Here is a 50,502-nt window from a genome sequence, read left to right as displayed (position 1 = left end):
GAACAGAAGCCCCTTCTTCATCCGGGTTGTTCTCATTTGATAAAATTGTGGACGATATTCTCAAGTACCTCAATATTTCTGATCCTCTCAAAAGCATTGTTCTGGCAATGCTTCCTTCTGTGAAGACTCTCTTGAAGCAATTGACATTGAAGTGGCCCCTCATTGCAGCAATCATTTCCTTCGATGGATAATTTTCCAAACGAGGTCGGGGATTTGATCACTGTTCTACAGTGGAATTGTCGAAGTCTCATTCCTAAATTAGATTCTTTTAAGTTTTTAATTCACAATAATGATTGTGATGCATTTGCTGTTTGTGAAACTTGGCTCTCTTCAGATATCGATCTTCCTTTTTATGATTTTAACATTATTCGACTGGATCGTGAGGATTCGCGTGGAGGAGGGGTACTTTTGGGGATCAAAAAGTGCCATTCCTTCTATAGAGTGAATCTTCCACAATTTCCAGGTATTGAAGTTGTTGCATGTCAGGCTATTATTAAAGGTAAGAGCCTTTGTATTGCTTCTGTTTGTATTCCTCCTAGAGCCGTTGTTAATCGCAAACAACTTTCAGATATCTGTTCGGTACTTCCTGCTCCACGGTTGATTATGGGAGATTTTAATTCCCACGGTACAGGCTGGGGGGAACTGTATGATGACAACCGTTCTACTTTGATATATGACCTCTGCGACAGCTTTAATATGACAATTCTTAACAATGGAGAAGTAACACGTTTGGCTGGCCCATCCTCGAATGGAAGTAGATTAGACCTCACACTTTGCTCTAACTCATTGTCGTTGGATTGCACGTGGAATGTGATCCAAGATCCCCACGGTAGTGATCACTTGCCGATCAAAGTTTCAGTTGCCAGTGGGTTCAATCCGTCGGAACCCGTTAACGTCGCGTACGATCTTACCCGTAATATCGATTGGACAAAGTTCAAGAATGTGATAGAAGATGCCCTTACGTCGGTAGAAGGGCTTCCACCGTTGGAGGAATATAACTTCCTCTCCAATCTGATCTTGGACAGCGCGCTTCAAGCTCAAACTCGGCCGGTTCCAGGAACGTCTTTCCGTAGGAATCCTCCTTCCCCTTGGTGGGACCAGCAATGCACTGAGGTTTATCGTAAAAAGTCCGACGCGTTTAAGCTTTTCCGGAAACGTGGAACACCCGTACATTTCGAAGCGTACTCGGCTCTTGAACGCGAACTCAAGAGCCTCATCAAAGCCAAGAAACGCGGATACTGGCGGCAATTCGTGGACGGATTATCGCGCGAAACGTCGATGAATACGCTTTGGAATGCGGCGCGAAGGATGCGTAACCGGTCTTCACACAACGAGAGTGAGGAGTACTCGGATAGTTGGGTTCTCAAGTTCGCGCGAAAAGTATGCCGGCACAGATGATTCCTCGCGAAACGACGAATTCGGTAGACGAGATCAGCCAGCCTTTTTCAATGCTGGAGCTCTCACTCGCGCTCCTTTCGTGTGGCAATTCAGCTCCGGGGGCTGATAGAATCAAGTTCAACTTGTTGAAGAACCTCCCAGACGTCGCTAAGAGGCGCATGTTGAACTTGTTTGGTCAGTTCTTGGAGCTTAATATTGTTCCGGATGATTGGAGGCGGGTGAGAGTTATAGCCATTAAAAAGCCTGGAAAACCCGCGTCAGATCACAACTCGTATCGTCCCATTGCGATGTTATCGTGTATTCGAAAATTGTTGGAGAAAATGATCCTTTTTCGCCTGGACAAATGGGTTGAGTTGAACCACCTACTCTCAGATACTCAATTTGGTTTCCGTAGGGGCAAGGGAACGAACGACTGTCTCGCGTTGCTTTCCACTGAAATTCAGTTGGCTTTTGCTAATAAAGAGCAAATGGCTTCTGTCTTCTTGGATATTAAGGGGGCTTTTGATTCAGTATCGGTTGAAGTCCTTTCAGACAAACTCCACGCTTGTGGCCTTTCTCCATTAATTAATAACTTTTTGTACAATTTGCTGTCAGAGAAACATATGTGCTTTTCTCATGGAAACTCTACAGCTTCACGATTTAGCTACATGGGCCTCCCCCAGGGCTCATGTTTAAGCCCCCTGCTGTATAATTTCTACGTCAGAGAAATTGATAATTGTCTAAGGGACAACTGCACGTTGAGACAACTTGCAGATGACGGAGTAGTGTCTATGACAGGACCCAGAGAGGCCGACCTGCAAGGACCCTTACAGGATACCTTAGACAATTTGTCTACTTGGGCTATCCAGCTAGGTATCGAATTCTCCACGGAGAAAACTGAGTTGGTCGTTTTTTCTAGGAAGCATAGCCCAGCACAACCGAAGCTTCAACTTTTGGGTAAGCCGATCACTCATTCCATGTCTTTCAAATATCTTGGGGTCTGGTTTGATTCCAAATGCACCTGGAGATCCCACATTGAGTATCTGAGACGGAAATGCCAACAAAGGATCAATTTTCTCCGAACAATTACCGGAACGTGGTGGGGAGCCCATCCGCAAGATCTTCTGACGTTGTACCGGACAACGATTTTATCGGTTTTAGAGTACGGTAGTTTTTGCTTCCAGTCGGCGATGACGCACATCATCAAACTGGAACGGATCCAGTATCGCTGTCTTCGTATCGCGTTAGGATGCATGCACTCGACTCATACGATGAGTCTCGAAGTGTTAGCGGGCATGTTGCCACTCTCTGATCGGTTTTCGGAATTATCCCTCAGGCTCCTCACCCGTTGTGAAATTATGAACCCACTGGTGATTGCAAACTTTGAGAAGCTTCTTGAGCTAAACCCTCAAACTCGTTTTATGACATTGTACTACGTGTACATAACACAGGATGTCAGCCCTTCGCAGCATAATCCCTATCGTGTTTGCTTCTCCGACTTCGACAGTTCTGTTCATTTTGATTTATCAATGACGCAAGAGATTCGCGGAATCCCAGAGCATCATCGTTCCATGATTGCTCCGTCAATTTTCGCTGCAAAGTTTGTCCAAGTTGATTCCGCAAGATCGTTCTTCACAGATGGATCACTAATAGAGGCGTCCGCAGGTTTTGGTATTTATAACGAATTTCATAGCGCCTCTCGAATGCTTCATGCTCCTTGTTCCGTATATGTTGCTGAACTGGCGGCAATACATTATACGCTAGAAACGATCGCCTCACTTGCACCAGATCATTATTTTATTTTTACGGATAGTCTCAGTTCTGTCGAGGCTATTCGCTCCATGAGGCCGGTAAAGCACTCCTCGTATTTTCTCATGAAAATACGAGAGCTTCTAAGTGCTTTATCTTTAAGATCTTTTGTCATCACCTTTGCATGGGTCCCATCTCATTGCTCGATTCCGGGCAATGAGAAGGCGGACTCGCTTGCAAAGGTGGGCGCTATGGAAGGCGATATTTACGATCGACAAATCGCCTACGACGAATTTTTCTTCATTTATCGTCAACAGTCACTCGCCAGCTGGCAAAATAAATGGAGTGAAGGGAGTTTGGGACGATGGTTATATTCAATCATCCCTAAGGTGTCGAAGTGTCCTTGGTTTAAGGGGTTGGATGTGGGTCGAGACTTCATTCGTATGATGTCTCGCCTCATGTCCAATCACTACTCATTAAACGCTCACTTGTTCCGTGTTGAGCTGGGGGACAGTAATCTCTGTGAATGTGGACAAGGTTACCAGGACGCAGATCACATTATTTGGTCATGTGCTGAGCACCGTGGAGTCAGATCCGAGTTGTACGATTCCCTTCGGGCTCGAGGTAGACAACCTAATGTTCCAGTTCGGGATATTTTGGCTAGACGCGATCTGGAGTTTATGCAACTCATATATGTTTTCTTGAAGAATATTAACCATAGATTGTAAGTTTGATTAACCTTGTGTTTAGTTTGTGTTTTGTATGTGTGTGTGTGTATTTTTTTTGTAGATTTGTTTCTGTAATAATTGTATAATTACAGAGTTGATATAACGTCGATAGGATTAAGTATATGTTTTAGAAATAGTGACATTTTTGAATCATAAATCATATTCCAAATCTCCTTTTCTCTCTCCCGATCCAAACAATTGTCATCCACTAACCTCGAGAAGACCGCGAGTAATCGGTTCCAATCCTTTAATTTTAGATTTAAGACATTTATAATGTATAAAGAAAATGATAACTTGGCTCTGTAAAGTTTATTCGATTGAGCCTGTACAAATAAAGTAATTAACAAAAAAAAAAAAAAAAAACAACATTACATTCAATTCAAATCAAACATTCATTTTATAACGGAAAACGGTAAGTTGAGGTTTATTGTAAACTCATGCTTTTCAGAACTTTGAATTGCTTGTATTTTCCTACTCCTCTTTATTCTATTCCTCTACCTATACTTGTGTGCGTGCGGTTCTTCTATCTACCTATCATATTGTGCTGTGCTCTTGTGTTTTTCTTCTCGGTTAATCTCACGACGATGCAGCAAGCGGGGAACGGCAAAGCTTGGCACCCGGGTGTCTCACATTAAAGGGTTGGGTGGGCATCCATATATTACAATACGTGTGCACGTTGTCCTGCCGACACCCAACCTCACAAATATTGGACTTATCCAAATCTTAGCAATTCATGCTCTTCGACCTGATGGTCGGCAAAAAAGGTCCTCCGTGGCGCCCTCGCCGGACGCCACACTCAACAAAGAAACAATTGGAACGGACTCACCAGTTGATGATGCTGCTGTTGACTGCTGCGCTGCTGTTACGGGCGGCGACGGTGCTACTTAGCGTTCGACCGTTGGTGATTAAACGGCCAACGATTTCCACGTGGTTGGACGGATGGTAATTCTACCACAGGCGGCGCTTGACAACCACCAAGCCCCGACAAGCGATGTGGATGCGGATCGCTTTCCACCGGCCAAGGTGACGGTTGCCGGAATCTTTCGCCCCGGGGATGCAGATGATGGCGTTGGAAGAGGATGTAGCCGTCGGCTGTTGAAAATTTCATTAAGCACATTGCACAGATTTTCTTTACCGAGCAGCACATTACCTGGTCTAGCTTGTTTTTTTGCACACACAAAGTCTAGCCTATGACGCACACTACTTTTAGATTGATAACTATAACTAAACAATCAACGAGGAGAAATTAGAATTCAAGTATAAAGTGAAACCACGTTGCTTTAACTCACTATACAAAACTATCAAATAACGCGAACAAAAAAAGGACACATTTCTTCTGTTATCTGCGGTTCGGACGAAAGTGAGGCGAAACCGTGACCCTCAGATTAGGGAAGGTGACCTCGGCCGAACTTAACGGAAGTTCGATTTTCCCGCGAACTTCTTCGAACTAGATCGGCAATGCGAGAGATTATTCCGATCGCTGGTCCTTCGTTCAATGTCGGGTGTAGCCACAACTCTCTCTTTTCCCAACTTTCCCGAAGATTTCACTGGACTCGGCCTTGGGAGAAATTGCACAAGGTCGTGTGGCTTTACTCACGAGATATTCTATTTTTATAGTAAATCGACCAGTGTCGTTTCGCTACTGGCGTAGTTTTTGGCGTATGGATTGGATCCATTTCATCCTACTTTAATTATAGCTAATTTGATATTTACAACAATGAGTGACTGACTGATTTAATATTTACAACATGGAGTGACCGTTACAAAGAACCAAAATTATGTTCTTTTAAAAAATATTCATCTTTAAAAAATTTAAAAGAACATTTAATGAAAAAATCTCAGTGGCGCCGGTGGTGTAGTGGTAAGCGTGATTACCTCTCACCCCAGCAGGCCTGGGTTCAATCCCAGTCGGCGTCGCCGGGATGTTCTGAGGCATAACATCTCTGATCACGCCTTCCTTCGGAAGGGAAGTAAAGCCGTTGTTCCCCGGTTCATGAGTTGATGGGTCGATAGGTAGGATCCAGGTGTGGGAGCTGCCTCCCTGGCGTCGGTAGCATTGGTGCTCAGCACGGAAAACAAGATCGACGGAAAACAAATAAAAGAAGAAAAAAAAATGAAAAATTCTTTTTTTTCTAGTACATGCAAACAAACTATCACCAGATGTCAAAATAGTGAGGTAAACCCGATGGTGCAGCTACCTATTTGGAATTGTCTTTGTTTTGAAAACTGTCGATGTCACGTACGAGTGAAATGAACAAATGAGTTCATAAAGTTCTCGGTTATAGACAAAAAAAAAACTGGTTTTGAATTAAAAAAAATTACCTACGTTTTTCGGCTTAAAAAGATAAAATTACTACCATCTTCGTAAGTTCTCAGCTGATTTTCATAAAACAACTATCAATCGATCAGGAGTTGGTTCTAGTTTTTGAATGTGTAAAATTTGAGTATGCACTTTGATTCAACAGAAGAAATAATAGTATGTTTATCCTTTTGAGGTCTAAAACTTCAGGCGCGTAAGTAATTATGATTACTGTTAATTTTTATTTTTTTATCAGAACTAAAACATCTCATGTTTTAAACTGCCTGACAACTTCTACCCATATTTTTCTTGAAATTATTGTACACAAGCCTTTAAAATTTAACTTTAAATAATAAGTATGCATAATTTTGGATGTAGGGCTTCTATTCACGGGGCCTCTTTACCTCTTTTACCTATAGATAGGGTTACCATCTGGTATCCTAAAGGAAGACATGTCCTCCTTTTTGAACATTTTTTTACATGTCCTCCTTTTGCCTCAAAACATCATCCTTTTTAATCCTTGAATATTTTCAAGCACAATTTTAATAAATAAATTTTATCATTTTATGTTGACCCAACCTCATCATATTTGAAAGGTTTTGAAGTTATTAAACTGACGTTATCATGCAAAGAAGTACACTAGTTCATTTCCAAGTATGTACAGAACCGATCATATTAAAAAGGGTCTAGTATAAGAGATCAGCGGACTGGCTGGTTTTGAGCCAAACGAACTGTCAAAGTCAGAGCCAATTGAGCAGCGCCTATCTTGATTGCATTGGCAGTGTTGCCAGAAATATCCCAGGCAGAGGTTGCCAAGGCAGTTTGTTTTGAATCCGCTCCTCTCTAAAGTCATATTAAAGGGCTCATTGTAAAATGTTTGTTAGTCCAAAAAAGTTGAAAGAGCTGTATTTTTTTAGTAAGTACATTTAAAATGCTGAAATTTGGACTGCTGTTTGATCAAATATTCAAAATTTACCGGTTTTTTTAGAGCGATGATGAGTTGACTCTGCATGAAGTATAATTAATTTCAGTAAAACGCTTCTTGTTTGAGCACCGTTTTTAAAATTGAAATTTCTTGAAGCACAATCAACCAAACCAATCGTACTTTTTTTATTTGTAGTCAAAAAATATATATTAAATTTTAATTGGTTCAACAGTCTCGTCTTCTCTGATCCCAAAAAAAACTCATAGTGTAGTGTATTTTAAGCAATTTTGAAAAATTGAAGTTGTTATCATGGATTCAGAAATGATATTATTCGAATGACCCAAGAGAGTTAAACTGACTACATTAAAAAAAAAAATGTTTCTACTAGAAAAAAATAATACAGATGTAGTTCATTGTACTTCATGAGCAAACAATTTGAAAAATGGTACTCAAATAAGATGCGTTTTTCTAAAATTATTGGAAGTTTAAGCTGATTCAACTTATTTAGCTCATAATAATACCGTTAAATTTTTATTATTTAGCCAACCAGAGTTTAGAGAGACTAAAAATCCAGCATTAGTACCCTAATATGACAGATACAGTATACTTTATTTTGAAGGCTAGAAAATTGCATCCGTTAGAAAGGATTACTGCTTTTTAATTGGACGTAACCCAATAATCAAATTACCAATTACCAAAAGGGAACGGCATTAATTTTAAAATATTTAAAATCAACATTACGTACACGAAAATTTGTGCATTGGATTCTACTTGCCTACTGGAACACAGTGGACACTATTTCATTGACAGAAGTTCGGGTTGTAACGAAAAAACTGCTTTTGAATTTCCAAAAATTAATGACGTCCCCTTTTCCCTTAAAAGAATGATGATTATAATTGAATTGATGACGACTACACTCCGCTACACTGCACCTTTTGAAAATAATAAATTTTGAGAAAGTTCATATGTTTTCAAAATGTTTACATTGTCCTCCTTTTTCTCTAAAATTGAAATGAAATATATATCCTCCTTTTCAATTTTTGAAATGGTAACCCTACCTATAGATAAATTCAACCCTGAGTAGTAGTAAAAGGTGCTCGGGACAAGGAAACAATCATGTTGAGCTTTAATTGATCTGAATTGATTTGTATATTTTTAAGTAATATAAATGCTGTAATATTTGAGTAGGATTAGTGTGAAATCTGCAGCATACTGTCAAAGATATGTCGGTCTCCAATTTGAATCAAAGCCGCATGCTGTATCCGAATCGGAATCACCTGGGTTTTCCGATTCTGTATCGGGATTCTCCGACAATATACCAATTGGGGCCCGTGTCTGACTAGGAGTAGTCGGCACACTTTGGCTGAAATGATCGTTGCCCGGATCGTACTCAACGTCCCGCTTCGGTCGACGCTTTTTCACGGAACCATATTTGGGTGGTGGCATCACGCCGTCCTCATGCTGTAATGGGATCTCATTGAAATCGTTTTGACGAAACAATTTTTGCAGGTCGCAAAGGTATGCATAGTGGTCGGAGAAGTATCAAATCGTGGCATACATTAATAGCTCCTCAGAGTTGCATTATGGGAGCTTTGTATCTTGACCCTTAATACCTAGGTCTTCATTTGGTGTCATCATTTTAGTAGAAAATTCTGTCGCTAGGGCACCGCTGTTGCAAACTTTTAATAAAGCATAATGGAAGGATCGTGTTTCCGGCAAGTTTTTAGGGATTGTAATTTTGATCAACTCTTCTGAAGGTATTAACATTGCAAATACTTTAGTTTAAGAAATGGTTTGTGCCAAATGAGTTTCTAACCAAATGAGCTTAAATTTGAAGGCGTTAATAAGGACCCGATTTGAAACCGATTAACCACTGTGGAGCGAAAATTAAATTTTGCATCAGTCTAATGCTCCATGTGTGTTTTGGGTAAAAATCGACCATAGACATTTTTGTTCAAAAAAAAAAATGCTTAAAATATTTAAAACCAAGGGACTTGCAATGTTAGTACCTTCAGAAGAGTTGGTCGAAATGACAATCTCTTAAATCTTGCCGGAAACATCATGCCTTTTAAAAACTTAGCAACAGCAGAACTTTGTATTAAAATGATTTCACCGAATGAAGGCCTGGTACTAAGGATCAACTTCACTTAACACTCAAGACTTCCATAATGCAACCCCGAGGAGCTATTAATTTATACCATGATTGGGTACACCTTTGACCACTGTGATACGACAGAACTTACTGGTATATTGTCGGCAGAGCCCCAACTCTTGTGCAACTTCTCAAAGTAGGCCGAATTCGGTGGTGCGCTAGTTCTCATAGTCGGAGGGAGACGTGTCGCGTTGGTCCCAACTCCCAAAAAGTTGCTGAAGGCTTCTGTCGTTTTCTTCACTCGAACGTTCAGTGAGCCAATCCTCAGGAATCCCGAGTCTTTTTCTAAAAGAAGAAAATATAGGAGCGTTTAGGTAACAAAGCACATAATAATAATACTGAGACACGTTTCACGTTACCTGTATGCTTTTTCCTGGCCTTGATTTCTATTGATATGAAAAAGATTAATAAAAAAGAATTAATTCTGCACTTTGTTGTGCTGGGTTGTTGAGATGTAAGCTGTTCATTATTTTATTATATAATGCTACTTTTATATTTAATTTTTAATTAATCTACCAAGAATGAAAGTGGATTACATACCCTGCTGGTGAAAACATTGAGTACAGGTTTTGGCTTGAAAATGAAGGTATATCGTGCATCTAACAAATTTACATGTCTTACAGGGGTTAATTGTATTATAATTAAATATTGTATCTTTAATTAAGAAAAAATATACCGATACATGCAGTGGTAGACATACCTGCTATTCATACATCTTTTTGACCTGTCGTGTGTAAAACTATAAACAATAAGAAATGCTCATCAAATGTTTTGGAGCTATTCAATTATTTGTCATGTAAAAGTAATGATACTAAAGGAAAACACAAGTTTATTCGGTGTGCTTACAGATAAATTGGATGTTTTCCATAATACCGTAAGACGGGACATTGGGCCAACATTGAAAAATGTTTATTTATGCAAATATCTTGGATATACAGAAAATGATGTCTAGAATATGTTTCTTGAGCTTCTGAAGTAAAGTGTAGATAACATTAACCAGTTGTTTTATTTAAATAGTGATGAAAAGTTACGTGTCATAAATAGTTGCAAAAACCCGTTTTTAAAACTGTTCATAGGCAAATAAAAGCTTGAACACAGTTTTATGAGGATAGACAAGGGATCATGCATACGAAGTACATTGTGATCATAACCAATATTACTCCTAATTATTACGTTTCATTTACATATTTTAATCATATTTATATTTTGGCTCAATGTCACCCCTATAAGGTTTTACATTGGTCTATTTTTTATTTCATTTTAGTATTAGACATTGCTAATAAATAAATCTGGCAGCAATGTTTACCGAATTGTGAAACTTACGAGAGGTCGTAGAGTTCACTGCATATCTCTTAAGTAACAGTCCAACTAACCATCATTCCCATCCCTAGTAGTTGAAGGACGTGACCAGGACAGTTTTGGATTGTTGGAAATAGTTCTACTTCCATCTAAGAGGCCGAGACCAATCCCAAATCTTGGTCAATACGGTAACAGACGGAGGTGGCAATATTCTCAAAACAATGGTCTAGGACTTGTAGCAGCTTACGAATGTATGCAACTTGCTTAATGCAAATGCGAATGCGAACGTGTATGATGGATTTTTGCCGCTTCCAACGATCATGTTCTTCAATTCTCATATCAAGAACAACATGTGAAAAGGGCAACCAAGCTTTTTGTAAACAAACCTTCTTATGCCCTTTTCTCGCCACCCATATGACAGCAACGCAAACCATCAACATTAACGGGCAGCAGAAGCATTCCCCTTCCCGATGATATTGTTGTTTTGCGTAGGTGACCCTTAGTTGACGAGAAAAGAGCCACAAATGTTTGTTTATAAAAAAAAACTTTCGTGCCCTTTTCACATGTGGCTCTTGATATGAGCATGTCGCACGGTGGATTTTGACTCATATCACATCTTGGAAACTTCACCGGGGCACAAGTTTTGGGTGTTCAATATGGGCCAATGATCTTGTTCTTGAATGTTTGTGTGTCGTATGATTAATTTGGCTTATGCCAGTTTCTGGCCACTTCCATAGAGGTATCATTTTCAGTGAAGAGGAAGAAAGTGCTGAGTGTTTGCGATGATGCGCGTTGGTGTAGGTCGGCCAAATGTTGTAAAGGATCGTGATCGGATATAAAGTATCCGTTCGATTTTGGCAACACGTCCTCAGTATATTTAAACTGCTTGTGCTCTGCAGTTATATTATTAAATTCTGTTTAATAATTTTCTTAGATTTTCAGTAAAACTGTGGAGCTTTAAACGTCACCTGCAGGCCTGTTCTGCGAGTAGTATGGCTCTCTGTCGCTAGTTGGGTGACGGTGGTCGCCTCGTGTGAGGTGACTCTTCATTTGATTGCACGGAGAGTCACCCCACTAGTGCGTGACTTTTGTTGACTCATTGGTGGTGGAGATTCGCACGACTCGCGGAATAGGTCAAATGATAAGATTTGCATTTATTAAAGATTTTGAAAAGCTAAGAAGTCAAAATTGTGTTGACAAAATCTAACGGGTAATGCCGATATAAATATATATATATATATATATATATATATATATATATATATATATATACACACATTAAATGCAAAGGGGAGGGATGGGACCACCAGGGCACCGGATTGAAGCGATTTGGATGGGGAGAGTGGAATTGCCAACTCCCTGTCATTAACATTTCGTGAATTGAAGGCGGGCTCTTCTCCCCACTCATTGGGACGTTCCCTCGTATGATGGCTTGTTCTACATCGGGTTGTAGGATTTTATCATTGGAAGGCGATTCTCCTGATCCCGCGGATTGCGCGTAAGTGTATCTGCTTACGGGTCCGCCCCTCCGTTTTTGGCCCTTCTTACAATGGTAAATTGAATACAACCAGGTATCGTACTTGATCAAGTCATACTTGGAGGATGATCCACTGTCTAATGGCTGTGCCTTGCAACAATGAGTGGTATCCTTTACATACATACAGACATACATACATACTTCCATAGAGGTATCATTTTTTTCCACAACGAACCACCTTTGCGTTCGGACGCGCTTTCGCAGCGTTATATTTTTTAATTAAACTTTTTTTTAAAATTATTATTAACTGACCCGCGCGTGAAACCCCGCGTAAGCACTTTTAAGTATCTCTTTCGACGCGAGTGTAATGAAGTGTGGAATTATAAACTGTGTGCAGAGTGACAATCGCTTCCTATGGTGCTGCCATGGAACCTGCAACCGGACATTCCACGCAGCTTGCGTAGGCGCACAGAGGAATCATGAAGACATTTTGCAGACCTTCATGTTACCCCTCTGTCAGGACTGTCAGGATCAGTTCATAACTGAATTTAACCTGAAGGCACTGACTAAATCCCTAAACGGCATCTCGGAAAACATTGGAAATTCACTAGAAGCGAACCACAAACTGCAACAAAATTTCAAAAGTCTCAGTGCGACCCACGACGATGCACTTGAGCATGTAGAAAAAATGCTAAATGACATTAAGTACAGCATATCGAACGTCGCTAGCAGCAACAAACTTTTTGCTACGGAAATGAAAAATGCCATTTCATCACATTTGGACACACCTTCGGACACTTGCACAGCTGTGGAAGCGGCAGCCAAATCAGCGGCAACAGCAGCAGTAGCTGCAGTAACAAAAATAACATCGCACTCAATAAACCAACTACCGCAATTAATTACTACACTCAAGAATGACTTGGCGAAATCACATGCCAGCCTAGCATGCGATGTAATGTCGCACATGGAAGAATTGACAAAAACTAAGTCGACCACACACACCACCATACCTAACACTTACAATATCTTAGAAATTGAATTGCAGAATGTCACTAAAGAACCCACGTCCAGCTGGCGTATCATAGAAAGCCAAAAAATATGGAAAAGGGACTAGACAGAATTTGACGCCGACGTCGACTTTAGGAAAAAAAAGCAAGAAAAAGCAATAAGAAGACGCAAGCAACAGAAAAGATAACACCAGAAAGTATTCAATCATAACCATAACAACAACAACAACAACAACAACAACAACAACAACAACAACAACAACAACAACAACAACAACAACAACAACAACAACAACAACAACAACAACAACAACAACAACAACAACAACAACAACAACAACAACAACAACAACAACAACAACAACAACAACAACAACAACAACAACAACAACAACAACAACAACAACAACAACAACAACAACAACAACAACAACAACAACAACAACAACAACAACAACAACAACAACAACAACAACAACAACAACAACAACAACAACAACAACAACAACAACAACAACAACAACAACAACAACAACAACAACAACAACAACAACAACAACAACAACAACAACAACAACAACAACAACAACAACAACAACAACAACAACAACAACAACAACAACAACAACAACAACAACAACAACAACAACAACAACAACAACAACAACAACAACAACAACAACAACAACAACAACAACAACAACAACAACAACAACAACAACAACAACAACAACAACAACAACAACAACAACAACAACAACAACAACAACAACAACAACAACAACAACAACAACAACAACAACAACAACAACAACAACAACAACAACAACAACAACAACAACAACAACAACAACAACAACAACAACAACAACAACAACAACAACAACAACAACAACAACAACAACAACAACAACAACAACAACAACAACAACAACAACAACAACAACAACAACAACAACAACAACAACAACAACAACAACAACAACAACAACAACAACAACAACAACAACAACAACAAAAACAACAACAACAACAACAACAACAACATCATTACCCCTGGACAAAGAATTATTAGCCGCAGCACGTATACAATTTTCTGGACCACCCAGTAAAAGCTGTACACCGAAATTTATAAATTTTCGAAAAGGGGAAACTATTAACCCTTACCGCACCGAAAAGCCTGACCCACCCAATGCGTTCACCTGTCGTAAGGCTTACGAAACAATCTGCAGCCGGCGACAGACGCTTTTAGAAGGCACGCCTGCGGGACCCTAAAATCATGGATACTGTGTGAACCTATCTGTCTTTCCTGCGTAACCAACCGCCTTCAGTATGTGTCCGCGGAATAACGAAAACAAGTTCAACTTTAATACTAGCAGCCGAAGGACTACCAACGGACACACAACTTTTGCGCGAAATTTTCGTGGACGTCCACGAAGAACTTGGAATCCCACGCATTGACGCCCTGGCAGACGTGTAATCACACCGTGCGTTCTTATCTAGTGAACGCACACAACGACTGCGGACACTTTCAGAAGAAAATAGAAATGTAAGTATAAATAATCTTCCAAAAACTTTTTCGCCTTCTCAACAGAATGCGACTGAAATTCTGGTGTATTACCAAAATTTCAATCGAATGAAAAGCTCAGCCCAAATGAAAGAAATTCAACAAAAATTTTTATCTTCATCTTTAAATGTAATTCTTGGAACTGAAACTAGCTGGGACGAAATCTACATCTTTGTAAGAAAAAGTCTGGAGGTGGTGTTCTCATTGCCATCAATGCAGACTTTACTTCCGAAGAAATACAAACTAATAAGAACACCAAATTTGAACATGTATGGGCCAAAGCACTTATTGCTGGTGAAACACACATTTTTACTTCTGTGTATTTCCCACCTGAATATGCGAACAAACACTCTTTTGAATTATTTTTCCAAATTGTCGAAACTGTCATGCCAAATATGGAACCAGAAGTAAAACCGTAAAACTGCATATTTATGGCGACTTCAACCAACGCAACGCAGACTTTATCACAGACATTTTTGCTTCCAATCGTAGGTGAAGACGAAACATTACAATTTCTTTTTGACAAAATCTCATATTTAGGTCTACATCAAATTAACCACGTGAAAAATCAGCAAAATGCATATTTAGACCTTTTATTTACAAACTGTACTGAAGACTTCTGTGTGTATGCATCATTATCGCCTTTATGGAAAAATGGAGTGTTTCACTCAGCAATTGAATATTCAAACTTCATACAAAATACTTCTTTTCCTAGCGACTGGGAGTACGAGGAAGTGCCGGAATATCATAAAGCAAATTACGAAGAAGCCAAACGTAGACTATGTACAATAAATTGGCAAAATATAATAAGTATTGAAGGAAATGTCGACAATGAAGTTGGCAGATTTCATTCAATTATTCGTAACATAATTTCAGAAACCGTACCAATAAAAAGAAGAAGGCGAACACAAAACAACAAACTGCCAGTATGGTTCAATCCACAACTAAAACATTTGAAGAACAAAAAGCACACAAATTATACAAAAAGGAAAGCACTAGCACAAATTTACAACACTATCATAACCAACTCAACACAGCCATTAACACTGCACATGAAGAAAATAATCGTAAAGTCGAAAATGAAGTCAAATCATATCCTAAGAACTTTTTCAATTATGTAAAAACGTAATTGAAAAGTAATAATTTTCCGTCACGAATGCATTTTGATGGAAATGTAGGTGAAAATCCTTCTGAAATCTGCAAAATCTTTGCAAATTTCTTTCAGGAAGTATACACCACATTTTCTGAAAAAGACCGCGACCGCGACTTCTTTGCATTTATTCCCGAAGTCTCTAACAACATATCTGTCAATCAAATATGTCAACATGAAGTCCTCAATACACTAAAAAATTTGGACGCATCTAAAGGACCAGGACCTGACGGAATTGCACCTGTATTCTTGAAGAATCTTTCAGAACAAATTACCCTTCCTTTAGAACGCCTTTTCAATATGTCTCTGAAAAATGGGAAATTCCCTGAAATTTGGAAATCGTCTCATTTGGGGCCTATTTTCAAATCAGGCAAGAAATCTGACATCCGTAATTATCGTGGAATTGCCATTATCTCTTGCATCCCAAAACTTTTTGAATCAATCGTAAACGACAAAAATTTTCAGCAAGTAAAAAATCAAATTACAAACAAACAGCACGGCTTTTTTAAAGGTCGTTCAGCTACCTCTAATCTTCTTGAATTTGTAACCTTCATTCTTAACGCAATGGACAATGGCAAGCACGTGGAAGCTCTTTATACTGACTTCAGTAAAGCATTTGACCGAATCGACATACCATTATTACTCTTTAAAGTGCAAAAAATAGGAATGGAATCTAGACTTCTGAATTGACTCCAATAATACTTAACGCAACGCAAACATTTTTTTTTTGTTTTCAGAATAAACTTTCAGAACCTATTTCGGTCACCTCTAGGGTGCCCCAGGGCTCTCATTTAGGCCCAATTCTTTTTATTTTGTACGTAAACGACATTTCCTACATACTTAAAAAAATAAAAGTTCTTATATATGCAGACGACATGAAGCTCTTCATGGAAATAAGTAATTCTAGCGACACAGAAGAATTTCAGAATGAAATCAACTTATTCAACACTTGGTGTAGTAAAAGTCTACTCCAACTCAGTGTAAAAAAATGCAACGCAATTGTATTTAGCAGTCAAATTGTAAGGGACCTAGGTGTGATCCTAGACTCCAAACTCACTTTTGTAGAACATTATAATACAATCATAACGAAAGCAAATAGTATGTTGGGCTTCATTAAGAGGTTCAGCTATAATTTTCAAGACCCATACACTATCAAATTATTATATATTTCATACGTAAGACCTATTCTGGAATGCTGTAACCTGGTATGGAATCCGTACATTGCCATACACGAGGAACGCATAGAATCCGTCCAAAAACAATTCCTTTTATATGCCCTTCGGAAATTGAATTGGACCGCATTTCCTCTTCCATCATATGAAGCACGCTGTATGCTCATCAACTTACAAACACTCAAAGAACGCCGCGAATTTGCAGTGCTTTTCGTCATGAATGACATTATTCCACATCGTATAGAATCATCAGAAATACTTTCACAATTAAACTTCTACACACCCTGCATCTAAGAACACGAAAATTATTCTTAGAAAAATCACACAGAACAAATTACGCAAAAAATGGCCCCTCAAATCGAGTGATGCAACAGTAATCTACACTGTGGAGTCATTAGCATCACTATGTCAAAAGAAGAAATTAAAACCAAACTAAAACATTTTAGAAATAATGCATAGTATGTAAGTAAAACATTGTAACCATTGTATGTAGTCTACTTTGCTTGACGAAATAAATAAATTTCTATCCTGGGTAAATTGTAGTATGAAGTTTCCTTAAGTACTTGTGTGTTTGCCTTACAGAATGGTTATATTACTATTAAATTGACGATAAAACAATAAATATCCTACTCAAGTACTAAATACTCATGATATATATAAAGCATGGAGAGGTTGTAATAGTATTGTGAAATGACAGCACATCTTAACGCGTTTAGCTCACACGTATCATTCACATGCCGAGTTCTTACAATGCCATCTAAATGTGCCGAATGATAAGCCTTCATCCGACGATGCCGCGCAGGCTGCGCGATATGTGATGCAATTTGATCGATAACTGGAACATCTCGAGATGGCACTGTAACAAAAGGGCATGGTAATGGCAATTATGCTAATGTGCTCACGTTCTCGTAATTATGCACAATGTTTGTTTTCATAATTCTTCAACTGTAAAAGGTATAACGAGCATTAATTGTACGTGGGCTCGTCTGAGGCTGCTTTTTTTTGTCCAATTGTGTCTGGTTTCTTACCCCTGAATTAAGTTATTTAACTCCGGTTTGGCTTGTTTTTTTTTGTTAACGTAGAATTGCATACTTGTCAATTTTGTAGATGCGCTGTACAGATAACGGATCTTTTCCCGAACTGGATCAGGTTCCCATTTCGTTTATCGATGAATGTAGTTCTATGTACGTATGTAACTACATAGTGCGGTGTTAATGGTACATTTTTTTCCATTTCGATCAAGTTGTTGCCTGCTGATGGAATATATATTTTCAAGGACACACGTAAGCAAATTGAATAGCAGGTTATGACAGATGGCAAAGAGTAGAACAAAAATGTCACCGCAGGCACTGAGGTGTAGTATAAATAGCAATTATGGTGAAAGTTCCTTAATTGAACTCGCGGTTGCCATATGCGGCTATAGGTCCTCCTTCCTTTAGTCACGTTGCGTAAAAGTATCTAATTAGGTAGGTGTGTTCTTGAAACGTCTCGAAGTATCAAGAATATTGCTGAACAGAAGCTGATTAAAAATTCATGCTTTTTTTGCGCTGGTAATAAAATGCTAAATAACAATACAGGAAAAAACAGCGTTTATTAAAGTCGCGGAAAGCAAAATAGCTCTCTATGCATACATAAAGGTGCGTAAATAAATACACGCGTGAGCTCGCGAGAAAAACGTTAACCGACTAGGCAAACCAGAATAAGTGCAGACATACAATGTGTACATTAAAAAGAGGGGTGTGTGGATATACGAAACTTGCCTCCAGGATCCGATACTCCAGGTTGAACTACCACTGCTCAGCACCTGAAGTCTCATTGCTTGTATTTCTACAGTTTTTTTTTTGTTATTTTCATTAAACCATTACCATAGTTTGGGAAGATTTTTTTTTCATCCGACGTACCAGGCAATGCGTGCAGGGAGGTTTTTAATAAAAGGAAAAGAAAAGATTATTATTATTATGTTTTCCTGCTTATCTAATCAGATTATTTCACATAACCAGGTTATTTATTTAAATTTTACAACCATGCAAGAATCTAAAACACAATGAAGGTCATCAAACGTAGCTTGTTTTCAAAAGGAATCTGTTAATCAAATGCGACTATGTTAGTAGATTTAGCATTTTATTCTTACTTAGTTCTCAACAATGTAAACTCGAGATACTCGTGGTAAGACAGTTTTCTTCTCGTTGTTTTATTGAATTAAATTAAAATGAAATGATTATAACCCATTAGACTGCCAACTAGCACAGTTGTGGTTTTTTTGTTATTAAATTGTTCATGGTTTGTGCGTACATATCCGAACGATACCACCCCGATTTTTCGGATGCCCACCCATTTTTGGTTCCCAGTGTTGATAGCAACACGGTAAACGGAACCGATAACAAGTGGTACTTGCTTTGATAACAGTATTGTTAACTTGGCCTTGATCGCCACCGACCACAGGGAAAGAAAGCTGAGGAAAACTAATTACGATGTAATTAGTTTTCTTCACGCTATCTTCGATTATAATCAGAATAATATTAAGATTGAACGCAAACGAGTAGCGAAGGTAAAATTTTCAATTTGTATCCGTAATATACTGCCCATAAAAGCATAACTGTCTCATATGAATAGGAAATCAAGCAAAGATGGGACAATTATGCAGGACCAAAAACCGCACACCTACAAACTCAGTTCACCTGCTGGACCAGGTTTACGAATTTCTCAGGTGTAAGAAAGTTAGGAGTTGATGAAAGAACCGTAAGATTTTGTGTGTATAAATTTCTGAGATTTTAAGCGCACATAAAAAGCCGACAGCTGAAAGTCTCTATAAATAAAAAAATAGATAAATTGCGTAAATTTACAAAAAAAATTTGAGCAGTTACAAGTTTGCAGGTTATAAATTGCATTATGCATTATGTGCGGACAATTTCACGAGGTCAACATTACACCACAGCACAATGCACTGTGGTTCCAAATAGTGAAGTTAGACTCTTTTTTCCTTGAGCCTCACTTTTTTTCATTTTAGCCATAAAGTGTCTTCAGAACAATTTGAACATAACAAAAATCAGTCATGATAAAAATGGAAAAAAAACTAACGTTTTTCTTCGAAGATATAGAGGAATCATACTTACTTAATTTATTTGCTTTACATCTACAGGCTCTAGGCCCCAATATGATGGAAGGGTTAAATTACATACAGCCACATATTAAAAAAATTGCATACACTACCCGAGCAAAGTTAGAGATCAAATTGAAATCAGAATTTGCTGTTATGATGTAACTTACTTTGAATACTCCATTTGATCTCATTTTGGTTGACTTAACGGTTAACACATCAAAAATGAGAGCAAAATTTTACACTGTTGAATCAAACGGAAAGCTAATCCTGCTTTCAATGAAATCAATTTGATTACTGATTTTGCATTCATAATGTTTGACTGAATACGGGCCTGGTGTAAATGGTTAGCATCCAAGCTTCTCATGCTGAAAGACTTGAGCTCAAATGTCACCTCGGGTTGGTTGCGAATGACCTAAAATGTGTTAAACAAAACAATTAAACAATAATCGTTAGTTCAACGACAGATAAGCTTAACTTAAATCTTAAACAAGACGTTAACAGCAGAACTTCAAGTTAAGTTGCTTTCATTTAAAATGTCTTGACTGCATAATGAAAGCACAATATGATATCAGACTAATGTCGTGACAATTGAAATCAAAATGAGTATTCATTATGATAGGAACTGCAATCTTTAATATCGATTTGCTTTCATTTTGTTAACCGACTTTGCTCGGGTAATGGCTTGATGAAAACAGAAGCAGAGAATCTTCGTCGCAGCGACTCACGACCCAGGTGGTAGTCAAACATCGATGCAATGATTAACAGTCTCTGTAGGCGGAAAAAAAGTACTACTCATGCTGTAGATAGTACGGACCAGTGGTAATCGGAGCATCAGATTGTTCCGCAAAGAACTCAACTGCACATTGAGGTTCGTTTATTCCAGTATAGCAGGGTAATCAACTCTATTTTGCAGAACATCAGTAACAAATAAAGTCCGTTGATCGTCTCATCATGTCTTGAGAGGTTCTACGTGGATCAACGAACGGCGGTCCTCGTAGGTGGGCAGTCTAAAAGGGTCTCGCCAGGGTAATCGCCGAATTGCGTAGCGAGTGATACAGACTCGATTCGCTCAGCTCCATTTCGATAGAAGGGATTTCAAACGGCAGCACCATACTCCAAAGTAGAGAGTACTAGACAACAATACAGTGGTTGCAGACAGTATGCATCGGTTAAATCCTTAGCTATCCTAAAGGTGAAACCCGAAGATCGGGAAGCTTTGTCGACAATAAACGAAATGTTCTGTTTGAACGTCAGTTGAGAATCCGTCATCTTGGACGCATTTCGCGCCAAATCGAATCGAAGCTGGCAACACCCTCTCAGATTTCAATGAAATTTTCTGGATGTGTAGACCTTGACTAAATAAGCACTTTTGCATGCTCAGTTTTTCCAAAATTTATCTAGACTAACATTTGAGAAGGGCCAAATTTTTTCTGCCGATTTTTTTCAAAACATATTACGGAAAAATGACAACTCCTACAAAATTGTGTTGTATGGCTGACTTTTAGGAAATTGTCCAAGTTTTCGAAAAAAATACTGAAAAAAAAAATCCATTTGAGACCTACACTGAAAAAATCGATTTTTAGATTTTAAAGTCGATTAAAAAAAATGGCCATGTTTGATTTAGATGAAACTTTGCCAAAAGACAGGTAATTATGTTTATTACCATCCGTTCATACATCGCGAGATGAGCACTTTTAAGGAAAAAAAAAAGGTTTTCTTACAAAAACTTTTTCATGTCTGAACTGATTTTTTTTAACGTACCATTTTCATACAAAACTAAACCAGTGAAGCTTAAAATCATCTCAGAACCCAATGAAGCTCAAATTGTGATTCTTCTTCTTCTTCTACTTTTCTTTATTTAACGTCGGTCTCTGTTCCGCAATCCAGTGCCAATCACCGACGGACATCGATTACCATCCATTGACGGCAATCGAATGTGCAGGAAGGCAGCTTCCGCACCTGCGTAGATATCGCACCGTTGAATGGGCCGGAACCAACGGCTTTACTTCCCTTCCGAATTCGTGATTCAATTTTGTCTAATCAGCAACTAATTGGATTAATCGAGAATTACATATGAAAAGGGCTTATATCATTAGAAAATAATTTAAATGATAATATTGTCTACTATTGAAGGCCCAAACGCAATGTCGGCAGAAGCGGAACGGAAATGAAAAGTTTGAAAGTTGTCACAAATGACATCAAGATGCCTAACCGAAGTTGATTTGATTCTAACTAGTTTTCAATCCGACAAATAAGCTTACTCAGATCGGGCTTTTCCGCTGCCGCTACCGTCCTGCTTCCGCTGTCATTGCGCTTGGGCCTTGAGGCAAAATCCGATACTTCTATAGACGAGTGCACGGATGGATTTTAGTTCACTCATTCGACAAAAAGCGACACAACAGCGGGGCCCTGTTTACTAAAAATGAACACATGAATAATACTCGCATAACATTTGAACCGGGCCTATCAACTTTTGTACACAAAACTTGTTACGTCCTCTTCGCGCGAACCGAATACGCCCACGCAAACTAGCAACACCATCGGATAGGGGAAATTCTTCCCTTTCCGATAGTGCTCTTGATTTGCATGGCCGTACTTCAGTTCTGGTGAAAAGGACCTAGCAAGTTGTTTACAAAAGTTGATAGACTCTTTTCAAATGTTACGCAAGCATTATTTATGTGTTCATTTTTAGTAAACAGGGCCCCGTATTGTGTCAATTTTTGTTCAGTAGATGAACAAAAGTTCACCCGTGCATTCGTCTATAGCAACTTAGCATTCTTAGCTAAAATTATCCATAAAGAATTAGGTATGAATAAAATTTAAATTGAGATCTTCTTTCGTATCAACAACGATTTGGGAAGTCAACCTATCGCTTCATAATTCTATATGCCCTACCTTACCATTGAAATTATATACCTACCACTTCATTCTGCCTATGAGCACTGTAAAACTGAGGATGATTTTATACAAGCAGCAGTCAATCTAATAACTAAACTTGTGAAGACAAGTTTTAGTAAAATTATTATCATGGGCTAAAGTAATAAATTAAGGCTCAAAGGATTGAAATGTTGTGCAAATATAAATAATCCGAGATGCAACCGAAATAAGTTACGGGCCATATCGTCAACGATGGTAGAAAAATACATTCTATGAGATATAACCATGAAACGATGAGCATTTGTGTGTCATGCCGTAACGTGATATCTCATAATAGAAGTCCAGTTATGAAAAAACGGCGATCGGTTGGAAATGAAGTAAATATCCAACCGTCAACTAGTGGGCAGCAGCATAGTAATGATCCAGGTCCATCAACGAGTGGCCATGAATCCGTTGATGAGCTAGGTAAAAACAGTCATCCTGATGATTCTATCAACTTTTAACTGCAATCTCCTAATTGCACTTATTATTATTTTGTTTTAATTTTCTTCTTTCCTTCAGATACGGTATCAGTTTCAGATTGGAGTCAGTTCCATCAGCAGATGATCTGCAACGCCCATACAATGTTGAGAAGTTTAATGGCTTTGTGAAAACGTTGAATTTATCTCCAATTTCATCGAGGAACATGAGGAGCATGGATTATCGTTCAAAAAATCTCTAGAAATTACACAAGCAGTGTGAACAAATAAATTTGCCTAGATACAGCAGACATTTCACTGTATTTACACAATTGCGACCAAAACATTGCATTTTGCTTGATTCTACTGATATACATAATGTATGTATTTTTACAATTCATGAAAATGTAAAATTAATGATCAACAGTTTAAGAATTATGTCACAAGATGCAATAATACAAAAAAAGGCTTTGTAATATTCCAACTACTGATTGCTTTTTCCGTGCTTGCGAGTAGTGTGCTTCCAATGAAGAAAGAAAATAATCATTAAGGAAGGGAAAATTCTAGCAATTTGTGATTTTTCTGAAAATTATTCATTCATTATCTAAAACGCTGCTCAAGGATATCACTGGAATAATTCTCAAGCAACAATACATCAATTTGAAGTTTATTATAAGAAACACAATGAACTTGAAAATGTTAGCTTCATTATCACATCAGAAGTAAAGACTCACGATACAGTTGCAGTTCAGTTGTTCATCTAAAAAATGATAGATTTTATTAAACAATCGATAGATTTGTCTAAAATTACTTTTATGTCAGATGGGCAGCATCACAATACAAAAATAAAAAACTTTGCTAGTCTGTGTAGATTTCAGTCAAAGCATGGATTAGAAGCAGAATGGCATTTTTTTGCAACGTCTCATGGAAAAGGTCCCTGTGATGCCATTGGTGGCACTCTCAAGCGAATGGCAAAGAGAGCTAGTCTTGCTCGAGATTATGGAAACACCATAACAACTCCACGAGAATTATATAACTGGGCAGTTGAACAAACAGATAAAAATATCACAAAACTACTTTTCGAGTACATATCCACTGAACAGTAAATCTAAATGTCAGAAGAACTTGAAGAACTATATAATAACACAAAGACAATATCTGGCACACCGACACCTATAACTGGTGACGAAGTAGCGGCAAAAAGGTATTCTAATTCAGAAGATGAACCAACAATATTTAACTTGATGCTGTATGAATAAAAAGGGTATTCTATTATAAAATATGAAAAAATATTGTCTTTTTTCTCTCACATATTATCAGATTTTGCCTCAGTAGTAGACAACAGAATAAAGGAATGATATTTTTTTGACAAGGTCTACATGTCCAGAACGTTTTATTGAACTCTGAGAGGGTGCTGCCAATTCCGAATACGATTTGGAGAGAAATGCATCAAGAGCCCTTTTCATATGAAATTCTCGATCAATCAAAGTGAACTTAAGTGCTGATTAAACAAAATTGAATCGCAAATTGAGCTTCATTGGATTCTGAGATGATTTTGAGCTTCACTGGTTTAGTTTTGTGTGACAATGGCATATTAAAAAAAAAAAACAATTCAGACATGAAAAAGTTTTTGTTAGAAAACATTTTTTCCTTAAAAGTGCTCATCTCGCAATGTATGGACGGTTGGTAGTAAACATAATTACCTATCTTGAGACAAGTTTCATCCAAATCAAACATGAGGGATTCCATCCAGAAGGAGCTGAAAAAACCTGAAATCGTGCTCGACCATCTTCGATTTGGATGATACTTTGCCCATATTTTCAGTATGATAGACCAAGTATTTTCCCCAGGAGAGGAGACCCTTTTGACTCAAGGGTAATTTTTGAAAAGGGCCTATGTGTTTTTGCACACATACTTTAAAAAAAATGTAGTTCGAAAACAGTTGGTTGTAGAAAAAAAAATTACTAAGAAGGAGTTGTAGGAAACTAATAAAGCTTTATAAAAAAAAAAACGCGGAATTTTTTTTTTCGTTTTTTTTACAAAAAAAAATTAAGAATAAACCTCAAAATTCAATTAACAAAAAAAAAAACGTATTTTTGATTTTTTTTATATTTTTTTTATAAAAACTTGAATAGAAAGCAGAAGTTTGGAAAACAACTCTAGGATGGACAAACTTTCAATAAAAAAAGTTTTTCTAAGAGCAACTTTTGAGGCATTTTGGAAAATTTCATTATTTACGGCAAAATGTTCAATTTGATGTTATTATATGATTATAAAAATCATTTCAAACTATAGTGCTCATATCGATAAACTTCCTAAATATAACCGTTTTCGATATATTTCAAATTTACTTTCATCAAAGTCAATTTTTTGTAGAAAATAAACCATTTTCATAAGTTATTCGTGATTTTCCATCAGCATTGATAAGTTTAGCAAGATACACATATATTTACTCTCAATTTGTCTTTTGACGATTGAACGATCAGACAACCCGTTTAGAATTTACAGGGGAAATGAAAACACTATTATTTTAAATATAGAAACCAACACAAATTAAGTTGCACTTATTTTCATTATCAAGTAGTTTCATCCTTTTAATGATTATTTAACAAAAATGTCATTTTGTTTTGTGTCACAAAAGGACTTCAGAATGGAAAAGCATTTTTGAAAAGGCCAAAACGATCCCAGGTACAAGAAAATATCACTGTATTGTTCCGATTTCCGAAAATAAAATATCAGCGAAACTATTTTCGAATGACGAAGAACGCACCATTCATAACATATAAAAACATGCCAATCAAAAGTTCATGAAATAAAAATATATTCAACAAAAAGGTTTATGTACAAATTATTATTATTAAAGACGATCGAAAGTAATAAATGTAAGATGCAAATAAAAACGCATGGGTATTTCATTTATTTATCTTATTTATCTTATAAGTTTAAAACCAATTTTCCAATAGTCTATTGGTGGAAGGGTACGTTGAAGGTAAGTATGTACATGCATATCTTGCAAAACTTATCATATTTGATGGACAATCACGTATAACTTATGAAAAGGGCATATTTTCTACATAAAATTGATTATGATGAAAGTAAATTTGAAATATCTCGAAAACGGTTACAAATAGGAAGTTTATCGATGTGAGCACTATCGTTTGAAATGATTTTTATAATCATATACTGACATCAAACTGAACATTTTGCCATAAATAATGAAAGTTTCAAAAATGCCTTAAAAGTTGCTCTTGGAAAAACTTTTTTATTAAAAGTTTGTCCATCCTAGAGTTGTTTTTAAAACTTCTGCCTTCTTTTCAAGTTTTTATAAAAAAAAATATAAAAAAATCAAAACTACGTTTTTTTTTGTTATTTGAATTTTGTGGTTTATTTTTAATTTAGTTTTGTAAAAAAAACGGAAAAAAAATCCGTGTTTATTTTTTTTATAAAGCCTTATTAGTTTCCTACAACTCCTTCTTAGTATTTTTTTTCTACAACCAACTGTTTTCGAACTACATTTTTTTTAAAGTATGTGTGCAAAAACACATAGGCCCTTTTCAAAAACTACCCTTGAGTCAAAAGGGTCTCCTCTCCTGCGGAAAATACTTGGGTCTATCATACTGAAAATATGTGCCAAGTATCATCCAGATCGAAGATAGTCAAGTTTGGTGACTGATCAATTTGGCGTGGAATTGGTCACATGGCAATTTTTTTAAAGCGAATTCAAATTTTAAAAATCAATTTTTTTAAATGTAGGTCTTCAATCGATTTTTTTTTCAGTTTTTTTTCGATAATTTGGACAATTTCCTAAAAGTCATCCATACAACACATTTTAGTTGAGTGTTCACTCGGCTGTCGACAAAAGCAGACCACTCTCGATGTGTGCTACGCGATCGTCTGTTTTCTCGGCAGCAACCATTGTGTGGTCCTCCTCATTGTTCTTCATCAGCAGTTCTTTCGGTCGATTCGTCGTCGACTTTGGAAAGCAACCGTTTCGTGATGAGTGTGTGAGTGCTGACCACGTTTTGCGTCCATTGCTGCAATGGACGCGCTCTGACCCTCGTTGGCGTACAACAATTTGCCATACAATGAAACCACTGGAAGCGGCTCCAGTTCTGATGGAGGAGGCATTTTGGATAGCGGAAGATAAAGTGTTTATTGTTTTGTACCTTTTGACTATAGTTTTAAGATGTATTGTATAGTGACCAAGAATCCTCGGCTCTGTAAAGTTAATTCGGTTGAGCCTTATCAAATAAAATAATAAACAAAAAAAAAAAAAACACATTTTAGTAGGAGTTGTCATTTTTCCATAATATTTTTTTGAAAAAAATCGGCAAAAAACGAGATGCCCTTCTCAAAGGTTAGTCTAGATAAATTTTGGAGAAAAAAAAACTAAGTATATGCAAAGTGGCTTATTTAGTCAAGGTCCACACATCCAGAAATTTTCATTGAAATCTGAGAGGATGCTGCCAGCTCCTAATACGATTTGGCGCGAAATGCGACAACTAGATCTTTCACATGACTTACTCGTTCAATAACATTACCCAGGAATATATAATTAAACGTAAAGGACTCTTTTTCTCGAGAGAAAGTGATTCCTGAACATATCTTCGGGTTTACAGTTATCCGGTTCATGTCATACCAGTCACTAAATCTGTCAATTTGTTTTTGTAGATACAAGACATCAGTACGCATTTGAATGTTTAAAAAAATCTCAAGATTATCAGTGATCGACAGACGAGGCTCCTCTAACACAAGCTTCGCATCGTTGAAATAAATTAAAACAATAGTGGCTCGAGGTGACTTCCCTGGGGAATCCCGAAGTTGCTGGGAAAGGGCTCGAACAATCCTCTATTGAAACACAAAGTTGACACTTGATGCTATATGACTGGAAGCAGGTAGGGTCCGTTGATCCCCAGCCGGTCTACAGGGCGCGTAACGAATTTTTGCAGTAAATGACATATTTGAGAAAAATTACACCATTTAGCTATTCTAGCAATGAATGTTATGTGATTTATTTTCTTTCGCAAAATATGGAAGTTGTAACTAATTTTATTCAAAAAAATCACCTTCCCTTTCGACGACTGTAGCTAGACGCTTCCGGAAACTGCCATATGCACGTTTGACAATGTTTTAATCCATAGATGTCATCACTACCTTGATTTTAGCTTTTAGGGACTTAAGCGTGGTGTTAGGGGTTCTATTGGTATTCCGTTCGACGATGCCCCGTACAAAATAATCCAACGGATTGATATCGGGACTGCTTGGGGGCCAAATTTATTTCTCCCAAAATTCCGAAATATTTTCCGCAAGCCATTTCTGTGTTTTATTATCAGTATGAGCAGGTTCTCCGTTTTATCACTTTCTCAGGCCTTTTTTATATTATACACTGTTCTTTCAGACACATTTATCCACCGAATTATTTCTATTACGCTTACTCCGCTCTTTTGTTTCGACATCTTTACGTTTACTCAACACTGTTTGTTTACATCTTACACCTAACAGTATGAGCAATTCAGTGCTGCCAAATATATCTAAATCATGATCCGCAAGCATGAGAAATTACTATTTGAAATTTACTGCAAAAATTCGTCACGCACCCTGTAGTTTAGTTATGACGATGGCGTGATTGATCTTGTCGAATGCTATTGACAAATCAGTGTAGATAGCGTTAGTCTGGTAACGTTCCGCTAGGCTATCCGTAACGTTCGATGTGAAACAAATCAGGTTGGTTGTCGTTGATCGATTGGTCGTGTTGGTCTTTAAGGAGATACTGCGTACAGTGAGAAACCAATGGTTCCATAACAACTAGTTCAAATAGTATAGAGATGGCGCACAGTGAAGTGATTGTACGGTAGTTGCCTATATATTTCTTGTCGCCTTTTCTATGAACTTAGAAGTTAGACTTGGTTGTCAAAGACCAAAATGAAGTAGAGGTTTCAAATCAACGATGGCCACTTTCTTTTTTCTCAAAAAAGCTTCAAATACACTCAAATCAAGCATATTCTGATATATTTTTTTTTAAATATATAGTGATCAAAAATCAAACTGTTGTACCTTTTTTACAATGAACCGATATCAGAAAAGTTTGAGGCGTTCAATACCGATAGATTTTGAGTAGTTGAAAAATCAGCAGCCAAGGTTTTTAGAAATTATGATGTTTAAAGCTTTTTGGAGAGAAAAAAAACTACCGACCAGTGGAAGATGGGTTAAACAATAGATTTCCATCGTATATATACGTAACATAAATGCAATCTAGAAGTTAAATGAAAGAAACTTTTAAAAGGAATCCAATATTGTGGAATTTTTTAAGTGACGCATAATAAATGAATTTATAATACTAATTATAATAATAATAATGGCGAGGAAGGGCGCGATAACCTAGCTATTTAGCACTGTAATGGAGGAAATGCCATTTACAAACCCGTAGCTTCCGGGAAAGAAGCAACACCAACATGGAGTTGAGAACAAGAAGATTAAGACCAATGCAATCGCCCGAGGAGGGACCCCTACTGGAGCTGGTCCTAGGACGGGGGACAGAGCGAGCGGCCAGCGGCTGGAGGAAGATGAGGTGCAAGAGCGGCCCTTCAGTCAACGGGCTCAGCCCGTAACTCACACGCGAGACCGAACAGGCTGCAATAAACAACACCAAGGCAATGCTGCACCTGCTAATGATGCTGTGGTTGACCGGCGTCAATCGCTCACTTTAGCAGGCCGCCAAAGGCAGCTGGACAAGTAGTAGACCAGCAACGACAGCAACTACGGGATGAGCTAGCTTTTCGAATGGACGCAGCGGCTACACAGTTCCAACTGCAGTATTCCTACCGACTAACGAGTGCAGTAAGCATTCTCAACGAGAATATTTTGCCACAGCACTTGGAAGCCGCTGAGAACCTTGAGGACCTGCAGCTCATAGTGTACTGTGCAGCTATGGCCGTGGTACAAACGTTGGGATTGCGGACGTACCCGCAAGGAAACGGCGAAAGTCGTACACGTCCCAACGCACAAAAACCCGCATGGATGCGACGCCTGGAGGGCCGAATCGTCGCACTTCGGACTAAGATTGGTCGGTTGACACAGTACAAGAGGGGAAACCGATCATCGAGGCTAGCTCGTCACGTTGCTGAAATTGTCAAGCCCGCAGAGCTCCATGACCTCACTGTAGCCGATATTACTGAGGTGCTCAACACCCATGTACAGCGGTTGAGTGCTCTTGCTAAACGGATGCGACGTTATGGAGAAAGTTCGAAGCGGAAGAAGGAAAATCGAATGTTCAGCACTAACGAAAGGAAGTTCTACAACCACATCCGTAACAACAAAACCGACTATAGTGAAGGACTCCCGGAGATTGGCGATGTAACACAGTTTTGGGCCGATCTGTGGGAGAATCCTGCTCAACATAACAGTGATGGGATGTGGTTGGCAGAGGAAGAGTATAGGAGTAATGGAATTGTAAGTATGCCCACGGTCATTGTAACCGCTCAGGATATTCGGGAGGCTACCCGGTATACCTGGAATTGGGCTGCACCAGGACCAAATTTTGTGCATAACTTCTGGTATAAAAAGTTCACCTCAATCCATGGGCGGATGGCGGAATGCTTCAATATGGTACTAGAAAACCCCCAACAGCTACCAGAATTCATTACCAGAGGGGTAACCTATCTTCTTCCCAAGGACCAAAACACGGCTAATCCAGCCAAGTACAGGCCAATAACATGTTTCTCGAGCCTGTACAAAGTGCTCTCATCAGTAATAAATCGGAAGATACAGAACCATTGCAATGTAAACAACGTTATGGGGCAGAAGGGCTGCCGGCAAAACACTCAAGGCTGCAAAGATCAGGTCATCATCGATGCAGTTATTGTCGGTCAGGCGAGCCAGAAAAAGAGAAACCTGAGCATGGCGTACATCGACTACAAGAAGGCGTACGACTCAGTACCGCATGCGTACCTTCTCAAGGTACTGCAGTTGTACAAGGTGGACGATGGAGTCATCAGGCTTATGCAGCACGCATTGGGAATGTGGAGCACATCTCTCCACGTTACTGACGGAGCAGTGGTGTTACGGTCCAGAACTCTCAGCATAAGAAGGGGGATTTTCCAAGGCGATACCTTTACCACTATGGTTCTGCCTTGCGATGAACCCCCTCAGCAGAGCACTCAATCAATGCAACCAGGGTGCCTTCCATTCATTTTGACTAAAAAAATGTTTTAGAAAATTATGGAATAATAAGATATTATGATGGTATTTTGTATGTGTAAGGAAAAAGAAAAGATTTTAAAGTTTGTGTTTGACACATAAAACCTGCAAATTTAGCTTTGACAGAGCCATAATGAGCGATTTTCTGATCGCCTCTTCGCGAAGAGTGAAGAACGAAGAGTGAGTGAGATATATGACAAAATCGCTAATTGCAACTCTCATGCAGTAACATTGGCTGGTATTATGTGTCAAACACAAACTCCACAATATTCAGTTATCGCTCAGCTTCTGAGACGTGCAGACGTTTTTCTCGATTGCGCTTATCACTAGTGAAGCATTTACGTTTTGGATACCCTTCTATCCGCTGCGCCGCGTCGCGTGCAAAAGTGTTTCGCGATGAGGCGAGAAAACACTTTTAAGATTGACTATTCGCAGTTCTCCGTCAAGCCGTCGGTCGAAAAACTCTATGGTTTTTGTCGTTCGGTTCTCGGTCTAAATAGGGAAGACATTAAAAGACTTCAGTGCCACAGAGGTGGAGCATGTGCCTTCGTCAAAGTCAGTGACTTGACGCTGGCACAAAAAGTCGTTGACGAACATGACGGGAAGCATGAAGTGGAGTGTGAGGGGAAGAAACACAAGCTTCGGATCACGTTGGAAGATGGTAGTGTTGAAGTGCGGGTTTACGACCTTCCCGAATATGTGTCTGAAGAGAAGGTCTTTAGTTTCCTAAGTGCGTTCGGGGAAGTGATCTCAGTTCACGAGGTATCGTGGGGTGAGAGTAACGAATGTGAAGGCATACCGCTCGGCATATGGTCTGCTCGTATGCTAGTGAAGCGGAACATTGACTCGTGGGTCACCGTCGATGGAGAGCAAGCGTTCGTTGTTTACAAGGGACAGCTGCAATCCTGCCGCCACTGCAAAGAGCAAGCGCACACTGGCATATCATGTGTCCAGAACAAAAAGCTACTGTACCAGAAAAGCTACGCGAATGTCACGAAGCAAACTGGACAGGCCAATAGGTCAACAGCCGGTCAGCAACCCAAAAAAGCTGGTGCGAAACCACCAAACACGAAACTAGTCGGTCAAAAATCCACTACTCCGCCATCGTTAGAGTCAGACGTTTTCCCCGAACTGCCGAAGAGCCAGAGTGAATTCTCAGGCCCGAAAACACACACACGCAGCCAGCCTGCAGCAGGGTCTGCGCAAGTACAACGAACGCACAATGTGTCAAGTTCGTTCCTAACACCACCACAAGCTGTCGTGGCTTTGGATGACGTGTTCAAAAAGCCAGAAAATGCGCTGCGATCGCAGAGCAGAAGCGGCAACGGGAACGAAACCGATGAATCCTCCGCTTCCACGAGCAGTAGACGAAGCCGAGGAAAACCAGCCGGCAAAAAACCCCGCCGGGATGACGACGACGACGAGAGGGACGAGGACAATCGCTTATAAATGGCTCTCACGTCGTACAACATCTCGTCCATCAACATCGGCACCATCACGAACCCCACGAAACTGAACGCGCTCCGAAGCTTCATAAACAGCCATAGCCTCGATATCGTGTGTTTACAAGAAGTAGAGAACGAGCAGCTCTCCTTGCCTGGCTACGTCGTTTTCTTCAATGTGGACCATACGAGAAGGGGAACAGCTATTGCCCTGAAGGAACACATCCAGGCCACTCACATCGAGAGAAGCTTGGACGGCCGACTGCTTGCGCTGAGAGTGCAAGACACAACGATCTGTAATGTTTACGCTCCCTCCGGCTCTTCGCTACGTGCAGCTCGGGAGAACTTTTTCAATGGGACGCTTGCCTACTATCTCCGCCATCGTACCACGCATGTCATTCTGGCCGGCGATTTCAATTGCGTGCTTCGAACAAGTGATTCTAGCAGCCCAAACACTAGTCCCGCCCTCAAAACAGCCGTCCAGCAACTGCAGCTCCACGACGTATGGGAGAAACTGTGTCCGCGTGATCCAGGTTTCACGTACGTCTGCCGTAACGCACAGTCGCGACTCGATCGTATCTACGTCAGCAGTGATTTGCGCGATCACCTGCGAGCAGCACATGCACACGTCTGCTCATTTACCGACCACAAAGCGCTGGTACTCCGACTTTGTCTCCCCCATCTTGGTCAAGAGCATGGCCGTGGATTTTGGTCCCTTCGGCCCTATCTTCTGAGTGACGAGAACGTTGCCGAGTTCCAATACCAGTGGCAATATTGGACCCGGCAGCGCAGAAACTATGGCTCCTGGATCGAATGGTGGATTTTGTTCGCTAAGCCCAAGATCAAATGCTTTTTCAAGTGGAAATCTCGAGCCGTCTTCGATGAATTCCACAGTGAACATCAGTATCTCTACAGCGAGCTTCGGTTAGCCTACGACGGGTACTACCAGCACCCTGAAATGATAACCACCATAAACCGGTTGAAAGGTGAAATGCTAGCACTTCAACGGAGATTTTCCTACACGTTCATGCGAATGAATGAAACACATGTGGCGGGAGAACCCATGTCAATATTCCAATTGGGGGAGAGGCGAAGGAAGAGAACCGTCATCACGCAGCTGCAGACAGAGCAAGACGAAACGGTAGCAGAGCCACGAGCGATCGAGACGCATATGATGGACTACTTCTCGACGCTGTACTCGGAGGAGGAAACAGAAGAGAATGAGAACAGTTTCGTCTGCGAGAGTGTTATCCCACCCAACGACCCATCGAATGAAGCCTGCACGGACGACATTACGACGGCAGAAATCTGGTCTGCAATAAAAGCGAGCGCCCCACGAAAATCTCCCGGCTGCGATGGTATTCCGAGAGAGTTCTACCACCGCATGTTCGACGTCATCCACCGAGAGTTGAATCTGTTGCTGAATGAAGCACTCAGCGGTAATCTTCCTCCAGCGTTTGTCGATGGCATCATCGTGCTGGTTAAGAAGAGAGGCGGCGACGACACAGCCCGTTCATATCGTCCGATCTCGCTGCTCAACAGCGACTACAAGCTCTTCTCCCGCATTCTCAAAACCAGACTCGAGCAAGTGATGAGAGAGCACCACGTCTTGAGCGACGGGCAGAAATGCTCCAACTCAGAGCACAACATATTTCAAGCCACTCTTGCTCTCAAGGACCGGATAGCACATCTCCGCCACCACCGCCGTGCCGGGAAGTTAATCAGCTTTGATCTCGATCACGCTTTCGATCGGGTCCGGCACTCTTTTCTCTTCGAAACCATGCGCTCGCTCGGCTTCAACCAGGATCTCATCGCTCTACTCTCGCGAATCGCCAGCTGGTCCACCTCTCGGCTGTTGATCAATGGGCACCTTTCTCGTCCGTTCGAAATTCAACGCTCTGTACGGCAAGGGGATCCGCTATCAATGCATCTCTTCGTTCTTTACCTGCATCCACTAGTGTGCAGACTCGAAAGAGTGTGCGGGAATGATCTGCTAGTGGCGTATGCGGACGACATCAGTGTGATCGTCACATCAACCAGGCAAATCGATGAGATAAATAGGCTGTTCACTCGTTTCGAGAGAGCTGCTGGCGCAAAATTAAATTTGCGGAAAACTGTTGCCGTCGATGTTGGCCTTTGCGAAGGCAACAGAATCAACACTCAGTGGCTACAAACAGTCAATGTAGTTAAAATTCTGGGTGTTGTTTTCGCAAATTCAATACGACTGATGACAACGATGAACTGGAATGCGCTAGTGGGGAAGTTCGCACAACAAATGTGGCTGCATTCTCTGCGCACGCTGACGCTGCACCAAAGGGTCATCATGCTCAACACGTTCGGAACGTCCAGGATATGGTACCTCGCGTCCATAGTACCACCGTTGGGAGTGCATACGGCAAAAATCACATCAGCAATGGGTACGTTCCTCTGGAGAGGGACTGTCGCCCGTGTCTCAATGATGCAGCTGGCACGCAGCAGAGAGAATGGAGGCCTGAAGCTGCAATTACCAGCTCTGAAATGTAAGTCACTCGCAATCAACCGACACCTACAAGAGATCGAATCCCTTCCTTTTTATAGATCCCTTCTTTTCCACGATAATCCCCGCCCAGCCATCTCAATAGATCTTCCCGACCTTAGACAAATCCTATCAAACTTATCCCAAATTCCCCACCAAATCCAACAGAACCCCTCCACCGATCAAATTCACCAGTACTTCGTCCAGCAAACTGAGCTACCAAGGGTGGAACGTAACAGTCCAGCAAGTGGCTGGTCACGCATATGGCGAAACATTGCATCGAGGCAACTTACTTCAGCGCAGAGGACGAAGCTTTACTTGTTGGTGAACGAGAAGATAGAGCACCGCAAACTGCTATTCGTGATGCGGCGAGTAGATGACGAAAACTGTACGCATTGTGGCAACCGTACAGCAGAAACTCTCTCCCACAAATTTTGTGCTTGTGCTCGCGTCGGCCCGGCTTGGACGGTTCTTCAGCAGAGAATAGCAATCATCTTGGGTGGATGGAGGCGACTCGAGTTCGAAGACTTGCTAAGACCTGCCCTATTAGGAATAAACGACAGACATAGAGTGGCAATTCTGAATATGTTTATTACATATATCTGCTTCGTTAACGATTGTAACGGAAGAATTGATTTAGCTGATTTGAACTTTAATCTTGATGTAGCAAATTGACGGTAAAACAAAAAAACTTTGTATGCTAAACTGACAAATAAAACTTCACTTTTACAAAAAAAAAAAAAAAAAAAAAAAAAAAAAAAAAAAAAAAAAAAAAAAAAAAGATATATGACAAAATCGCTAATTGCAACTCTCATGCAGTAACATTGGCTGGTATTATGTGTCAAACACAAACTCCACAATATTTTTTTGTTGCAAACAAAATATTTTTATAATATCTTATTATTCCATTATTTCATACAACATTTTTTTAGCCAAAATGAATGGAAGGCACCCTGAATGCAACTATGACTACCGTTTGAAAAGTGGAGGAAGAAGCACAAATGTTACCCACACCTTCTACATGGATGACTTGAAGCTGTTTGCGGAAACAGTGGAACCAGTACGTACCCTACTACAAGTACTTGCCAGACCCGGTACTGGAAAATAGTTGCATAAAACTGTACTGGGATCGCGAGATCATTACGGATATTCACATTCGTGCCAATCGCCCTGACATTGTGGTTTACGACAAAAGGATGAAGAGGGTAACCCTCATCGATATCGCTGTACCGTTAAATCGCAATGTTCAGTCAACGCTCTCGACCAAGATACTGAAGTACCACGATTGAGGAGTTGAAGCAGATGTGGCACCTGGAGGATGTGCGTATAGTTCCGGTAGTAATCTCGGCGACCGGAATTGTTCCCCGTACCCTTATACGTTCCCTTGAAGAGTTGGAACTACGAAGAGAACTTAACAGCATTCAGAAAGCAGTCTTTCTTGGAACCTGTATTATCCGGCGGTTCCTGAATCATAACTGATCCGATTGAAGCAAATAAATTAGGATGTAAGTCAACTGACGAATGAGATCCACAGAGCCTAACCCCCTTGGCATAAAGACAGCCCGGGGTAGGTGAAATTTCCCAGCATTTTTGCTGAGAAGTGCCAAAACTCTATAATAATAATAATAATAATAATAATAATGAGCTTCTAAAAATCTAATACCTGTGTCGTTTCCTATGTACTTGAAAATCTACCAACTTGGGTTCTTGATTTTTTTTAGTTGAATGATTTTTCCTCACAGTTCAAGAATAATAAACAAAAAAAATCAAACTAGGCTTCTTAAAAAAAAAACAATTTTAGTGTCAAAACAATTTCTTTAAAAAAAATCATCCACCAGTGACGGCTACTCGGTTTTGTGTTAGCTTTCTCTTCACAGTTTTCCTTGGCCTCCAGGGTCGTCACGTGTATTTCCACTACTTCCTTCTCAAGCATCTCTACTTCCTCTTCCGTTACCTTGTCGTTGTTATCCAACTGTCACCTCCTACCACCCCATTAAAGGAAAAATAATTGCTTGGGGTTGTGTAGCAATTAATAATGCATTGATTTTTTTTTCTGATTTGAGCTTAATAAAAACTACCTTCTGCTCTGCGATCCACTACGTTGCCTCCATCGCAATGGGATTTGCATCCAGTGCCTCCACAAAACCAACAATTTCGCCCATGGCGGGCATAGCACATCCATTGGTATAGTCAAATTCAATCGTGTTCTTTACTTTCAGCAACTTCCTTGCTTTTAACGCCGACGTCAAAAGGTATCGATCAATAAACAAAGCACACCGAAACAAAAGCTGCTATTGCCTATGCGGACAACCGCGTGACAAACACTGCGACGCACAACCGGCTTAAACAAGAGCAACTGACCATTATATAGGGCAAATGTTTGCTTTGGCAATACTTTAACCTATTATCGTCAGGGGGTGAACAACGTCCTTGAGGGCTCAATTAAGGTATGTGGATACATTGTGTTTGAGAGCATCTATTGGCCAAATTTGAGTGCTCTAGGACTTTGTTTACTCCCCTGACGATAATAGGTTAAAGTATTGCCGAAGCCAACATTTCCCCTATTGCTTTGAAGAGACGAACCAGCCAAAGGCTGAAAGTCTATGTCAGCGTTTTTTAACCGGTGGGGAATATCCCCCTAGACAACCATACTACCCTTAGTGCGTGTAAGCGAGTTTTTTTGGTACGGGAATGGAACAGAAAAGGTTGAAAACCACTAGTCTATGTAATAAAGTTATAATAAAATAATATACACTGGAGTCGCTTTTTACGCGGTTTTTTTACACGGTTTTTTTCACGCGGTTTTTTTTACGCGGATTTCGGAATTTACGTGGGTTTTTTTACGCGGATTTTGGTTTTTTTTACACGGATTTCAGAATTAACGCGGTATATCGTTATACACTAGAGTCGCTTTTTACGCGGTTTTTTTTACACGGGCTTTTTTTACGCGGTTTTTTTTACGCGGATTTCGGAATTTATGCGGTTTTTTTTTACGCGGGACGTATCACCCGCGTAAAAAGCGACTCCAGTGTATTACTTGTTTGAGTTGTTAAAATATGATCCACTTTTCTTTAGCGCCTCGGAAAAAAAAATGCTTCCAATATATTAATTTATTTCCACGAGGGGTGTATTTTAGGTTAATATTTTATACAATATAATTTTTTTATGGAATATACACAACATAATTACTGGAAATTGACCCCTTCGGAGTCGAATCGCACTTGCAGTTAAAAAAAAATAGATTTACAAGCCACCTTTAGAAAGATACATTTAATTTTTAGTTCAAACCCGTTCGATAAAGAGAGGAAAAGTGTAGGTTGTGCTTAGTATGACGGAAATTGAATCTTAGCCTTGTAACTTAAACATAAGAAAATAATTAAACATATCACTGTTAATAAAGGACATTTTATAAACAATATTAACTGCACCTTTCACCAAATTGGGGATCACAATAGTGCACGTGATCTTTTGTATAAGAGGCATATATTCTAATTTCCGAAATGCTCGTGAAATTTTAGGGAAATTCCTGAATGATCGTGATATCTGTCTGTTCGGGAGGAGCGGTATCGTTCAGTTTTGTTACGGGATAAAATTTGCACGACAGATGATAAATGATATTTAAAAAGAACGATGTAATTCAAGAATAATAAACGCTAGTAGAAATGCCATAATTATAAAATGTCGTAGTTAGAGTGAATATGAAATAAATAAATGGTATAAGTTAGATTAGGATTGATGATTAAAAGAGGTTTATGTATTTTAAATTGCGATTTAATACCAAAGCTAGAAACATAAACAAACATAAGAATTCAAACAAATTGAGCACACTCTTAACGATTAGAATTAACTAAATAATGACAGAAATGTAGAAAATGATGGGATTTAAAAATTGAGCCGAATTAAACTATTATAAATCGAAACTGGTTACAACCTACATTGCTATTGCTACTAGAGTAATATAATTTCAAATAAGATTAACAAATAATACTAGAAATGCACTATTGTTTAAGGCGTCAGCTTGGCATGCAATGGTCAGTTAGTGATGCGTCTTCTTGCGTCGAAAAAAGCTCTGATTGGATTTATCGTTTCTGCGTAAGTTCCCAACGCTGCCACTAATAAGGCTCATCGTGTCAGGAGACTGAGCAATCATGCTACTGCGATGGTCGATTGCCTCAGCCGAAGAGGTGTTAGTGTCAAGCGATAGTTGTTCCGGCGTGATCATCGTAAGCATTGAGTGGGTGCGTTGCAGTTCAACTCCCGTCGCAGTGGAAGACCGTTGGCGGCGGTTTTTCTTACGCATAAAAGTGCCGCCACGTGTGAGCGGTGAGAGGAGTTTTTTCGACGGAAGAGAATGGAACCGTTCGTTCACAATAAACATCGGATCATACTCACTGCTGTAGGTGGACGCCGACACACTTGTCATCTGTTTCTGGTATTCCAGCGGTTTCTTACCACTCCAATCAAGCAGATCGCGGTCCGCTTCTAGAATAGAAAGATAGATGGATCGAATCAAAGAAGGAAACAAGACATCAATCAGTTCAGTATAAATGGAATCAATCAAATAAATTGATTATTAATAAGAGTGTTTTGACTAATCCCCCCGATCCCTGCGTGAAGCTCATTCATAATTCAGAAATACCTATATGGCCAATGAAACGGTTGTGAAGGAAACGAAGATAACGAAAATTCTCTCGAGAAACTGGTTCATTATCAACAATCAAACAAATTTAAATATTCTAGTGATATGTACAAGGCCGTTTCGTCACTGCAAATGGACGATTTATTTGTTGAAAAGAGACATCGATGATCGCTTCCATGAAATGTGATATCTTTATTTGATAATTATCCACAGTGACGTTCTGAGCAGTTGTCATTTATCCATACCGCGAGTGTGGGGATGGCTCTATTCGAGAATATTGTGACAACCGAGGAACTTATGTAATGTGTTTGGATCCTCACATTTCCGTTGATGCATAACACGAGCTGCGCGCCGTTTTCTTATCGCATGTCAATCAAAATGCTGCGATCAATTTATTTATCTTATCGTCTGACTTTGCACGAGTAATTGGCGGCAATGGCTACGCCAAAATTGTGGCGAGACATGAAAAAAAGTGTAGGTTTTACGTTACGCTTCCACAATCGGTTAAAATTTCTACTTGGAAAGTTTTGTGCGACTTTCGGTAAAAAATTACTCGTGGGTCTGGATCGATCGATTTCATACTCTTTTTTTTTACCACTACAACCTCGAGTGACCTCACAATTTCAACTGTGCGGTCTTTTCTGAACATCTGAATAGCTGTCGATCATCCGTGACTCCATCAATCAGTCTTTCTATTCACATTGTTCCTGCGCAGAGCTGTAGGTAATGATTTATAGCGCTATTTTGATGATTTCGATTTTCACCATCTTGTCACAAAGTGATTTGGATTGATTTATTTAATCGAATCATGTTCACATGGAACGATTGTTGGTTGAAGAATGATCGACCTTGGGCGACTTCCGGTATACAGAAGATAAAAAAAACTAAAATAAACGATATACTTACTATAGACGTTGCATAGCAGTTCAAAGATGTCGTTCCGGCCAAATTGCATCGCAATATGTAGAGCACTGTAACCCTAGGGTGAAAGAAAGGTAAAGATTGTTTAGTATTTTTCGTGCCGAATCAAATCAAGTTAAATTATGCAGAGCAAATCTAGCAAATTTAGAATGGTTATTCGGACTGAATAATCAAGTTATAACTGAACACGAACGAACGTATCGAAAATCCGTAACGAATAGCGAAACCTCCGAATCGAAAGAGTTAAAAGCGGAAAGTTATTGCGTGAATAATTAAAATATTTAAAATAGCAACAAACGGTTGTTACCGGATTGTATCGAATCGTGAAAATGGTAGGCCTCCTAAAAGCAAGGCGTGAGTCTATATGTTTGAGTACGAAAAATTTTGATTGACAGCTGACAAGCGGTGTATAAGTGTCACCAGCCACCGCTGCCTTTCGTGCGCTTGTGCTGGGGAAGTTTGATGCGTGATTTTTTTTCCAGAATTGCTATAAAGAAATCAATTTTCGATGGATTGAAAGTAATTAGGACCAAGAAACGATGTAAAAATTGAGTAAGAGTTACAATCCAGTATGTAATAGATGTATTGGACAAATAAACTATGTTTCTTGTTCTCACTTGTTGTGGAAATTTGTTAGAATAACCACTCAACGATAAAATTCTTTGGTCACGTCTTCCTTCGGAAGGGAAGTAAAGCCGTTGGTACCGGCCCATGTGTGTTTGAATAGGTGCGATATACTACGCAGGTGTGGAAGCTGCCTTCCTGCACATTCGATTGTCGTCAATTGATGTTGGTGATAGGCACTAGATTGCGGAACAGAGACCAACGTTAAATAAAGAAATGAAGAACCACCCAACGAACGTTTTTCTGGCTCGCAACTTACTGTTCTTGATGCACGTCCACAGTTATTAATTGAGAGATTTTTATATCAACCAATGCATGAATTCCTATATTGTGTGGCAAAGCATACTATATGCCCAGGGAAGTCAAGAAAATTTCCAACCCTACAGTTTTCCTTAACCAGACTGGGAATCGACCCCGGTTCCTCCGGTTTTCTAATACCGTGCCTTTACTGACTAAGCTATCTGAGTCCCCAGAAAACAAACCACTCATGATTTCACCTGTACTCTAAGGAATTGGTTAATTGAACTGTGTTATAAAATCAGAGACTTAGGAGAAATTCTTCTCTTAAAGTAAGGACTGTATCGAAAATTATTTGTAAACTAAATTATTCTTGGTGTCAACACCCCCCGTGGACAAGATGGACCTCCCACCCTCCAGACCTATCCAGAAAATTGAAAGCGGAGCGATCTATGTTTGCATTACATCGATATTTTTCCAGAATAAACTATGCTGCTGTTTTAAATTTGTGAATGTATTACCTATTTACCGCTGATAATCTGCCTTCATCTTTGATATTGATAGAAGTCACATATCGCACTTATTACAAGTCAAATCAGCCGTATACATGGCTATTTTTTGGACTCTAACGTTGAAGATCTTCTCAAAATTATCAAGCGATTTGCCGTAAAATTCCTTTACCCTACTAAAATTCTAGGGGTTTATTACTCTAAGAATTAAATCCCCACATAAGCGGTACCTTTGAAAAAATAGTACCGACCTGGCAATCGTACAAATCCCTCTCCTATAATAACAGTCGACTATATACAAACTCAGTCTCATATTTCGTCTGGCCATAGTCTACGTTCCATTAAAATTTTTAAAAATTTGCATGGATAAAAGTCAACGAGGGCGAAAAAGGCTCTGGAATGGTACCATGGAGACCAGTGAACCAGGAAATCTGGAAAACCGGGAAAAGCCAGGAATTCGAAAATACTAAAAAAAAATCGGGTAAAACCTGTGAATTTCGATCAAAAATCTGAAAAATGTACATCGCCCCATTTTCAAAAAAAAAAAAAAAAAAAAAATTTGGACTTTGAAAAAAAAAATTGCAAACCCTTGTCCTGGACTAGATTTTTAGGATAAAGTCACTTAGAAGACCTAATAAAAGTATTAAGAAAGAGAGAAAGATCAGTAATTTCCATTTAATTCCACTATCTTATTTGCTTATCCTTGATAGATACGCGTATTTCGTCTACAATGTGCAGACTCTCTTCAGTGTCTGCACATTGTAGACGAAATACGCGTATTAAATGGAAATTACTAATCCTTCTTTCTTTCTCATACAGGTATTGCACTATAGACGCCCACATTCATGCGGATACCTAATAAAATAATTTCACCAATTTTGAAAAGATTTGATTTAAGAATGAATTATAGAGATTTTTATTATTTTTTTTTTGTAGATTCATTTTTTTACCAAGGTTCAAATGCGGAAGCTTTGCGGAGCCGTCATTAGTTTTACTTTTTACACTGTTTATTAATACTAGAGTTAGTACAAGAGGAGTCCGAATACTAGCGGCTTACTCGAGGTTATGGGTTGCAATATATTAACAGGTAGGGAAGGGATCAAGGAAAAGGTGCACAAAGATGCGATTGATATATTTATTTCCACCGCCGTTGAATGGCTGTGCGATGATTGACCATGGGAGATATTGCCTTGACGGGAAAGTGCTCTTGATCTCTCTCGAGATGACTGATGGTTGTTTACAACCAAAAGGGGCTTGAGAAGGGACAACGATGAAAGAATAGATTATAAAATTGATGCACGAGCAGACAAAACTCTACCATACTCTCAAACGTTAGTATTTTAAACGTCAAAGTTGATATTCGACCAAAGCAATGGCCATTTAGAAGCTAGTTGCTTCAAAAGTGTTTTCAACATTAGAACATTGGTTCCTCATGGAGTCAGACACATTCAATATTTTGAGAATGCCATCTACAATTCCAGAAAACGTGAACATGGCTTCGTGCTGTCCTGGCTGTAGAACTGGAACATCTGGAGCCTTGGAAGATTCTGGAAGTCGCGGAAAGCCCCTATCAAAATCAAATGATTTGCGACTCGATGCAGGGGCTTTTGGAACATTACCGCCACTTCCTGGTTCCTTCAAGATGACTCGAGGTTCAATACGAGAGTCGTACTATCGGCTGTTGCGTGGTGATTTTGGATTGCTTTCTAGGTGGGGCATTAAAAACGCCAACATTATACCAAGATTAATTAAGTCGAATTAAATGGAAGATAAGCTCTTTTTGCTGTTTTATTTTATTAAAAGCCTTTTGTTTACGCTGGAAAAGACAACCCACGGACCTTTCGATTCTTCTGGGTAAGCCTTAGAGCGGGGCAGGTAATGTTCTAGGTGGAACAGATGGAGCAGGGGGCAATGGAGGAGCTGGTTGAGAGGGGGGCTGTAGAGATTGTTTAACCTTTGGATACGCTCCAGTGTACTTATTGGTCGATGAACCATCACCACCAGATGTCTCGATGAACATTTCAAAAGGTCCTATCTGCTTTGATAGATTCTCTTCATCGACTCTTCTGATAACCACTGCTATGCAAACAGATTTCACAGCATTTTTTTCCACATAGTTTGATAACGTCGAAAACGTCAAATACAACAGGGAAAGGTTTGGCAGCTGAGTTATTAATGAAAGAGCAAGTCGATGAAGAGAATCGATCAATGCAGATAGGACCTTTTGAAATGTTTATCTAGATGTATTCCTCGTCTTAGAAGAAGGAAGATCCAGCAGAGAATCATCATCGGACAGTGAGATCCCCCCGCCATCTCCTAAAATATCCATTGCGGGTACTCACGTACCACAGCAACAGATTTACCTCAACACAGAGAAAAGGTAACAAATATAAAACCAGTCGCACAGGAAGGAGGAGACAAAAAAACCAAAACTGCTATCTTCAACTTCTCGACGATCTTAATGTGCGGAGTACACGACGATCTTAATGTGCGGAAGATGGTGACGATGTATGTAGTGGTGGACATGCTTGGCATACACAGTTGTTCACACCAACTGCTCATTTGCTAATAACTTCGCACACAGTTTACGTAACATAGTTCTTGTTGACGTAGTAGATAGAATAGAGTTTAAGCCTGTTATAGATACGTAAAAACAAGTAGATTTTAATTCTAATAATAAACTGTATTTGTTTTTGCGTTGTAAAAATGAAGTGAGAAATGCTCACTGCACATCTCGTACTTTAAGTGTAAAAAATAATTGGCGTTGATTCAAATGTTAAGATTTACCTACTCTTTGCATATCTATAGTAATCATAGTTCATAATCATTAAAGAAAAACAAATTTGAACAAGTGATAGTGAAAAGTTATTAACAAATGAGCAACTGTACAACTGTGTATGCCAAGCATGGTGGTGGAAGCAAAACTATGCGATGCGGCTGTGAACGGCTGTTTCCCTCGAATAGCGTTGCTGGTTGCATGAAGCACTAACACTTGATCACTTGGAAATGAACACTTTATAAACGGATTACTGTGAACAGAGCGAAAAAAACACTAAACCGCCTTGGCCGAACGCTCGATGTGAATTGAATTATTTCAAAGTATTTCAGTGAAAATCTCCAATAGAGTTACGTGAAGAACTCTACGAGAGCTTTAATTACAACTCCAACTCAATTGTGAGGGTTCAGAGTAAAATCTATGGAAAATTCCATGACGATTGTGAAGAGGATTCCAGGATTTGTGAAAATACTAAGCTAATAAAATTTTGAGGGAAAATTCAAAAGAATCCTGCAAACAGTTTTAAGGGGAGGATATTTCTATGGGCATATTTTTGTTTTAATTTTAAGGAGGAAAAATTTAGAGGAGATTTCCCATATTATTCTGTGCTAAATTTTAAGACATTACTGAAGTTATCTAACGATGAATTTCATGAAGATTTTGGAGTGTTCTGCAGAGAATTTCTGTATCGGTATGAAGACATTTTCAAGGGGTTCCCAGAGTAAATCTCAAATTTATTTTAGAAGAATTTTGAAAGGAACTTTCTGATTCTACAGAAAATGTTTGAGAACAATCCAATAAAATCCTGTTAAGAGTTTTGAGCAAATTTTCAAGGTAGTTATAATTTGATAAACAATAAACCAAATTCAATATCCGCGAAAAATGCTACTAGTCTTAGTAATGACCCATTTAACCTATTGATGGGAAAGAAAAAAAAAACTTCGTACGTAATTATTGCACGGTCCCTAGTACACATTTCCGAAAAAAATCTGTTTTTTCCACCATTCGGCGATTCTAAAAAAAAAGAATGGAAAATTGTATAAAACCGGAAATTATTTACATCTAGCATATTTTTTTTCGGAATTAATCATAAAACATTTTAATTCAGAAATAAATTTTTCAGCCGGCCCTAAAATATAATATTTTGTACAAATAATATTTTTCTAGTCTAATTAACGGGTATCCACTAAAAAATAAGAATGATTCCAATACTTTTTTAAAAGAACAACAACGTTCGCAGAGAAATGTCACACACTAAGATTATTTTACCGAAATCTGTGAAATTTTACCGAAATCTCAACAGCTGAACTTTCGTAAACAGTTCGGTGATTTTTCACAGATATTCGTTGAAAAATTACAGGAAAATTGTGAAAAATCACCGAACTGTTTACCGAACGATCAGCTGTTGAGATTTCGTTAATTGTCCAGAAAATTGTCACACATTTTATTTCACTCTAACATGTTCAGTCGTGTTCAGCATGCCGTCGAAACAGGAAGAACTGCGCGCGCGCATTGTACAATTATTTCAAGCGAAAGAAGATTGTAGAAAAAAAGTACACGGTAGATCATTTTAAGAGGGAAAATGTTCCGGTATCCACCGTATCATGGCATCCATGGCAGTAACCCGGAAGAGAGGTAGCGGCCGTCCAATGAAGCTAATGAATTAGAAGACGCTCCGCTCGCTGCACAACATGCGAAAACTTTGTTACACCAACATCCTTAGAACACTGGAACTAATATTTACAACCTTAACATTTAAAAAATATTAATGGAAAATTGTATAAAATGATCGAATGCGCAAGTTAGTAACCGCGTCAAATATGGTGCCATCACAGTATCTGTACAAAAAGTACGAAAAACATTTTTGTCACACTGTCCAACATTTATTAGAAGAACAAACTCTAAGATCATAAAAGTACATAAAGAATAGTTTCTTATTTGTTTTTGTTAGATTAACTTCTTAAGAGGACATGACATAAATCATTGAAGAACTTTTTTACATTTTAAAATATATTTTTATGGATTTGGAAAACAAAAACTTATTTTTGATACAGTCCTTAATACAACAGTTCATAAAGCGTGTTTTTTTTTTATTTATTTTGGAGAGTTTTAACCGTAGGCTGGTTCATCTCCGAAAATAAAGCGTGTTATATAATTTAGTTACCAATTTTAAGTATCCATATACCATTAAACACTTTATGCAGCTTATGTAAAACCAATTCTCTAATATTATAATGCAGTTTAAAATCAGCTCCAAAACAATTGTTAATATTCGCTCTTAGGACGTTGGGCTTCTCTGCCTTTTCATTAGCATAATGGAAAATTAATTGCTCGGGGTTATGCATCAGGGCATAATGCATTCTTGTTTCAGATTGGATTCCATGCAACTGGATTCGCATTCAGTGATTTCGCGATTTTAACAATCTCGCCCATGGTGGGCTTCGCACTTTCATTTGCATAGCCAAAACAAAGGGCGTGCTTCATTTTGACCATTTCCGACATTTTTGCTTCCAACGGTGACGGCAATGAGCAAAGTCCACCAAAAGAAGTAAACAACTGTCGATACTGTGATTGACACAGTGAAAAACCTCCAGTTGATATTATATATTTTTTATATTCTTAAAATCCTTTATCTATGAAAAATCTAAAAGAAATCCCCTATGAGAAACTTTGATTGATTACTTTGTCACTGAGGAAGTCTGCAAATCAGGACTGTGGAGTCGGATCTAATTCGACCGATTTCGATTCCAACTCCTATGATTTGAAAATAACTGACTCTGACTCCAAGATTCGTCTAACAGTTATGTCCTACGTTGTGTACTTCACACGCGTCTTTTCAAGAAAGTTTCTTCGAGCGGATTTAAATAATGAACGACCGGTTACTTTAAGGTCCTCCAGGAACAAACATGCCGTTTTGGGGGATTGACTATGGAAAGATTATGGTCTTTATTATACAAACATGAAACAATTATTTACACTACAGATGATTTTGTCGAGATGCAAAAGCTCTTTCCTATTTCCTTCTGTGACAGAAGCGGCCACCAAAAACGAACGTTTCAATCACTGTCCTAGTTTACTGCTGCAAACAATATGTTGTGATCCAGTAGTTAATTAGAAATCTACAGTGTTTAGATGGCCTGATTGATCCTCCAGGTTTGTGATATCCAATTATATTGAGTATAACTCAAGTAGGCATTATGGTAATGCTGACGACATCGGATTCTTTGTTGATTGTTGTTTGCGTGTAATCGGTTCAATATGCGTCTTGGTTAGGAGGAAAGGGAAGAGGTAAGGAATTATTTTTGGATTAGAATCATCCAATGCTGAACTATGCTGTGTACTATTTCTACCGAACGGAGCTTCGTGGTGATTGATGTGACGACAACACTGGCCTAACTTCGCCAAGTGCAAGACTTGAATTCCCTGGTGACTTGTATGTAGCGAGTTAAGTTGACTCTAAGTCAAGGGTTGAAACTGTTGACGTTTTTACTAAACTCGCTTCGTTGTCGTGCGCGATAGTCTGTTTGTATTCGTACTCTCATGCTCTGCCGTCGTCGCTCTTACACAACACAAACGGTAGAACAACATTTGAGCAAAAAGAATATTATTAAATATCTATCATATGACATGTGTGATTCCGTTCTAATTCCTCAATTTGGTGTAAATTAAACCATTTTTTGTCAGAAATATATTACTAGGACATCGTTGCTTGCTATTTTCAGAATTCACACAAGCACAACATCAGCACCTCTTATCATGAAAAAAAAAATACATACATTCGTGACGGTCTTCGGCGACATTGTCTTATGACAGAGCCTGTCATATGACATTTTAGTTTGGTACTGTAATTTGATAGCTTGTTTTGCAAGTGTCGAAAGCAAAGGCAGTCGATTATGACAGAAAATGCGTCAACAACGGTGACCGCTTACAAGACTGCTTTAAATCATTGGTAGTTTAAATCCATGACGTAGGACGGGGCTCCTGATTTAGTTCATGTCGACCCTGGACGGATAACTATACTGATTCAACCAATAGGATAGTACAAGTAGGTATACGCGGTGAATAGTGGTTACCACCGTTTGACTCATCTGCTCGAACTGATGACCATGTAGCAACATCGGGTAGCTTGCAGCCAGCCGTTCTGCAGGGTTGATGATTTTCTTAAAGACGCCCACTAGATCCTGGTCACGGCACCTTTTGGAAAAAGTTGCATTACATTTTGTTGCATTTTGAGATCACACGGTCAAAAGTACGTGTATAACTAAATCACGTAAAACAGAATTGAGTGTATTCACTATTCAGCAATCCATCCTACTTATTTTGGAATGTTATGAGAAGACATCAATGGTTATGCTTTAAAAATTCATTAACTATGTTTTTTATTCAAACAGATTTGACGAGATCCATGTATACCGATTATAAAAGATTTTACTGGATATGGATTTAGCCGGTGGAAACATTCCAGTAATTTATTTATCGTATTCTAGCGAAGACGTTTGAGTAACAATACTAAATAGCTAAAGCTTAAAAATTGTATGATTAACTGAAAAAAAAAACGTCAATAGCCTTTAAACATCTAAAAAAAAAAATATTGCTTTTGAAACGATACAACTTTTAAGGGGATACATATATACATAAGTAAGCCGGTAAAAAAAAATCATGGGATGGTATAAGCACACATTTAATTTTTTAAAGTTGTTTTCAGGGCATCAAAATATACATTTTCAACTGTAAACAATATAAATATGAAAACAATTTGTAAAAAAATTGCTGAGATATTCTTATTTGAAGTTAGTGGTTTGAAAAAACAAACGGGTCCCACGATATCTCATCACTGCTTTGACTAAATCAGCTCATTTTGGGGGTGAATACTCGTTAAACAGGTCCCGTTTGCATAACGAAGGCCGATTTTTGAAAAGTGGATTAAAACAAAAGATAAAAATATTTTTATGTTTTTTCATATTAAAAATCGTCAGTTTTGTTATTTTTGTATTTAAAAAAAAATGAAATTTCAAAATCCTGAGTCATCATACACACGGGATACATCTTCTGATTCTTCACTCCAAATTTCAGCCAATTTGGTCCATCCAGTCCTGAGATATCGTGGGACCCGTAAATCAACTCTGTGATTCGAGAAAAGGTGGTGCCGACTGAGATTGAACCCAGGCCTGCTGGGTGAGAGGTAATCACGCTTAAGTAAAGTTTGTAATTTTTAAATAAATTTAACAGAACTTCAATCACAAATTCCTAGATGAATTTTCAAAAGGACGTATCGGCTTTTGTAAATACCCAGACAACCAGAATGC

General features: G+C 38.9%; 1 protein-coding gene across 1 annotated transcript; it reads right to left on the bottom strand.

The window, feature by feature from the left end:
• Positions 1-8,231: 8,231 nt before the first annotated feature.
• Positions 8,232-41,103, bottom strand: LOC135703028 (uncharacterized). The gene is made up of 5 exons (XM_065224128.1): positions 41,036-41,103; positions 39,883-39,972; positions 9,590-9,616; positions 9,322-9,515; positions 8,232-8,539 (listed from the first exon to the last, which is right to left on the bottom strand). Exons 1-5 carry the CDS (start codon positions 41,082-41,084, stop codon positions 8,294-8,296), a joined length of 606 nt encoding a protein of 201 aa, XP_065080200.1. The 5' UTR covers positions 41,085-41,103; the 3' UTR covers positions 8,232-8,293.
• Positions 41,104-50,502: the final 9,399 nt, after the last annotated feature.

Source organism: Ochlerotatus camptorhynchus, unplaced genomic scaffold, assembly GCF_037179485.1.
Source record: "Ochlerotatus camptorhynchus isolate MF236.1 unplaced genomic scaffold, CSIRO-AGI_Acam_v1.1 ptg000205l, whole genome shotgun sequence".
Taxonomy (NCBI): domain Eukaryota; kingdom Metazoa; phylum Arthropoda; class Insecta; order Diptera; family Culicidae; genus Ochlerotatus; species Ochlerotatus camptorhynchus.
This window is presented reverse-complemented; position numbering and strand designations above follow the sequence as displayed.

Bases quoted from the DNA above. Each gene is read 5' to 3' on its own strand.
- LOC135703028 (XM_065224128.1), bottom strand. From the start codon at position 41,084: ATGCAATTTGGCCGGAACGACATCTTTGAACTGCTATGCAACGTCTAT. The intron at 39,973-41,035 runs GTAAGTATATCG...TTTCTATTCTAG, and splicing joins ACTGCTATGCAACGTCTATA to AAGCGGACCGCGATCTGCTT. The intron at 9,516-9,589 runs GTAACGTGAAAC...TTCTTCTTTTAG, and splicing joins GGCCAGGAAAAAGCATACAG to AAAAAGACTCGGGATTCCTG.